We start from the raw sequence: 72,089 nt of genomic DNA, 5'->3' as shown, positions 1-72,089 counted from the left end.
CTTTTTTACTGTGTATTTATTTGTTTCTGATTTTGTTTGAATTTCCGAATTTTCTCGTACTCTTCTGTGTCAGTAAATGCTACCGGTCTTGTGTCATTCAGACCATCATCTACCTTCGCAGATAAATTAGTTAGCTGAACCGAAAGTTCGACTACATTTGCCGATAATGTACTGATTTCCTCGGTGTGTTTATGTGAATCCAGTTCCAGAGTGTCCATTTGTGTCGAAACCGTATCTACTGCGTCCTTAAGCTTTTCCTGATTTTGTATAAGTTGCGTGACCGTATCAGTATACGCAACTGAGTCAATTTTAGTCTGCAAGGTGTCGTGATTTTCGTGAACAATAGCCTGCAGTTCTTTTATGGCTGCTTCGTGATTCTGTAATGCATTTTCATGTCGCGAAAAAATAGGCTGAAAATGCCCACCTTTTTTTTTACATCTTCAGAAATTTTTTGACATTTCGTTTCGATTTGAAGTAACTCAGCAGTTAAACCTTCACGTGTTTGTTCAAGAGTTTCTTTAATTTATTTCTGTTTTTGTTCCATTTGTTGCATTAAATGTAATAACAATATATTAGTGTCTGGAACATGTTCCTTTGTGCTTTTCGGCAGTACATTTTCGCATTTTGAAAAGCAGAGATTGAGTCTTTACTTAATTGAAAAAAGGTTAAGGACGCAAAACCTGAATCTACGGTATTTGCAAGATTTTGTTGTGTCATTTCGCATTCCTGAGGGAAGCTATTGCTGACCGATCGATAGACAATACTTCCCTGTTCACTAATTGTTTCACTGTCTACACTATTATTTACTGCATGGTACATTTCCCTGTCCACAATTACCAATTTATTTTGGACATTTGTCACATCATTACAAGGTAGTGCTGAAACGCTATGCTCGTCGTCACTATCATTTCTCAATTTACTTTGCAGCTAGTGTTGCGCTTTTCGCACGCCATAATTATCACAGAATTTCACACGATAACACAGGAAAACACAATTTGAAGAGCAAAGATAGCACTGAAAATAATAAATATCTAATAAATTGCGAAAGGAACTGCAAAATACCTGGTGCAAACCCACATGCATGCCACAGCTGCTTTTCTCATTACATTATTGTACAACAATGAAAAATTACCACTACAATGGAAATTTTCCAAACAATTACGCGTTAGCAGTAGCAATAACTAATTTCTAATCATGCACTAATTACTTAAACTACTAGAAAACCAGAAGATTCAAGTGAGGTATCCTCGACTAAGGGTCGACAGACGAAACTTCTTCATTTAAATGTGTGTGTCTGTACTTAAATTGCTGAATGACTGAGAAGATGAAACTTCTACGTTATTTGATTCTGAAACAGCTGAGTAAAACTGAAAATACTGAGCCTACTTTCTCTTTACTTTTTCTTATCATGTCAACACTGACCACAATGTTCTAGAGCAGCGGAATCTGGCTGCTCAAAAAAATTACAGCCTGACTTCAAATAACTAATTCAATAGAATGGCCCTGACTAAAAATAAATCTTAAAAATAAACTATACCTTTCATTACGCATTTACCTCACAAAAATCTTCATTATGCGAACTACTGCAATACAGCGAGCGTCAATACTACCAGCTAAATAAAAGACTCTAACTGCTAAAGCCACTAACTACTAATAGGCGTGAGGTTAGCAAAGGAAAGATTTTGTTGCAAACCAAATAATGTATTTTTTTACCTTAATAATGCGACATTCAGTTCAAACACGAATATAAGTCATCATTGACATCCAGTACAAAGATAAATAACCATGAATTATTTTCAATCTCCAATTCGTATGTTTCCAGATCGTTAGCCTACGCTAACACTTAGGACATGTAGCCTCCATCAAATTTAACTTATCACATTTAACATCCACCACTGCTGGCTGTTCACCTCCAACTGCTCAATAGTACTTCCATCACTGCTGGCGACTAACTCTCAACTGCTCAACAGTACTGGCGATTAAGTTCCAGCAAGGAGTCCAACGAGCCACAGAGCCTCTTACAAAGAAAGCGCAGTCAGAGATCCAATGCAGAGCACTGCACAGCGCTGCCAACACAGAAGCAGCCCACATACAAAATATTCAGATTCTCATAATTATTACGTTTTATAACATACTATACACAGTTAATAATTTCTATTAAGGTTAGTCAAATTACAATTTCACCAATTTGAAATTCGGTTCGTTATAGGTTCAAACTATTGGTCTGGAATGATAAACATTTTTTTGTATCTGAAAATAGTCTTTGGCACCCGACATGTAACACCTCCAAATGACATGGAACCAATGAAAGTCTCAATCACTATGAATCAACGTTCGTTTAGTGTACTACTGATATACATCGCTACATTATTTTGGATATTGTTACCAGAGCTATGAAAACACATGGAGTAATTATAGACACATTCTTATTGAAAACAAAAAACATTTGAGCTTGCACGAGATGAGACTAAGTAAACATACAAAACTGTTTAGCATGTAACTCAAGTACCAAGTTTGCTATCTGTGTTCTCGAGCTTGCTGCTTCTTATACAAATTGTAGGAAAAAGATCTCTGAAACACTGTAATGTTTAATACCGATTATGGCGCCAAGGTAGATGAATCGTACATTTATCCATCACTGGTTTTCTAAGGTGTCCGGTGGTCCGCATGCCGTTAGAGTCAAGCGAATCTATTGTGCTATTCGGCAAGCGAAGAAAGAATTACAAAGAATGATAACAGCCACAATAATACAGTGCTGGACTGGTCACTCTTTTGGTCCAGGACTAACAAGGCATACACATCATAAACAATATAATGTTTATTTATTACTAGTCCTGGACACGCAGGATGCCAATGATTTTTTTTTATTCGGAATGAGAGCAGCCAGAAAAATAACAAAATGCTGCTGTTGAAGTTTAACGGTCCAAAGATGTTTACGATCTTATATTTGACATAAGTGTATGATACAATGTGGCTGGATCACGAATCTTGGCATCACACTGCATTTGAGCGTGAAGACCTGGAATACTAACACAGGATGCTACTATTAAGACTGAATTTTTCAATTTAATACTTTGTACCAAGTGCTAGGTGATAATTTTTAAAAACACGTCACCTTAACCGTAAACGATCTTCTTGTCACAGTCGAAATGTGCAGCGAACACTTGGCAGCTCTATGAGAGGCATTTCATTACTCTCTGAAGAATGAAACGATGGAGAGACAATTATCTGACGAGAGTGTGAATATGTACGCCAGTGAATGAATTTTTTAGGCACATAATTCTTCCACATCGAAGAAAACAGAGAAGCTAGAAGCATTACGCAAATTCCTACATCTAGTACTGTTTAGACATTTTTATGTGAGAGATTTATACCGCTCTTCGACAGACAATGAAGTTATGAGCGACGAAGTTTGGCACAGTTTACTGAAGGTAAAGTGAAGATAAACTACGCTTCGTTTTATGCAGACAGTCTGTAGAGGATCCCTTTCTACGCATTAAAAGCGGAAAAAACATTTCACTAATATACTATATTCGTGCTCAGATGGCACCAATTCAGTCTATATAGCATGTTGTGGATCAGATTACGGTTTGGCGAGAAAACGTACATCAACTATTATTTTACCAACGAGAAAAGTGGGGTCAGATTGAGCACTAGTAGACTATACAAATTTATATCAACTCATATCTAATAGATAGATGAAGGAAAGAAACTTGTGGACGATCTTCTTCGGGAGAAAATGTTGACAAGCTATGAACTAAAAATATCGAAAACGAAGAAAGAGCTGTAGCTATAATATTTGGTTTCATAAAATTAAATTGTTAAGTAGCTAGACAGCGTCAAACAGTGGTAACTAAGCACAAACAGCTGTCACCCTATTAACAAACAAACTACAGCACGAGATGTTGCCCAGAAAGGCGTTAGCCGTGCAAGCGTTTGTTTTGGTCAGATAGTTCATATTGGGTGAGCCCAATTCGTAGACAAGCTTACCGACGTAAATAGTTATATTTACGTCGGTTACAGAGGGTTCGCCTACCAACAGTAGAAGTTAGAATCTGTTTAATTATGCTAATTATGGGGGTAGCACATGAAGTAATGTCATATAATTGCTCAGGAACATACGGCAAGTGCAGAACGGCAAGCATTGTTCGTCATTAGAATAGAAGAAATATGGGCACACCGAATAGGAGGTACAGCAGAAGCTCGATATAACGGGAAACTCCGGTACCTGCTTCACCTCTGCGATAAGTCGTAGGCGTGGTATATCGAGAGTGGACTGTGGAAAGACTACGCATGGAAAGTTAGGGAAGGTACGTAACGCAGTTTTATGCTACACTTTATATTATACAGTATTTAAATTTAGGCCATATTAAAAGTTAAATAATTAAAAAAACTCACCAGATAGGTCCTGTAGCAATTTGATCAACTTCTCTCAATGACGTCCAAACACTAAGAGTACAGCAGTTTCTAATAAAATATATTTCTGAACTATTGGGTATAAAATTATTTATGAAACACAGTACATGGTCGTTTACAACACTGTCAGCAAGCCAATTTTGAATGTTGATTTTTCCACTACTTTAAAGCAGTCAATTGCCTTCTTTTGGCGGCTCATTAACGCAATTTCTTTCGTGCATACGGTGCATACTGTTTAATGTTCATGTGCAACATCTGAATATGGTTCTGTTCATTTTGCCTTGGCATTCACATAATTATTTTGTTTATGTCATAAATATTTTAAATAAACTGAGAATATTCTGTACGATTTCTTCTTCTTTTTCGTCTTCTTCTTTTTAATTCTCATTCTCACCTTCGTCTTCTTTGCCGCTCCCACTACATATGGCATCAATAACGTCTTTGGCATCGTATAAATAACGTCTTTGGCATCTATGATTTCTGAAATCGGTTTCTTGCGTCGACTGGTGCTTAGCAGTGCGTGTCGTCAAGATCGGTATTCTACTACAGACATATGCAGACTCGATGTCACTGCTGCTGAAACAAATGTGGCTACATTATTCATCTGTAGTATTTTGTTCAATGAGCATTAATTCAAGCAATTCGTAAAAGTGGTGAGACATGTCTGGTGCCACACCAGGCCTTCTGAATACGTAACAGTTCCCAGTTTCGCAGATTTCAATAGCATTTCCATTTCTAAATCTTTATTATCAACTGAAATGAGCAGTTCACTGCGATACAAATCCTTAAATGCTTGTATGATGCCCCCATGCAGCGGCTGAATTAAAGCCCTTATGTTCTTATGTTTAAAAAGTTTTTGTTTCTCCGTGGTCTGACTGAAACACGTCAGCACTTTCATGAGCTGGACTTTGATCAAGATTCAGTAGAGAGTCTTTCCCCCGCCTAAGTGATCACAGGTACTTTCCTACTGACGAACAAATTCTTCTTGAAACCACTTTCTGAACGTGTATCATGTCATCCAAGCCATCCCTGAATGCGTGTAAATGAAACATAATTATTACATGTTTACGTACTTCAAAAATCCGCAGCTCGTGGTCTTGCGGTAGCGTTCTCGCTTCCCTCACATGGGGTCCGGGGTTCGATTCGCGGCGGGGTCAGGGATTTTCTCTGCCTCGTGATGACTCAGTGTTGTATGTTCTTCATAATTATTTTATCATCAATGACGCCCGCAAGTATTCTACTTTCGTCTACAGAAAGAGATTTCAGCTTATTCATGCCAGAGGTCTTATTTCCTGTCTTTTTTTCTTTCGTTTTTTAGATCGAGAGTTCCGGTTTGAAGCAGTCGACAATAAAGCACTGTTTCATCACAATTACACACGATGATTGCTTAAATATTAATGTACCATTACTTTATGTAGAATTTCAAGAAATTGTGAAGATGATTCGTCATCAGAAGCCCCAGCTTCTCCTTCAGTACTCGTTTGGCTAACTCCATGGGAATATTTACACCTTGAAAACCATCTGTCGTAAGTAGTTGAATCTTTGTTATCGTGTAAATCGAAGATAAATTTCGCATCTTGTCCTTTAATAACTCCTGCACGACCGCTACGACGCAGGTTCGAATCCTGCCTCGGGCATGGATGTGTGTGACGTCCGTAGGTTAATTAGGTTTAAGTAGTTCTACGTTCCAGGGGCCTGATGACCTCAGCAGTTAAGTCCCATAGTGCTCAGAGCCATTTGAAACTTTAATAACTGACCTTCGTCAAGTAACTGTCTTTTCCAAGTTTCGTCCATTTTTGTGTACATTCCCACATTAATTTCAACTATTTTCACAAAACTTATAACATTATTTCTTCTTTCATTCATCCTTTGGTTATTCTTTAAGGTACTCCGCATCTCAGACATTAAACTTGCTTTTGTATCACCATTCTTCATACGATCAACAGTTTTCAATCACTCAAAGATTATACTTAACATTTATGCAACATGACTTCGTACCAAGCGCACGGAAATGGACGCTCTATGTGAACAATGCATGAAAGGCATTATGGTTGTGCTTAGTTTGATTACTGTCAAACATTGTCACTTACACTCTTTCTTGACTACGTCGAAAAGTTGATTTCAGTTTCACATGTCCTGTTCGGTTATTGGTTTCCGGGATTACAGGGGTAAATGATACTGCAGAAGTACAACAAGCAGACAGCAATAAGGTTTTTTCAACGCGTTCTATACGAATCCACGGTATATCGGACCGTGGCATACTGGACTTTTAAGCTAATAAGAATCTACTACCTGATAAACGAGGGGAAGCTACAGTAGAACTGAAACTATATATAAAAGACTATGTCTGACTGACATCATCACCCATCGCCATCGTAGCTAGGCCTACGAAAATTGGTAATTGGTTTCAGGGTCAGAAATAGAGAGAAACGTGTTTCATTATTTTTGGAAATTAATGCTATGTGGGTCAAATAGTGGGTGAAAGATTGTGCTGAAAATACATAATTATTAAATATCTACTAAAGTATTTTTAAAGTTACATCTATGCACATTGGTATTTGGCTTATGATTACAAACAAAAAAGTACTTGTTTCAGTGTTTTTGGACACTGAACTCCTATGGGGGTGAAACAGGGGACGAGATTTTTATGAAAATGTTTTATTATGAAAGCACATTTAACGCTAAATCTATGACAAATTTAATTTGTCTCCTCAGTTAGAAACTGAAAAGCACATGTTTCACTTTCTTTGTAAATTCAGCACTAAGGAAGTGAAATAACGTCAGACTGACTGACTCTTCACCGACCAGCCCAAATCGCTGAGGATAGAAACTAGAAGTTTGGAGAGGGTTTGGGTCTAATACTGTAAACGTCGTTTAAGAAGGAATTTTTCGAAATTCCTCTCCTAACGAGATGAAATAGCGGATGAAAGACTTTTTGTCGCTATTAAGGGAAATTTGAAGCTAGAATTACGAAACTAGTATTTGGTTTCTCATTCAGAAAATAAAAAAAGAAAAGAAAACGTATTTCCGCACTTTTGCATATTCAATCAGTAAGGGGGTAAAATAGTAAGTGAACTTTTTTTTGAAAGTAAATAATTACTAAAGAACTTTTAACGCTCCGTCTACGACATCTGACATTTGACTTCACTGTTAGAAATAAGAAATAGGCCTCTCAGAGTTTCTGAATATTTAACCCCTAAGGAAGTACAATAGGTAATGAAAATTTTTAAGAACATATTTCATTACATTAAAAATTCTAAAGCTAAATTTATGAAAATTGGTATTTCACTTCTCGGTTAGGCATAAAGAAATATTTGAAATATTTGTTAGGGGATGAAAGTTGCTATGGAAATATCTCCACAGCAACGCAAAAGGCATGATTAAAAAAAACTTCATACTCCAGCTACCAAAATCACTTTTGGTCAAAGTAAATTCGGAAAAGACCATGATTATATGGCTGTAATTAGCGTGAAAAGCTCAGACGTTGTTGCAATTTGTGAGCAACATAAGAAAAGGGGTAAATAAAAACAAAAAATTCTATGCAGATCATACAGTCTACGTGAGCGAAGCAGCGGCCACTAATCTAGTGCATAAATAAAAGTGAAAATAGTCTATTCTGAAGTGTAATACTGTATACACATCTAGCTGTAGATGTCTTCAACAAAATAAGTGTTTAAAGAAGCTGAGATGAGATCTCAACTTATCCGTAATGGTAAAGAGGGTTCAGTATTTTCGGAAGACATATGAAATCCTTTATAAAGAAAGCAATCACGAGTAAGCGTGTAAGTTTCGTGAAGCTTGAACTGCCCAAGCACTGAAAGGAAACGCAACAGTCGATCTACAACAAAGAATAATTAGATCTACCGGATGAGCAGCGCAAGTCCTAGTAGCGATAAATTATTTAAAAAGAAAAAAAAGGAAATTACCACCCAAGAAAGCTATGGACATTTAAGTGGCAGTAAAGAAGATTCATATGGTTCAAATGGCTCTAAGCACTATGGGACTTAACATCTGAGGTCATCAATCCCCTAGACCTAGAAATACTTAAACCTAAGGACATCACATACATCGATGCCCGAGGCAGGATTCGAACCTGCGACTGCAGCAGCAGCGCGGTTCAGGAGTGAAACGCCTAGAACCGCTCGGCCACAGCGGCCGGAAGTATAGATGGCTCTGGCTCTGAGCACTATGGGACTTAACATCTGAGGTCATCAGTCCCCTAGAACTTAGAACTACTTAAGCCTAACTAACCTAAAGACATCACACACATCCATTCCCGAGGAAGGATTCGAACCTGCGACCGTAGCGGTCGCGCGGTTCCATACTGTAGCGCCTAGAACCGCTCGGCCACTCCGGCCGGCAGTAAAGAAGGAAATAGACTTTAGCAAATGTAGTTGACAACAGAAGAAATTTTGGCACAAACTTTGATAAATTATAAAGGGTAAATTATAAAGAGAAGTCTTTCGTGCTGGAGATCTACATTGAACATCAGAGAGTGTAGATGTAAATGAAGGATTCCCTCGGATGTAACTAGTTTATTGTCACAGTAGGCATGGTAGATGGGGAAGTTACTAACTGAAGAGATAGTAAATAACATGCTAAGCGTTTCCTCGGGTTGCGCGTCTGTAGAAACTTTGTTTTACCAAACTCCGAACAGTCACATAAGAGAAATCTCCCCGACGACACAAAACGGGAGAGCAAGAGGAAACAAATTCCATGCTGAAAGACATAAACTAAAAAATAAAGTTTTACTAATTGGTGTATTTAATAGAGTAAAATATTGGAGACTTCATGTTGGGCTTGACGCATGTCCCGTGTAATAAATTTGACTATGAGTTAATGAAGGTTCATCTTTTGCAAGGCAAATAAGTCTTCCGAAATTAGCCACTCAAATACACACTCAATAAATTGCGGAAAGTAAGAATAGGGAAGAAAGGATGGGAGAAAACATGTCGCAAACTCCAGAAAACATTATGCCCGAGATGAATCGTAGAAAAAAAGTCAGCCAGCGAGTGAATGAAGGAAAGCATGAAAACTTACGTCTTCGCAGTCACCACGGGACGATACGTAGAGGGTTGTAGTACGTTCCGAAATTCGTCAGTTAGAGTGTTTTTCTCGAAACTTTATGAGTAGTCTTTCACGAGATAGTTCGCATCTACCTGCCAACGTCTGCCAGTTCAGTCCGCTCAGCATCTCCGTGTCGAACTCCGACGGCTCAAACAAATGTGTGACAGTTTCTGCTGCCCTTCTTTATATCCGTTGAATCTTACGTGTTAGCCCTGTTTGGTACAGGTCACACACACTTGAGCAATACTGTGAGATGGATCGCACGGGAGTTTTCTAAGCAGTCTCCTTCGCAGACTGTTTGCGTTTCTGCAGTAAAAGGGGAAATCAAATGAAAACGTGACCTATACAAAAAAAGCCAGTAAGCTGTTCGTTATTTCAAAAGCAATCGCTGTAACTGTTGACACATTTATCCCAATATGAGACAAGACGACCAATACATTCGTGCAACAAAATTTCCTGTTGTCTTCGGAACCATGATTGTACGTCGGTCATGAGTTTCATACTTCAAGGCGGGGGCAAACGCTCCCAAAATTGTTTCGACTACGCAGCAAAAGTTTCGCTGGGAATCCCTCACACATTCTCCATCGATCTCACTCTTCCACATGCGATTTCCACATTTTTGAAGTCCTGACGAAAGAAATTCGTGGCCGTTGATTTGCCTAAGGACAAGAGCCGCACTCCTAGGTGCAATCGTGGTGACCTAGGCAAACGAAAACATTTTTCTATGATGACAATGACCGTCTTGTCTCACACTAGGATAAACATATTAACCGTTATGACGATTTTTTTTTAATACTGAACAGTATACAAAATTTCTTCCACCTGTCTCGTTTTCATTTCACTGTCCTTTATTCCACCGATAAACTGAAGACTACCATCTGCTTTACCTACGACTGTCCCCATGTGATCGTTCCATTTAATAACCCTAAAGATCTGTTACAGGCAGTTGTATGTTTCGGCCGACTCATTCCAGCTGTGAATCATTGGCTCGTTGATACTGAAGTGGTAGCATACTACGGTTTTTTTTTTGTTTCGTTTTTTGACGTGTAAAACTTTGCATTTCTGAAGATTTAAAGCAAATTGCCAATCTTTGGCGCACTTTGTAAAGTTCAATATGCAACTGAATATTTAAGCAATGTTTTTTCACACAGTGATTTCCTTCAGTATAGATAAATGCATCATCCACGAAACGCCTAAGGTTACTGCTAATATTGTCTGCAAGGCAATTAATATTAAGATGAACAGCAAGGATCGCAAGACACTTCCCTGAGTCACACCAGACGTCACTTCTACATCTGTCGTTGACTCTCCATCGAACCATTAACTGTGTCCTCCATACTCAAAGATCGTCAACCCAGTCACAAATTTCTCTGGGTAGTACCACATACGATGGTACTATTGATAGCAAACGTGTATATGGTGTCGAGAAAAATGTTTTCAAAAGAAAAGAAAGACTGCCTCCACCTAACTGATCACAGTTTCAGAATATCGTGCGAGGAAAGCGCTAGTTGGGTTACATATGATCGATGTTTTCGGAATCGAGATCATTCTGTTCGAAATACGTTCGAGATATGTTCTAAGATTCTACAACAAATGGATGTCAAAGACGTTGAACGTAAATTTGTCGTTTAATTCTGCTGCCCTGTGCTTTTTAATGTCCCAATCACTGGGGATGGCTTTAGTTCGAGGGATCTGTGGTATACTTTGGTAAAGAGAGGGGTTAACCCAGCCGCGAATTCGGTATAGAACACGGTAGTGAATCCATAGATCCTTGAAGCTTTTTTCAGCTTTGACGGTTTCTGCTGTTCCTCAGCGTTATTGATGGTAATATTTATTCCACTCATCTTTACAGTGGTACAAGAATTAAATTCGAGCACTACTGCAGGATTTTTCTATGTAAGGAAACATTTAAAGATTAAATTTAGCATTTCTGATTTTCTTTTCTAGCTTTCTATTTCATTTATTGGCTCGATTGTCAGTGTCTCTACACTAACTTTGGAGCCACTAACATCCTTTACTTACTACCAGAGTTTCGTTGGGTTTCGTGAACCATATTACGATATTTTTTTAAACAGTCTTAAGTGTTCAGTGTCGACCGTAGAACAACTGTCGTTCTCGTAAACAGAGGACGAGGTTATTGGTCTGTTTGTTCATATCTACATTGTACATTGTGCCAACTGTGGTAATACGAGGGCTGTCCAGAAAGTAAGTTACGATTGATCCCGAAATGAAAATCACAGTGAAAATCGGAAATGTTTCATTTGTAACAGTTAGCTACACCTTTCAGCTACTTCTCTACGTAGTCGCCGTTCTGACTCAGACATTCGTCGTAGCGTTGTACCAACTTTCCAATACCCTCATCATAGAAGGCAGCCGCCAGTGCTTTCCGCCAATTCTCTACGCTGGCCTAAAGCTCGTTGTCTGTGCCAAAATGTTGTCTTCATAGCCAGCGGTTCGTTTGAGCAGAGATGAAACTCAGTGGGAGACAATTACGGGCTGTATTGTTGGTAACCAAACATTTCCAATTGAAACGATGCAGGAACATCATTGCCCCTGCAGAATGAGGCTGAGAATTGTCTTGAAGAAAAATCCGCACGACAGTTATGTAATGTTGGTTGCATAGCTTCAGGGGAAAATTCTCACCAGACCCTCGTACTTGGCGGGAGACACTATTTTCTATAACATCTTTAAGCGCTCACTAAGAGCTCAAGAACGAAAACAGCGACATAATTCTACCTAGAGTCATACTAGAGACACTGCCCAACACATATTTGCAAAGCTTTATCGGATTTTCATAGTCGTTTCCATTTCGCGACCGATCGTAACTTACTTTCTGGACAGCCCTCGTATTTCACCTAAGTTGCCTAGGTTGGCACTACTTGTTATTGCTTGCCACTGGCTAGTATATGGTATGACTCTCTGTAGGAGGAAGTGTTTACCTGCTTGCTCTGAGGGCTGAGAGAGAGGACGTTGAACCGAGCCACAAATGTCGACGGTGTTGGTCGGCCGCGTGTGGGAATTTGGCAGCAAGATGTGAGCGGACACGATGGTGTGATGCAGCCCGCACGCACGCCACTTGCTGTGGGCCTACTGAGCTGAGCAGACTTGTGGCACTGGAACCTTGGGAGTAGCGATATTGGTTGTAGTGCTTGTCAGACACACCGAGTCCATGATGTGTACATAGCTAGCTGTGCAGCAATACGTACTTAACAGGTACTGCAATCTGGTGTTTGCTAAAACCGCATTTCGTAACAGATGCCCAGAGACAGTGCATCACTACACTGTTTTAATAACTGATAATGTGAGGTGGCTGCTCACAGTACATTAATTTTGTAGTACGGGACACAGATTTTGTATCGATTCTCTGTTATCAGCTGAATACTCGGTTTACTTGTCGATTGATGATGCTGTTATACTGGTCCTGTGCACCATGACTAGCTTGTGTTACTGATACAATATGAAACGATTGTTTTCCGTTTCTAATACTCAATTGTTTCAGGTTAGATTATCTGGTATTTTCTTGTGCCTTGTATGAGCAGATGTGGACTGATGTTCCTGTACCAACGTGCATCTTTATAGCAGTTTTCAAATGACATACACTCACAATCCTTCAAAACGAAAGTCAATGTTCTTAATTATCGTCGAATTTTTGGTAAACATTTGATCTTCTAGAGTCGATATTTTCTCATGTTGCCTTCCAGTAGCTCGTTTTCATATGCTGTTGTTGTTTCCTTTATGATATAAATATATTCAAAGTTTATGTAATCTGACTCTTTTGTTAATAATTTGTTGCAGTCGTTTTATTTTGAAAACATTCCATATATTTATCCGCTGGTTGTAGACAGACGTTCCGACATGGTCTTAATTGTGTTGCTATAGTCATTTAAACTTGATTTAATCTGATTCTTTATTAATAACTTACCTTTTTATTAACATTTGATCTTAGGAATGTTCTGTTTGTGAATGTGGTGGTTGTAGCCGATGTTGTTGTTGTTGTGGTCTTCAGTCCTGAGACTGATTTGATGCAGGTCTCCATGCTACTCTATCCTGCGCAAGCTTCTTCATCTCTGAGTAACTACTGCAACATACATCGTTCCGAATCTGCTTTGTGTATTCATCTCTTGGTCTCCTTTACGATTTTTACCCTCCACGCTGCCCTCCAATACTAAATTGGTGACCCCTTGATGCCTCAGAACATGTCCTACCAACCGATCCCTTCTTCTTGTCAAGTTGTGCTACAAACTCCTCTTCTCCCCAATTCTATTCAATGCCTCCTTATTAGTTATGTGATCTACCCATCTAATCTTCAGCATTCATCTGTAGCACCACATTTCGAAAGCTTCTATTCTCTTCTTGTCCAAACTATTTATCGTCCATGTTTCACTTCCATACATGGCTACACTCCATACCAATACTTTCGGAAACGACTTCCTCACACTTAAATCTATTGTCGATGTCAATAAATTTCACTTCTTCAGAAACGCTTTCCTTGCCACTGCCAGTCTACGTTTTATATCCTCTCTACTTCAACCATCATCAGTTATTTTGCTCCCCAAATAGCAAAACTCCTTTACTACTTTAAGTGTCTCATTTCCTAATCTAATGCCCTCAGTCGAGTTAACTCGACTACATTCCATTATCCTCGTTTGCTTTTGTTTATGTTCATCTTATAGCCTCCTTGCAAGACACTGTCCATTCCGTTCAACTGCTCTTCCAAGTCCTTTGCTGTCTCTGACAGAATTAAAATGTCATCGGTGAACCTCAAAGTTTTTATTTCTTCTCCATGGATTTCAATACCTACTCCGAATTTTTCTTTTGTTTCCTTTACTGCTTGCTCAATTTACAGATTGAATAACATCGCGGAGAGGCTACAACCCTTTCTCACTCCCTTTCGTGCCCCTCGACTCCTATAAATGCCATCTGGTTCCTGTACAAATTGTAAATAGCCTTTCGGTCCTGTATTTTACCCCTGCCAACTTTATAATTTGAAAGAGAGTATTCCAGTCAACATTGTCAAATCTTTCTCTAAGTCTACAAATGCTAGAAACGTAGGTTTGCCTTTACTTAAGTTTCTTCTAAGATAAGTCATAGGGTCAGTATTGCCTCACGTGTTCCAATATAGCTGATAGGTATGATAAAATCAAATCTCTGTCTGTGTGATACTGTTTATTCATATTATCAATGAATGTAAGCTCATTCTATTAATAACCCAAACTCAATAAATCGATACAACCCTTCAATCCTAAGGGACAAGTGCGTGAATCACCACATATTTGGGAATGATTCGAGGGCATACACATAGCGACTGAATGTGTCCAGTATTGGAACTGAGTCTTTTTAACATGGCTACAATGCCTCAACATTTAGGACGCCATGAATTCGCAGGAGTGGAAGAGGTCACGCGGAGGAAACGGGGAACCTGCGTCCTATAGTTAACCGTTGGTGTTTTTACATGCCCCCCACCCTCTCCATCACCATACACAAACACACATCAGTTCCCTCTCTTACTAAACTATTCCATGAGCCTCCCGAATGCGAGTCCCGTATGCTAACCATTGCGCCACCTCCGCGAGAGGTGTTTACATTGACGAATATTAGTAAAACAACGTCCTGCTGAGTGATCGGCCAGCGTCTCTAACGCATATCGACTGTGACAACACCCGTCTGTAACAGTGGAGTGGACTCAGGGTGGTTGATTATTCCACAACGACACTCCACAAACGCCAGCGGATGACGTCAGCTCAGGCTGGGAAAGGAGATGATATGCGGGAATTCAGCGACGACAGTCAACGCAGCGCAGTTTGCTGCCGAGCAGGCTACTTTTTCCCTTCATCCCATCGTCGGCGAGGGACATGACACCGGGCAATGGCCAGTTCTGGAGAGAATCGCTAACATGTGTCAAAAAGTATTGCTTACAGAAAAGGAACTGGTCTCTTTCTTCACTTCATCGATGTCTAGTTGTGGAAACAGGCGCCGGCTAGACGGGGCAATGACCTGAAAAGACCGGACCTTTCTTCTGTCTCAGGGTGACATTGATTTGCGGAACGGAGGAGGGAACGTCGTTCCCAGCCCGTCTCTCACTGCTGGAAGCCATCCGCCCACGGCCGACACACTAGGCTCGGTTGGCTGGTCGCTGTGGGCGGATAGGTGCGGGATAGGGAAGCAAACGCCCTCGATGACCGCCGCTGAACGCACTGACCGCTCGCTGCGCTGTTCTGCTTTTTCTCTACTATGATGATGAAGGCAGCACGCAGGACGTGCACCATAGTAAAACAGACCACTCGGACGTCAGAATGAATTTTAACTCTGCAGCGGACTGTGCACCGATTTGAAACTTTCATTTACCGAGTCGGGCAGGTGCTCCATCGACTGACAAGGGAACACAGCAAGTGACATCACCCACCATCCCAGTAACTTCGCAGTAAGTGAACACGTGCCTCGGCTTATCCTTAAATACTCTACGGTTTCTGAGGAAATAATGGTCTAAGTTTTTGCCGTAATTTATGTGCTTTTTAACACGCGAGAAACAAGCGCTGGGAAAGTGGCTAGTGTCGCAGCCTTACACTTTTCAGCCCCGTGTTCGAAACCCAGTTTTTTAAAATTATTTTATTTTATCTATCTATGTTCGTAGAGGGTTAAGACACAACTGTTCCATATCAAATTAGGAGATACAAGGGAGTTGTATTAACTGTAAAATTACAACTGGGCTTCACAGTATCATACATTTATTATACACTGAAGAACCAACGAAACTTGTATAGGTATGTGTATTCAAATACAGAGATATGGAAAGAAGCAAATACGGCGCTGCCTATATAAGACAACAAGTGTCTGACGCAGTTGTTCGATCGGCCACTGCTGCTACATTGGCAGGTTACCAAGATTTAAGAGTGTGTGAACGTGGAGTTATAGTCGGCACACGAGCGATGGGACACACCATCTTGCAGGTAGCGATGAAATGCATCCCGTACGACTATTTCATGAGTGTACCGTGAATATCAGGAATCCGGTAAAAACATCAAATCTGCGACATCTCAGTGGCCGGAAAAAGATACTGCAAGAACGGGACCAACGACAACTCAAGAGAATCGTTCAAAGTCACAGAAGTGCAGCCATTCCGCAAATTGCTGCAGATTTCAATGGTGGGCCATTGCGAACCATTGAACGAAACATCATCGATATTGGCTTTCGGAGCCGAAGGCCCATTCGTGTACCCTTGGTGGCTGCACGACACAACGCTTTACGCCTCAACACCTACTTTTGACTGTTGATTACTGGAAACACGTTGCCTGGTCGGACGAGTCTTGTTTCAAATTGTATCGAGCAGATGGACGTGAACGGGTGTGGACACAATCTCATGAATCCATGTCAGCAGGGAACTGTTCAAGCTGGTGGAGTCTCTGTAATTGGGTAGCGCGTGTGCAGTTGGAGTGATATGGGACCCCTGATACGTTCTAGATACACGTACTTTAGCATCCTGTCTGATCATCTGCATCCATTTATGTCCATTGTGCATTCCGATGAACTTGAGAAATTCCAACAGGACAATGCGACACCCTACACGCGTAGAATTGCTACAGAGTGGATCCAGGAACACTCTTCTGAGTTTAAGCACTTCCGCTGGCCACCAAACTCCCCAGACGTGAACATTATTGAGCATATTTGGATACCTTGCAACGTGCTGTTCAAAAGCGATTTCCACCCCCTCGTACTCTTACGGATTTTATGGACAGCGCTGTAGGATTCATGATGTCATTTCCCTGCAGCACTACATCAGACATTAGTCCAGTCCATGCCACGTCGTGTTGCGTCATTTCTGCGTGGTCGCGGGGGACCTAAGCAATATTTGGCAGATGTACCAGTTTCTTTGGCTCTTCAGTGTGTAACAAATGTGTGTATGGTATTTACAGCGGATATAATCTTTATAAAATCTCCTTATATTTCATTCTTATGTCAATTCTTATATTAATTCCTACATTTTATTATTATGCTTATTCTTCAGGAACATTTAGTGCATTCCCTTGAATAACACCGATCGTAGAAACTTAGAAATTCTGAATGCCATGAGCAGTATGTGAAAGCAGTACCATAGTGATATTTCTTCGTATGAATCATACTTGAGAAATAAACGTCGTTAACAGTGTTGAAGATTTCAAACATTGGCAATAATTCCGCGGCATACCAAGAATAGCTGATTATTTTTGCGTAACTGGGGCTTGCAATTGGTTACGAACGAAGATACACAAAAAAGTGAGCACGCTCTTGCCAACGGGTAAATCAAACGATAAAATTTTTGCAAACTGTTCCTTTATTAATAGCAAATAAAGCACACGCTGCCATAGTAGGATTCTACTGAAAATGCATGCAACCAATATTGCGAATACAAGATCTCTCATAGAATTACAGAAAAGTATGGCGTGTCGCTGACATCGTTTCTCGCCGTGTAGCTGCCTACCTCAGCCAGGACACATTTCGTCGAAGGTGTGGCCTGTGATTTCGCTAATCGAGCGTTAAGACAGCAATATGCCTCCATGGCGATATGACTATTACACCAATTAGTTCTACCTAATTCTTAGTTTAGGGCAAACTACAATTTACTGCATATTTCAGATTCGTAATGTAAGTGGCAGTAACTCACATGGAAGCGGTTCTATACATGTTCAATCAATATTTATAAGGTATTGACTAAAGTAGGTTGATAAAAGGATGAGAGTGCTATATACACAAAAACATGAAACTTTTCTCGAGTTGCGAAAATATGAAATAATTCGGAAGTAATTGTAATGTGTGTTTGATTAAGATAATTATAATATGGAATTATATTTTAATTAAGCAGTTTGTGTGAAAGTTCGACACTCCACGATGACATTTAGTTAATTTATATTAATAAAACGATCGTTTTGGGTGAGAAACAATGTACTCATAGTATTTTTACTTGTTGCTTCAATTGTGATAGCTTAGTTATTACAAACAACTTCTTCAAAATGAGTAAAAAATTACGTGGTATAGTGCCTTCGTATCAGGTTTGATGGGATTAGGTTGTGGAAAGTGATACCCAAAAAAGCCTATTACTTCTCTACGAATGAAACTTGGTTCTGATTTTCGACAGACGTTAGCACCTTGACTTCTTTTTCTTTCATACACAATTACATTTATGACAGACTGAAGTTATCATATGAAAGCCTACATACAAATCATAAAGAACCACAATTAAGTGAAGAATCTCGAAATATTCTTCAGCCGCCTTCGTATTGATCCAATACGATTCGTGAAGAAGGTGTTAGACTACTTACAGAAAGTCATTAAGGCAGTCTTTCTTCCCGAATTTCATTCGAGATTGGAATGGGAAGAATCCTTAACATGATGGGACATGGTAAGTGCACTGACAACTATTTTCAGCAAATGAATGTACCTGTAGATAGTAGGCAACACCAGTTTCGGCCGTATGCTGCACATCTTCAAACTCCGTAAATTCTACTTGGCATATTGCATCTAAGCGCAGTGCTTTCTTCACCAAATGCCACTTATGACGTACAGAATCTAAACATAGTCCGTATATGGCCAAAACTGGCAGTGATTGTTGCCACATTATAAACATGACACAGCATAAAGCAAAGAGTAGTGTTTAATGTTAGTATTATTAGGCATACTTCCCAAAAGCGAAAGAAAATCATATTATAGTGTTTTATTGAGTAATTATAAGTAGAAATATACTATTCCTTTTAATAACAAACATTTAACTAATCATTTACTGCAGTGGTAACAGTTTATCTTGCACCATAGTCAACCATCAGAATGTGAAACTCTAGATTATAAATGCAAACAGCTGTTAACCAGCAACAAAAGATCAAATATTGATGGAGTAATTATTGGCAATTTTTGAATAAACAATCGACTGAATCGAGAGTATTAGAAATACTAGCCAAGACAGACGATCATGCAGGCTTTGCTTAGATATACAAATCAAGATGGAACAGAAGCTCAAGTGGCACAGGAGGTTTACCACAGATGGGGAAGTATTTTTCTGGAACTTTATGTATTCGACAGCGATTCGGATTCCGCGCTCAGCCTGAGCATCGATTTGAAGGAAAAGTCAGAGAGATATCCATCGGTTGTATCATCATCGTTGTTCGCTCCCACATAGCGTGTCGCCGTCACATGGTTCTTTCCACTGAAGCGAGAGTGCCTGTAAATACCGCAGTCCCGCACTCCTTCCTCAAGTCCTCGAAAGTCTCTGAAGCCTTAGACTATTTTACACAAGTTTTCGATGACTATCGCTGGTCTCGGGACTTTGAGATTCTGACCAGTCACTTACCTCATGAACACGACCATGTCACCAAACACTGGAACCCCCGGTTTACCTCATGAACACCAATTTGTCATCGAACTCTGGAACCGCCTGTTTGTTCCACAGATCGCCGCATCACTGCCAGTACAGTTGACCGCAAACTATATTCCACCTACGCGGATTTTGATAGTAAAGGTACATTACTTCTGGTTGACCCGTTCTCTGAGCAGCATGTTGTCTCTCAGAAGAGTTAACCCTCTGTGAATATTGATATATACTGGGGTACAATGACCATAGAATTACTCTCTAAGGTAAAATAAACGACGTGCCACGAAGGATTTAACGGAATGGTACGGATATCGGTAGGTGTGATTTACATGTAGAGACAAAAAAATTAACACAACTTCAGAAAAATTGGGTGATTTATTCAATGATAAGAGCTTCACACCCCAAACTGAAAAAGTCAATAACTCATTGGTCTATTTCTGGCCCTTATGAAACCAGGTATTCGGCCTGACAGTGATGGAAAGTGTTGTTGGTGTCTTCCTGAGAGGTATCGTACCAATTTCTGTGCAATTTGTGTGTTCGGTCTTCAGAATCACGAGCTGCTTCGAGGGCTACGCCCATAATGCCTCAAACGTTCTAAGTTGGGAATAGGTCTGGAGAAGCTACTGGCCAAGGCAGGATTAGGCAAGAGCGGAAACAAGCAGTAGATTGCCGTGTGTAGGTGGGCATTGTCTTGCTGAAATGTAAGCGCAGGGTGGCTTGCCTTGAACGGTAACAAAACGGGGCATAGAATAGTGTCGACAGGCTGCTGAGCTGTGAAGGTTCCGATGATGACAACCAAAGGGATCCTGCTATGAAAGGAAATGGCACGCGACACAATCACTTCTGGCTGCCAGATCATATGTTGGGTGACAGTAAGACTGGTATCCCAGTATTGTCCAGGATGTCTCCAGACACCTGTTGGTCCTGGAATCTCATTGTCTGGAGTACGTCTTCAGTGATGAGGCCCGCTTCGAAATGAGCACCCATGACCATCAAGGGCGTGTCTGGAGACGCCTCAGACAGCACAGGGATACCAACATTGCTGTCGCCCGCCACACTGCACGCCAACCAGGAGTGGTAGTCTGGGGTGCCATTTCACAGCAGCACAACTTCGTCTGTCATCTGCAGCACCCATCTTGGGTTTACTTTTCACCACGGTAGGGCTCGGCCGCACGCTGCGGGAGTTTCTACTGCTTATCTTCGTGCTTGCCATACCCTACCTTGACCAACAAGGTCGCCGTATCTCTTCCCATTTGAGAAGTTTGGAGCACTGTGGTCTGGGCACTCAAACCAGCTTGGGATTTCGACGATTTAACGCTCCAATTGGACAGAATTTGGCTTGGTATCATCCAGGAGCAAGTCTAACAATTCTCTCAATCATTGTCAAGCCGTACAACTGCTTGCATAAGGGCCAGAGGTGATCCAGTGCGTGACTGACTTGCTCAATTTCTGAAACTCTTTCTGTTGTGTAAACCATCGTATTTTTCTGAAACTGCAATCATTTTTATGTACGTGTAACGCACATCACGTCTAATGATTTACATCTCATTCGGGTAATTCATTTGTGGTGCATCGCAGTTTTTTTATTTTATTTTGAGCTTTTCCTCATTACAGAGGCTTATCTCCGACATAATAATTTACTCCGAAATTACTAAACAAAGCATAAACGTTCTTAAACTATATTTTTAAAATATTCCTCCAGGTGTTTCGATCTTGTGTGGCCTCTTCCTCTGCGCCCATTCTCCTCATTGTGTGCTGTACATTTTGGAGCCAGGTGGTCATAGGTCGTCTTCTTCTTCTCCCCCCCGGTTCCCACTCCAGTATCAATTTTGGTATTCTGGCTTCCTCCATTCGTCGTACATGCCTGTACCACTGCAGTTTCTTCCTATCCATTACGTCATGTATCCTTTTTTTTATTTCCGTTCTCCTTATTATTTCGGTGTTCCTTATCTTCTCTTTCCTGGGGACTCATGCCGATCTTCTCCAGATGTCCACCTCTAGAGCTAGTAATTTTTTAATGTGCTTCAGGTTAACTGTCCAGGTCTCCGTTCCATACAGAACCATACTCTCTAATATAGGTTTGTATATTAATTTTTTAGTTCTGCTCATAACATTCCTGCTCCATAAGACTGAGTTAAGCTTCCCAATGACCTTCCGTCCGCTACTAATTCATTTATTGATTTCTGATTCTGATTTTCCCTCGATTTCTAAAATAGATCCCAAATAACAAAAAGCGTTTATCTTTCTGATTTTCTTTCCTTCAATGTATAGCTCAACTGAATCGTTAGTCAAGTATTCGGTTTTTTGGTAATTAATCTTCAAACCCAAAGTTTTGTATGCTACTGCTAGTTGATTGTACATATAGTTAGGATCCTCCCCATCTGGTGCTACGACTACTTGATCATCAGTAAACAATAAATGATGTAAACTCCATCTCTTGGTTCTAATCCCATACTATTACATTTACGAGATCATGTTTTAAGACTAATACCTATATAGGTTTTAAATAATTGGGGACATGGGACAGCCGTGTAAACGCCCTTTGCTTGTTCCAAATTTCTGTGAAAGTTCATTACCAACTTTCACTTGCAAATGTTATCTTTATACATCTGTTGTAATATTTTAATGAAGGAAGTGATTATGTTTGCCATATGTAGTGCTATCCAAAGTAATTTTCTTGGAACAGTATCATACGCTTTTTCTAGATCTATGAAAATTAATCTGATATTTTTTGAATTTTCCCTATTTGTCGTAATGTGAAAATATGGTCTACACATGATCCCCAGCCGTGAAACTACATTGTTCATCTTGGGTTCTAAAATTTTTTCCCAGTTCGTTTTTAATTACTTTCCCAAAAATTCTCATTAATGGGTTTGTCACACAAATTCCTTAGAGTTAATTTCTAGACAATTAATCTTCACAAACATCTTCAAAAATCGAAATACATTTGAGATTACAGAAACAACATATCAATTAGACAAAATGGATATCTGAATGAAAGTATTTCTGTTGTAATATACTGCTATCTACGCATATCCTTCAGGTGGGTTGAAGATTTTAATCTCATGTGGAGATACTTATATCTGTTCAGAGACACAGTGTATGTTTATTTCCAAAATACGAAGTATAGTAAGTAGATCCAAGCAAAGCAGATGTAACCTGAAACACAATCATGATGAATAAGCATTGCACAAAAACGTAGATAAAGATTTTTATAAAACCAAACCAGATTAACGAGTTACTATTAAACATTTTTGATAACAGGTGCTTGGCAGCAATAAGTCATTTATGAAAGTCTTGAAGGGATATAAAATGACAGTTGCTAAATGAATTTATTTACTGCGCTACCATTGCTACACAAGTACCATAAGGCCACAACACACAGCCTCAGAACATGCATGTGTACTTCATCACGATTTTTATATTAATCGTTGTACCTCAAATTTCAGATAATGACGCAAGTCGAATGTTCCTCTTTGACAGTTTTTATAGCATTTCACGACAGTAAAGAAGTTCTAAGTAGGTATTAGTTATTCAAATTAATCTTTTCAGGGGTATCCATCACACATGCTGAACGTAAGATTTTGTTCATATGTGACATTACAAGGATAGAAACTTAGAAGAGAAATTGACCTTACATATTTTAAATTAGTAGTTCTGTTTTTCCCCAACATGGTTTTTGCTGGTTAATGACATATTTGTTTTTTAATCGTCACGCTATATTTCTAAGAGAGGATCCTATTTTTAGCAATTTTATTTCAGTTACTTCTTTTGCACTCTTTTATTTTCTATTTAAAATCTGAGTTAATGTGACGTTACTTTTTTAGAATGAAAATCTGTTGAAATAATCGATACTCTCAAATACCTTATCTCTGGTATCATGTTCAGGCCTGCATATGTTGTAGAACTACAAATTATACCAAGGTCAAAATATTTGTAGTCTTTATCTCAAGGTCTTTTAAACATGGTACAAGAAACTAGGTTCTTTTAATCATTCGCTTTTCTAACGCTTAGAAAATTTTGTATTGTAAAAATATGTTTTTTATTACTACAGATCTTATACTGACCTTGTGTGGTAGAGATCAATACAAATCAAATAATGTAAAAAATAAAAAATCAAACTAAAGCTTTTCCTTATAAATTAAACAAAAACCAAACGAAACGTTTTATACGCTATTTACGGAATTTCAGTTGCGCAAACTACTTTCAAATTGCAGACCACGCCCTGATACTGGCACCAATTCCGAGTGCGAAAGCACGTTTTCTGAGAGCTTTCACCAGCTCTTAGGGACATTCCTTTACGTTCCTTTTTTGGTGTTGGATTGCATTTCCAACTGACACACTTTCATTTACGACTCTGGTGAAACTAAGGCTGAACATTCTTTTCTCCTTACTTCATAGTCACATGCCAGTAGTCTTGCGACATCAATGAAGCAGACATAATTTGTTTTATTTCTTATTTTCAGCCTATGGGCTTCATACATTTATCAAGACTATAATACACGAATACTGAAAATAATATGTTACGTAAATTAGATTCTGATGGAAAACATACACACACAGAAAGACGCATGCAATATGATGCAGAGGTAGTTAGTTACATCTTCTATTGTTCATATTCACGATTGACTTCATAGTACGGGACGAGTCCCTTAAACAAACACAAAACATATATTTATAGGCATAAAAGAATATTTATACGGTTACATTCTGGTCATTTACAGGTATTTATTTCCATATAAATGAGTAATTCTTTCTATTCAACGTTTCCTTTACGGTATTAAAGGAGTTGTTCAGGATAAACTCTTAAATCTATATTTGAAAACACTCCCTCTATCCCTCAAACATCGGTATATTGCCAAAGAATTTTCTAATCTCTAAAATGGCTGATGACAGCTACTGTGAGTAAGTTTAATTTAGTAAAGCAAACAACAAACCAGTTCTAGAATGTTTATTTATTTAATCTTTAACTAGGTTCAGACAGCACTATTAGCATCTTTTTTAGAAGCACAAGATGTTACTTGATTGCAATTTACTACATGTTGTATTATTTAATGGTAGTGATTCACCAAACATGTTTTAACTGCGGTAGACATGTAACATTTTGTACTTCTGGAGAAAATGTAATAGTGTCGAAACGTAAGTAAAGTTTAAATGAATAAACTTACGGAAACTGATTGACTGTTTACTTTATTAATTGAAAGTGTTTTGTTCATGTAACGTCCCAGGCACGTTGCTTGTTATTTTATCTTTAAAATTTGTGGACTTTGTTGTTCCTTGTGAACGTTAAAGAACTAGTGTGTGTCTGTGTGTGCGTGCGTGTGTCTGTGTGTGTGTGTGGGTGTGGGTGTAATTGGGCAAACATTGCATTTGATCAAGGAACCTCAATCTTCTTTCGCCGAACGGAGAGCAGCATGGATCTAAATAACTTTCAATTTAACGATAGTAGCATCTAAAATACGACTGCGTGCAATACGTAGACTGGGAAGTTATTAAGTGATGATGAGTAAATAAGGTGCTCAATTATAAAAATTCTTGGTTTAAGTTCCTGATTTAACCAAAGGAGACGGGCACTGAGATTATCGTAGAGTGCGATGTAGCGTTTTCTGAAGCCGAACGTGGCTAGAGATCAGTAGTAGTGTTACAAGGAACTACAGTTAGTAATCGTCCAGGTCGAACGAATTTGTCACCGCCCAATCCAAGCCATGACCCGGATGTGATAACAGCCTAAAACCGACGGAATCTGCGAGATTGGCCATACATTACGAGAAGTAGGAAGGATGAACATATCCGCTCAAGGCAGACAACGGGACTGGACTGGACTGGACTGGACTGAATCAACAAGCTGCTGGAAAGTGACAATGCTGTAGCAGAACCGACACTGTCTAGATATGTAAATGCCTGACTACATATTTAGTACTGAACTGAAGTTACCATCCAAAATTGTTTCGGGGCTGTGTGGATAATCATCGACAGTCGTAATCTGTTTCCAATCAGCCGTGCTCAGTGGTGAGAACCTAACTATCCAATTTCAATGCTAAGGGTGAGATCTGCTACTTCCAGTGCAGTGGATCCTGCTACTTGCAGTGGATCCTGACGCAGTCTGGAATTCTTGTGTGATGGTGTGGACAGATGTCTGCCTGTTACATATTACGACCCTCTTCACCTGTCGGCGTTCTCTGCCTGTCAACAGACTATGTCGGCCTGTACGCTTTTGTGCTGCACGTGTCCCTTCACGCTTCCACTTCATTATCACAACGGAAACAGGTGGACCTAGGGATGTTTAGGAGCGTGAAAATCTCTTGTACACAGGTATGACACAAGTGACACCCACTCACCTGATCACGTTCGGTCCGTGAGTTCCGCGGAGCACCCTTTTCTCCTCTCTCACGATGTCTAATGACTACTGAGGTCGTTGATATGGAGTACCTGGCAGTAGGTGGCATCACAATGCACCTAATATGGAAAACGTATGTTTTTTGGGGTGTCCGGATACTTTTGATCACATAGTGTATGTGTCTTAAACCATTGTTGTCCACAGCTGTCGTCGCACTTACTGAATCAACTAAGCAAGAAACAGGCTCATCATTAATAGTACAACATACAAAAGGTACATTACTTTGTTCTCTTTTGGCAATTCTCTGCATGGATTTGAATTGAGAGACACGTTTCATAATACTGCTGACGGATCTCTTTTACCACCGTCTATTCCGTTCTGTCCCTCCCTTTATTACGTCCACAAACACATCGCACATGTCCTGTTTTCCCCCAACGACAACGCTTCACTTTCTGCCTAAATTGTTCCGTATGACAGTGTAATTCCTGTTCCGCTGTTCTGTTATAATTTGGTATGGTAAAACCCTTTACCTCAGCGCTAGTAGTAGTAGTAGTATTACCCTCATCCTCATTCTCCTGTCTACTGTCATCTACATTTTATATAGCTTGTATTTGGCGAACTAGCTGCTAAGTTGGTGAAATGTGCGAGGTGTTGTTCAGAATAAGGTTGTCTTTGTTTCCTATCGTTTAATGCCATCCAAAATGTGTGTTACTACACTCCTGGAAATTGAAATAAGAACACCGTGAATTCATTGTCCCAGGAAGGGGAAACTTTATTGACACATTCCTGGGGTCAGATACATCACATGATCACACTGACAGAACCACAGGCACATAGACACAGGCAACAGAGCATGCACAATGTCGGCACTAGTACAGTGTATATCCACCTTTCGCAGCAATGCAGGCTGCTATTCTCCCATGGAGACGATCGTAGAGATGCTGGATGTAGTCCTGTGGAATGGCTTGCCATGCCATTTCCACCTGGCGCCTCAGTTGGACCAGCGTTCGTGCTGGACGTGCAGACCGCGTGAGACGACGCTTCATCCAGTCCCAAACATACTCAATGGGGGACAGATCCGGAGATCTTGCTGGCCAGGGTAGTTGACTTACACCTTCTAGAGCACGTTGGGTGGCACGGGATACATGCGGACGTGCATTGTCCTGTTGGAACAGCAAGTTCCCTTGCCGGTCTAGGAATGGTAGAACGATGAGTTCGATGACGGTTTGGATGTACTGTGCACTATTCAGTGTCCCCTCGACGATCACCAGTGGTGTACGGCCAGTGTAGGAGATCGCTCCCCACACCATGATGCCGGGTGTTGGCCCTGTGTGCCTCGGTCGTATGCAGTCCTGCTTGTGGCGCTCACCTGCACGGCGCCAAACACGCATACGACCATCATTGGCACCAAGGCAGAAGCGACTCTCATCGCTGAAGACGACACGTCTCCATTCGTCCCTCCATTCACGCCTGTCGCGACACCACTGGAGGCGCGCTGCACGATGTTGGGGCGTGAGCGGAAGACGGCCTAACGGTGTGCGGGACCGTAGCCTAGCTTCATGGAGACGGTTTCGAATGGTCCTCGCCGATACCCCAGGAGCAACAGTGTCCCTAATTTGCTGGGAAGTGGCGGTGCGGTCCCCTACGGCACTGCGTAGGATCCTACGGTCTTGGCGTGCATCCGTGCGTCGCTGCGGTCCGGTCCCAGGTCGACGGGCACATGCACCTTCCGCCGACCACTGGCGACAACATCGATGTACTGTGGAGACCTCACGCCCCACGTGTTGAGCAATTCGGCGGTACGTCCACCCGGCCTCCCGCATGCCCACTATACGGCCTCGCTCAAAGTCCGTCAACTGCACATACGGTTCACGTCCACGCTGTCGCGGCATGCTACCAGTGTTAAAGACTGCGATGGAGCTCCGTATGCCACGGCAAACTGGCTGACACTGACGGCGGCGGTGCACAAATGCTGCGCAGCTAGCGCCATTCGACGGCCAACACCGCGGTTCCTGGTGTGTCCGCTGTGCCGTGCGTGTGATCATTGTTTGTACAGCCCTCTCGCAGTGTCCGGAGCAAGTATGGTGGGTCTGACACACCGGTGTCAATGTGTTCTTTTTTCCATTTCCAGGAGTGTATTTCTATTTACCTGTACTGTAGGCATAATGCTTCTACTGTATTGTGAGCTATAGTTACGTACGTGGCAGTGGATTCATTCCATCCCCGTTTCTTTCCATATCGCCCATAAACTAATTCTAGAAAGGTCCGCGGCGGGTGTTACATTATTATAAATGTTCTTTCGCAACTCGTTAATTCCATGATTGTATTCTAATGCTTCTAACATCCACTCTCTCACAGTTCGTTCCTAGTTGTCGGCTAATATCAGTAACAATTCTGTCTCCATCAAGACTATTACCTAATAATTCTAAGAACTCTACTACTGCCATAACAGAGTTACCTAAGAAGTCTTCACACCTTAGAATATACTCCTTTAACGGATTAGTCAACTTATTAAAATTATTCATAACCTCCCCCTGATTGTTCGGCAAATTTTTCCACCTCATTTTTCTGTAATGGGGAACTTTCATACACAAGTACCCTAGCTACCCTTTGACCAGCCTCTTTCATTCGTCGTTGTAATGTAGAAGTGTCTTCGTCCACCACGACAACCAAATCCAGTAACTTGTCCTTATAATGTTCAAAGCGTGCTTGTAATCGCCTGAGTTGGCCAACACTAGGTTTGACGTCATGAAATAACTCTTTATGTACTTCAAATTCCTGAAGCACAGCGCTCTATGCATCGACTGCCTAGCTTACCTCGTCTTGACGAAACTTGATAGTGATAACTTTCCCAGTAAGAGCTGTATTAATTAATCCACCGTTCCTTGTGGATCCATATATCTCTAATTTCATGCAAGAGCTCACCGCCGCGCTGGCCCAGCTGAAACAGAACAGTCAGGTGTACCCCACGAGATCTTTTTGTTCTGCTACCATTTATGTACCAAGAGGTAACACGGAGCGAGGGTTGGGTGTTAGGAAGGCGGACTGATCCATCAGTATTTTATTAAAACTAAACATTCACACAAATAATTAAATCATTAATCACAGTCTTCCTTTAACCACAGTCTTCCTTTTTGGGTATGCCTTCTTTTGATTATATGCCGCCGGCCGGAGTGGCCGAGCGGTTCTAGGCACCACAGTCTGGAACCGCGCGACCGCTACGGTCGCAGGTTCGAATCCTGCCTCGGGCATGGATGTGTGTGATGTCTTTAGGTTAGTTAGGTTTAAGTAGTTCTAAGTTCTAGGGGACTGATGATCTCAGCAGTTAAGTCCCATAGTGCTCAGAGCCATTTGATTATATGCCCCAGTGAATATTTAGCAAATAACTTCCAGTGAAATAATCGGCGGACACTCGCAACTAAATAGAATTACTTCCTTTAAAATTTGAATGTACTTGAAATAGCTTAGACAGAAAACTGCAAAAATGTAAGGAGCATTGCTTCAGCAGAAAAACCGTAAAACCAAAACAATTATTTACACAACTCAGTATAACAGCACAGGTTTCTATTAACCATGAAATAGATGTATTTGTTTAAGTTAGTCAATGAGGAGCCCTCTTACAACTCATTTGACCAGAGTCATTAACCCCACACAAAGTGATAGCGAGTCAGCCCTGTCCTCTTCAAAGGAAAAGGAATTTCTGTTCACAGAGCGGGCCAACCGCTTCTCACAGCAAGTCAAGATGGTTACCCATTACTAACTCCCCATGGCACAGCATTCCTGGAAGGTTACTTCACGGTACAAAACAAAGTTCCTATGACATCTGTTTCACACGGACGTCCCTGCATTTGGAGAATGTACAAAGAGTTTACTTCACTTCACGAAACACACAACCAGAAAAATTGCAGGTGAACAACCTCAGAGCACGACATCAAAAGCTTTGACCAACTATGCCAAACGCATCTATTCGCGAAAACATTACTATATGTCGACGACCCTACCTATTACAAATGCAACACACTGAGAAAAATCTTTTAACGACGGAAACAAGGAATTCCAGTAGAAGACCATCCAGGAATCACGAAAACTGGTGCACTTGACGGGCTATAAACCGCACATCCGAACAATGCCGAATGTTTCTGTCTCCGAATATTGCTCCACGAAATATGTGGACCAAAAAGTTTCACAGATCTCAAGACTGTTGATGGTTACCTATTTCACACGTACAGAGAAGCATGCTAACATCTAGGACGATGGAGAATGACAACCACTGGGAATATACGCTACAAGAATCATCATCACAGCCTCCGCTGAACAAATGATGTATTCGCCATAATTATAACGACACGTGACCCATCGACTCAAAACCAGCTATAGGACTCTTCCAAAGAGAGTATAAGTGATGAAATTCTGTACTAAACTCATCTTGAACTAACCATCGAATTCCGCTATAACATCGTCAATCATTCGCCTAGAAGATAAATGTTTAGCAATAAACAACCAGACCTAGCACAACTTGGTGTGCAAGCACCACGAAAAGATGCTATCTTTGTGCACAACAAACCACTCCACAATGACAATCAAAAGGAAATTTATAACGTTATCATGGACCGAATCGACAACAACACTGGCGGAATTATTTACTCGGACGCACAAGGCGGCACCGGGAAAACGTTTCTAATAAATCTATTGCTGGCAGAAATAGTGCTAAATAACACATCGCATTTCTACTGGCATCATGCGGCATTGCAGCTACACTTAAGGCAGAAGGAAGAACTGCCCTTTCTGCCCTACAACTACCGCTGAATACAGCCGACATACAGTTGCCGGTACGCAATATCTCAAGAAGAAATGGATGAGATGAATTACTAAAGGAAGCTAAAATTTTCTTCTGGGACGAATGCACAAGGCATACACAGGATCAGTCGAAGCGAGAAAACTCTGAAGTGATAGCAGGAGCTCTACTCATGCTCTCAGGACATTTTCGACAAACACTTTCAATTATTCCCAAGTTAACACCAGCAGACGACATCTTTTTTTTTGTGGTGGTAAGTTCCTATGGGACCAAACTACTGAGGTCATCGGTCCCTAGGCTTACACACTACTTAATCCAACTTAAACTAACTTACGCTAAGCACAACACACACACCCAGGGCCGAGGGAGGACTCGAACACCCCGCCCGAACCATGTCAAGACGCCAAGACCGCGCGGCTACCCGGCGCGGCCAGCAGAAGAGATCAGCGCATGCTTTAAACAATCACACCTCTGGCCTCACATACAGATACTGCGAGTAACAAAAAATATGAAAGTTGAACTATCGAAAGACGAAACAACAGCACATTTTGGTCAACAAAATAGGCGAAGGCTCATATTCTACTGACCAGATAACCGGCCTCATTAAACTCAACAATGATTTCTGCAAGACTGCCACTGATGAAAACGAATTCATCGATCAAATATATCCAAACATCGTTCACAACTATACAACACCGGACTCGCTATTTGAAAGGACAATTTTGGCAACCATAGATAGTACTGTTGACGATATCAACTTTAACATTCAAAAGAAAATTCCCGTTGAGGAGAAAATATACAAATCGATGGACACGATGGTAAACGTTGAAGAATTTCTAAGCTCTTCGCAAATGCTAGGAATGCCATTACACTGTCTTCGACTTAAAATTGGATATCTGATAATACTACTCAGAAATCTCACCTCATGAAAACTATGTAATGGAACGAGGATGATCGAACTTCTGACTGGAAAGAACAAAGGATACACACTATTTGTCCCTGGAATATCACTGATCTCTGCTGAACTGCCATTCCAATTTCAAAGACTGCAGTTTCCAATCAACTTAGTCTACAGTTTTAGAGTTAACATAACGCAAGAGCGAACTTTAAAATGTGGCGGCATCAACCTCAAAGAATCCTGCTTCTCCCACAGTCACCTATACGTGGTTTGTTCTCAAGTAGGAAATTCAAAAAAAATTGTGCATATATACCCTGTATAACAAAATGAAAAACGTTGTTAATAAACAAATATCGTAAATAGAATATGTTTACAAAAAATATCTTTACTTCTTATACTTTAAGAAATATTGTAAGTACTTGGAATGTTTTCAATAAAATTTTTTTACCTCTTATACTTCAAAATTTATCCTTTTATTTCAACTACCACACAATATCGTATCAACTCCCTGAGTGAAGCCGCGTACCGCTGCTGGTTTACGTATACAGAGAGTAAGGGCGGTGCTATCACGCTTCTCTAGGGTTCTCCTGACAATACCCTGCTTGCCACAGTGAACACTCGCCGTCGAGAACAACGTACTGGCTTCCATAAATTAAGATGTCTTCGAGCTGCTCACATATCTGGGAACCTAATCCGTATCCGTAATTTTGATCAGACTGTGCATTGCACACAGTGTCTTCTGCCATTCTCATCTACCAACGACGACCTCGCACAGCTCTGTTCTCAACGTCGCGAATCACCGGGGGTGCTCCTCTTTCTGACCTAGCCTGACATTTTAGTCTTCCTCTTTAATATGTGTTTGTCATCTGAACTATTCGAGGTTTCAGCAGATACACTGCAGGTTGTAGAACGCACCGCGCTCCTTACTCGCAGTAGCAACATGAGGAAGAACATTAATTTTCGTCCGTGGACATCAGTTGTCGTAGAACTCAGAGGGCAGGGGGGGGGGGGTGGAGGAGGAGGGAGGAGATTAGTCCTTGACGTCCCGTCGACATCGAGCCATTAGTGACGGAGCACCAGGTCGGATTAGGGAAGGATGGAAAAGGAAGTCGGCCGTGCCCAGCCAAAGGAACCATCCCGGCATTTGTCTTAAGCAATTTAGGGGAATAATGGAAAATATAAATCTGGATGGCCCCGAATGCGAGTCCAGTGCACTAATTACTGCGCTCCCTCGCTCGGTTACAACTCGGTTCAAACAGGGCATTGAAAAGCAGGGTCGCTGTAATCGTTCAATTTACTTTTCCACTATCTTTGCTGCTTTTTAACTAGCGATCCAAGTGCAGTGCCACTATTCATTACAGCTTTACGTACTTGCTAATGCCGTACTACTTAACGTTAAGAATTTCAGAGTGATTTGCCTAGAAAACCACCCTTTTGGGTACTTTACGACTTCAACTATTCTGCGCCCTAAAGTCCCGACAACTAAACAAAGAGACAAATATCAGTAGCTGCGAGATTCCAAGTTCCGTTTTACCACGCTTATTTCAGCTTACTATTGTTCCTAATTTTTTTTTCATAATATAGGTCTGCAGCCTATGTGAACTTCTTAAAAATTGCTTATAAATAACTTTAGCCGAACGCTGTCGAGGATCATTGTGAAACGTAACTGAAGATTCTACCCCTTCGCCCTGTCTATAGCGGCCTAATATTCTCGATATAATGAACATAGCGGACGTTAAAACCAATCTGTTGACTTCTGCAGCAGCGATTCGGTTACTGGTTTTTTTTTCCATAGAAAAATGCAACTTAAGTTCCTCTTTGTTCCTGAAGTAATTCGGGTGCCATCACTACCAGCTACAAGATGATGGAGAATAAACAAAGTACGGCCGAAAAATCCGAAGACTTACACATAACAGCTTGATTTCTGCAAATATCACGGAACACTATGCTTTTCATATGGCAGCGAACTGTAGTGCCTCGACAGGTCAATTGTCGCAGCCTTAGTCGTTAGCTGTTGTAGTGTTTTCCTCGTTTTCTCATTAGCAGCAGTTGTTGGCCGTTTCTAAAGTACGAGGGTTAGTCAATTATTAACCGCAATTTATTTATATTTTTGTTTATTTTGGTAGTACTGTTGTTTTACGTTGATGACATATGCATTTGTTTATTTGTTGTTATATATTTGCAATTTTCAAGCTGCTGGGTTAGTTTCGTTATCGCTGCCGTGCTGTTAATCATGAGTGCTCCGCTGTCTATTTGCACCAAAAAAGAGCAACGTTTAGTGATCCGTTTTTTGTCGTCGGAAGGCCTATCAGGGACCGAAATTCATCGAAGACTTTTGGTACAGTACGGGAACAGTGTTTTGCCACAACGGAGTGTCTACGAATCGATTGAAGACTTCCGAAATGGTCGCAACACAATGAAGGAGCCGGACGACCGTTTACCGCCACAAATGAAGAAACCATTGAGCGCTGACGTGAAATGATTCTCTTAGACAGACGATTAACTATTGACGAAGTGGCACATCGTCTGCAAATTAGTCACGGTTCTGTCTACGAAATCATCCACTCGTAAAGAAACGCGCTTGGACATCTGCAAAAAACATTATGATCGCCATTGTAACGAAGGGGACAACTTCTTAGACAGGATCATTACTGGTGACGAAACATGGATCCATCATTACGACTCGGAGAGTAAACGGCAGAGTATGGAATGGAAACATCCAAATTCGTCGCGCAAGAAAAAGTTCAACACCCAATCGTCCGCAGGAAAACTGATGCGTAAGTTTTTTGGGACGCACAAGGTCCAGTACTGGAACATTATGGGGAAAGGGGCACAACAATAAACAGTGTGCGTTACAGTCAGATGCTTACTGCCAGGCTAAAGCCGGCAATTCAAAGCAAACGCCGAGAATGGCTGTCAAAAGGTGTTGTGTTGTTCTCGGGTTCGTGTATGGGAAATCCGAAAATCCGCTACGCTGCTTCGTTGCTGTTGCTGTATCTTGGTACATGAGGATTTTGTCGTTTCTGCTTAGTTCTTCGGTTGAAATAGTGCCATTCACTGCCGTTGTTCACATAGCTACAGACATATTTGATGGGTTTCACTGAATTGCAGTATTTTATGTTTATGTGGCCTTGGAACCTTTTGGAAAGAAGAGTGTAATATGGTACTACCCACTGATTATCTATTTCAGTTCGTCGCTGCCTCGTATTCGTATTTTGCTGTGAAGCCACCGCTTTTGGGTGATCGTCTTCTGTATTTGGGATAGCCCTCAACTGAGGATTTTCTGTTGTCCAAGTATGATTTTAGGACTCACTTTTTACATTTTCCGTCACTCATATATGGCGAATTGAAGTTTAATGGCCCGCATGGTCCGTGAATAATGTTTTTCCCAACTATGTCATACAGTTCCGGATCTTCTTGTGGATTGGGAAATTCAGGTTGGATGATTCTGTCGGTATACGTGGGATGAATTCTGTTGTGTAGCCGTATGAGATTGTATGAGTGAGGCAGTCCTCGTTTTTGCCATTCGATTGTGTAGATACAGCATGTAACGGTCCACAGAAGCGGTGTTTTGTGATGACATCAGTAAATTCTGTTTGTTGCTGTCGGAAACAAGGGCTGTTATGTAGTGTCGATCGATGCATGAGGTCTTTAACGTATTTTAGTTCTTTGATTTCTGGCCACAACGAGCTGAATGTGAATGTTATGAAGAGGTCAGGTCGTCCATATTTTCTTACGTAAATCATGGCATTTTGTGTGTATTCGTGTATGTGTCTCATTCTTGCTATGGATGATGAGGGTAAGATTACGTTGTTCTAATGTTGTCATTGTTTCCGTCATTTATGATTGCGTCTCGAAGGTGGATGTATTCTTAGGTGTGTAGTGTCTTCCGATTCAGTTTTACCTAAAGCATCCATCGCGCTTCTATTTTTGCATACATATCTACTTGTAATTATTGGAATAAACAACGACTGTTGAGAATTTGATTGTATATTTCATTGTCTCTGATCATTAAGCGTTAAGCATAGAACTTCTTGGAAGCGACTTTTTTGTTTGCTTCTACGTCTGTTTCAGGTTGGTTTTGGTTCACATTAAAATGATATCCGTCCTCTTCGTGCAGAAATATTAATGGACATTGCAAGGTGACATTTACGTCACGGCTTGTGTTTTCATCGTTTACAATTACGATGGCAACTTCGTCTATCTGACGTCCATTAAATTGAAGTTCCTCTTCTCCATGTGGTCTTTTGTCGGCTTCAGTTATAACTTTACAGTCATTAGAAATTATTCGGTCTAGTGCTGTTTTGAATGTGTGAATCAGTGGACTGTATTTGTGTAAGATCCTATATACATCTTGGGCTACTTCTTGTCTCAATTAACTGATATTTCTGTATCGTTGACCAATTTCTGCTTTCCCATTTCCGATGGAATATGCTTGCAGAAATTTATGGTCTTCGTTGGGTAATGGTAGTAATGATCAAATATTGCGATAGATTTATTCTTGAATGGAAAAACATACTCGATTTCATCTCTGCTAGTGTTGATCGAAGTGACATCGAAAGAAGTCATTTGGGAGCAGGCGTTGAACGCTTTCATTTTTTGTAGAAAGTGTTTTGATTCTGGAGTTTCCCCGGTCATGTGATGTAAAAATTCGTGCGGAGGTGCTTCCATTGGTGGTAATAGAATTTTTTCATTCATGCAATAGGGTCCTGGAGTTTCTCTACTGAATTTTCTCGCATTGAAAAATTTGCAAATGTTATCTATTTTTGTGATTATGACGTATTTGTGTTTGTTATATTCTTTCGTCGAGTCACAGCGGAATACTTCATTTGTTACGCTGTGCTGTTTACTCGGCCTCGTCCGCGCGTCTCTTAGGGCGGTATTTTCATGGCTGGATTGAGCTCGCAGTCTTTTATTATAAGATAATGTCACCATTCTTGATTCTTCACTCTGTTCATTTCGATGTTCTTCGGTTTCTCTGCTTCTCGTTCCTTGAGAACTTAGTTGTGCATCTCGCTTTTCGTCTGTCTCGTTTTCTCACTGTTCTTTTTGTTTCCAGTGTTTTGCTTCAGAGCCGGCAAGATCTCCTCCTGTTTTACATTTGGGCATTCTCTAAAATATAAATCAAATCAACTTTTTACTAACTAATACACTAAGTACACTTTACAAACTTTTCACACTTTATTTTCGATTTATATTCAGTCACTGTATCACTTTGAATACTGACACTTCACTACACGTTTTTATTCATTCACTGCACTACATTTTCTGTTCCTCTCTTCGTCACTGATAAGAAACTGACATTTTAACCCACAACGGATCTTGCTTTATATACCGCAGCCCATAGGTAGACCCACTAGTGGCGAATTCCAGAACATACCAAAAAGGCTTCGAATGGTCCACAATGTTTCAGAACATTCCACAACATTATAGAGTGTTCTTGAATGTTCCACAATGATCTGGGATATTCCGGGATGTTCCGGAACATTTAGAAATCTTCCCGAATGATCCAGGCTATTCCTGAACATTCCAGAGCATCCCGAATCATTGTGGAACATTCCGGAACATTTGGAATATTGTGTAATGCCTTCAAATACTCTCGAATCTTCTGGAATGTTCTCCAATGCTTCTGGAATGTTCTAGAAATTTCTATATCTTCAAAAGTACACCCTTCAGATAAAATCAAGAACCGTCATGGATGAGGGATAGAGGGCTTCCATACCATATAACTCCCTTGATCGAATCGGGACTCGTTTCAGAGTTTTAGCGGCATGCACAGTGTACGTCTAATTTTATAATATATGTTGATGATCGGTCGAACAGAGCGAGCAGCAATTATGGCTGTTAGCTGAGGCTGTGGTATATAGGGAAGTGTGGCCGTTGAATGAGTGTATGAGGATACAATATGACTTAAACAGAAGTTCTAATTGATGTGATGAATGTCAGTTAGCTCTAAATGTATAAAGATGTAAGTTAATGCTGATTAGTAGGTGGGAAAATCCTTCATTATTCCAATACAGCATTAACAGTGCGCTGCTTCAAGCAGTGAAATCGATTAAGTATCTAGGCGAAACATTGCAGTGGGATATGAAATGGAATGAGCACGTCAGGTTGGTAGTGAGAAAGGTGAACGTTTGACCTTGTTTTATTTGGAGACTTATGGAAATATCTAACTCTCCTATAAAAAACATAGCGTATGGAACGCAAGTGCGACACATTCTTGAGTACTGCTCGGCAGTTTGGGATCCCCACCAAGTCGGATTAAAGGAATACATCGAAGCAATCAGAGACATGCTGGTAGATTTGTTAGCGGTAAGTTCGGTTAGCTAACAAGTATTATGAAGGCTCCGTAAATTCAAATGGTAATCCATGGAAGGAAGGACGACGCTCTTTTCGCGAGGCACACTGTTGCAGAAATTTAGAGAACCGGAATTTGAGGCCGACTGTAGAGCAATTCTGCTGCCGCCAACGTACATTTCGGGTTACGACCACAGACATAAGGTAAGAGAAATTAGAGCTCTCACGGAGGCAAGACAGTCGTATTTCCCTCGCAGGAAAGGCAATGACTAGTAGTGGTACGTGGTACCCTCCGCCACGCACCATACGGTGGCCTGTGGCATATGTATGTAGATGTAGATGTAGGAATTGTGTCCTCCCGACGATACAGACGAGAGTAAGTCGCTCAAGGCGTCGGGAGCTGTTTACTCTTCCTTTGTTTCTTCCCACGGAGACACGACCAGTTTTCGTGCCATAGTGATAAAATGTTCCTACGATAGCAAAGCTGAGGTCGCCCGAAGATTGCTATGAGTCCTGGATAGCAGGGCTACAGCCTTGAAAGCTGCGTCAGCAGCCTCATGCCCTGAAACCCCGAGATATCCAAGAATCCATCTGAAGGAGACACTGATGCCAGAATTAGCGAGCGCGTGAAGGCATTCCCGGAATATACATATCGAATTTAGGAGAAACGGGAAGGAAAGCGCACAGAGCGGAAATTTCTCGAGTGTTAACTCTTTTTGTCGTCACAGAAATAATCTTGTTGACGTCACATCCACGACGACCAGGGAAACGACAGCTTCTGTCTTCCCTTATCGTCCTAGAGATAAGGTGAGTGAGATTTATTCTGACAATCTCTCGAGTTAGTAGCAAGTCGATTCCACGTGATTCACGTTCCTGGTGCAGGTTTCTTCCTCTGCGTCATTACGGCACTTAAATATCTGAATACCGGTGTAAAATGCGGACGTAGGTCCAAATTTTGAGTTTTTAAATTCTGAGAAAACTGTCATTTCTGAAATACCTTCAGATGAAGACGGCTGACTGATTGATGGGCCAGCATGTTATTTCTGTTTCCGTTTGTTTATTGCCAACTTCTGTAAGTGGACGAGTTAGGGCTAGCAAGGGAGTACCAAAGGCAATTTTGTGTTACGTTTTCAGCTACGTCATGTTTACGTGTATGCTACACGGTAATATGTTCCTGAAGAAGTCGTGAGGAGAGGAGGTGGATTATCCAGTAAAAAATATGGGTTACTGATCATACAACGTAAGCTTTAACGGTTGGTATAGTCATCATTTAAAACTTCCTGACTATTAGGCCGTAGTCAACGTATAATACTTTCTCCTAAGGTTTCCTCTCCGACTGCGGGCGATATCTTCAGAGGTAAAATGACGAACTGCAGCCAGAACTCGAGGGAGTACCGAATACGTGAAATGGCTCTGAGCACTATGGGACTCAACTGCTGAGGTCATTAGTCCCCTAGAACTTAGAACTAGTTAAACCTAACTAACCTAAGGACATCACAAACATCCATGCCCGAGGCAGGATTCGAACCTGCGACCGTAGCGGTCTTGCGGTTCCAGACTGCAGCGCCTTTAACCGCACGGCTACTTCGGCCGGCACCGAATACGTGGGCAGTGTAGAGGGCACCACAGTCGTTCACGTGACGTCGGTTACGATATTATTGCTGATAATGCCAACATTGTCGATAGAAAATAAGCGATCGTCATTCTTACGTTGCATAGTTGATTTCCCAATTATAATGCTTTTCATAAATAATAATTGTCAACCAGTGCTGTACAATCGCAATATTACAACATGTTACGCGTTTTGGGATTACACCCATCTTCAGACATCTGTTACAAAAAAGGACAAAACATAAGTGTACAGCACACTCAACACGTCTCAACGAGTCATAAATCTCAATATCTCCTCTAAACATACGCGCATGACGATGTGATGTTTTCGATATGACACTCGTCTCAACGAATGATCAGCCTCTTGGTAAAGATGTTCCGCTACGGTCGATTAATCCGTATGCCTCAGTCGGCCATTCCTCTTGTGTTGAACGAGACGGGTGTTTGTGCTACCAATACAAACCAGTCCACAACTACAAGGAATTTTATATATAGCCGGTGTAACCAAACGATGTCGTATATTTCTGCCGATCGACAAAGTTATATATTAGTCGAATGGCAATCACGCTGATTAATGGCCTATTGGTAGCTAAACAGCATTTGCTTCATATATATATATATATTTTTTATTCTGGACGATAAGTTATTTGACTTCAGCAGGAAAATAGGACACCCCGCTTAGCGTAACATGTTCTAAGATTGAAGCTCAGCGGACATGTTACCTCTTAAATCATTCTAGTTATGCGGAAAACGCGCAGTCTCTTTTGCAGTCGGCATAACATTATCAAGACGGTAAGGACTGTCTTCCTATAAGATTGTCAAATGCTTTCCTACACACTTACAATTTTTTTACGAAATATTTGCTTGCTGGCCTCATGTCCGACCCACGAGCAATGTTCAATATCCAGGGATATGAAGTAACGATCATTCAAGGGAAAATAATCTAGTAAACATTTGCTCTAAAATGTATACCTTAAGAGCTATGAACACTTCTTTATTTCATTGCAAGGACTTTGTTTTCGCTATTTTGAGAGGTCGTGGTATGGAGCAAAGCAAGATAAAAAGTCCAGTAAACATAGGCTTTAAAGTGCTTAGCTCAAGACTAATCTGCGCTTGCACATCTTCGCTACTGTTAAATACATGTCTTCTATCAACAAGTGCTCATAGCTTTTAAAGTATGCACTTTATATCACACGTTTACTACACTTTTTTTTGCTTCGAATGGTCCTTTCTGTCAAATCCCTGAATATTCACCATTACTCTTCGGACACTCAGCATCATTCTGTATTGTAATCCATTGGAATTGCTTGGTTCCGTTGATGGAGAGCCTCATTTGAGAAGGAATTCTAAGTATTCTTTCTTTTGTTCACATACTGACATAGCCTAGCACATGAAAGTTTCGGATTTTGGTGTAGGAGCAAAATTGAGAGGTTAGGTATTTGAAGTAGTACATGAATAGAGCGGGGAAGTAACGGTTGAAGAACAAAGCACGCTCAAAGAGTGGTTTTCACGCATCTTATCCAGTCACATTCAGTTTAAATATTTTCAGAGATTAACAGAGGAAACCGAGTAGCTCCCGAAGAGCATTGCTTACGCAATCCATTAAAACCTGAAATCTCTGAAAAAGTAGTTACCAACCTATTATGCACTTGCTTCGTCCGTGTCGCTACTACAGCGGGGAGGGGAGAGGGCGAAGGGGTGCATAGCAGCCAGTTGTGGAGTCCAGGAGGCGCTGAGGATCCTGCTCAATGTAATTCCGATGCAAGGTATAAACAGATTCTGTGTTGGATCTAGCCATCTCTTCTGTATAGTGAGGTGTGAGTTGAGGTTGAGGAGGAGACAGAATCTCCTACACACACACACACACACACACACATTCCTATCTCTGTCTTCCTCTACAGTTTTTACACTCTACAGTTCGCTCTAATACCATGGAAGTCATTTCTTGATGTCTTAATAGACATCGTACCGTCCTGTCCCTTCTCTTTGTCAGCGTTTTCCATATATTCTTTTTACCTCCGATTCTGCGCAGAGCCTCCTCATTTCTTACCTCATCAGCCTACCTAATTTTCATCTTCCCTTGGCCAAGAATGTCCTTTTTTCCAATGCATTTGATGTCCTCCTTGCTCCGTCCGTGATTTATTATTTTGCTGCCCATGTAGCAAAAATCCTTAACTTCATCTACTACATGACCATTAATCCTGTATTAAGTTTCTCGCTGTTCTCATTTCTGCTACTTCTCATTACTTTCGTCTCTCTTCGATTTACTGTCAATCCATATTCTGTACTCATTAGACAGTTGATTCCGTTGCGCAGATCAAGTAATTCTTCTTCACTTTCACTCAGGATACCATGCCATCAGCGAATCGTATCATCAGTATCCTTTCACTTTGAATTGTAATTCCACTTCTGAACCTTTGCTTCATTTCCCGGTAGCTGAGTGGTCAGAGCGACTGAATGTCAATCCTAAGGGCTCGGGTTCGATTCCCGGCTGGGTTGTAGATTTTCTCTGCTCAGGGACTGGGTGTTGTGTTGTCCTAATCATCATCATTTCATCCCCATCGACGCGCAAGTCGGCGAAGTGGCGTCCAATCGAAAGACTTGCACCCGACGAACGGTCTACCCCACGGGAGGCCCTACTCATACGACATTTACATTTTTTTTTTCATCATTGCTTTTTCGGTGTGCAGATTGAACAGTGGTTACATCCTTATTTTGTACCCTTTTTAATCCTAGTACTTCATTCTTGGTTGTCCCCTCTTATTATTCCCTCGAATATCTTCCACCGCTTTACTCTGTCGAATACTTTTTCCAGGTCGAAAAATCCTGTGAACGTGGCTTGATTTTTCTTTAACCTTTCTTCCGTTATCAGCCGCAAGGCGAAACTGGTCGTCATCTAAATTAGGCTTCGTATGAGCCTACAACAAACCAAGAAATGTATATATCAAAACACACTCTCATTATTATTCGATGGAATAGCTATAATTACATTTGACGAACATTTCTCTTACCCGTCTCCATAGCCGATTTCGCCAACACGTGCCTGTGTGGTGTTTTTTGCCTCGAAGTTAAACTTGTTCGAGGCCTTTTGATGGAAAACTTTCACTGCCACTACTTAGCCGGCAGGAGGAGGAGAAGTGACGGTGTAAAGTTCCTGATTATCAGTCTTTGTGGCCATGTCCCGCATCACAATCCAAATCCCTCCACAGTGTCTCATGAAGCACGGGTATGCGACACTATTGATGGTGACCCGTCCGATGAAAAGGGTTGTCAAGCTCGGTGGGCCCTTTTAGTGAGGAGTAGTCTATGTGCGTCAGAGGGTTTCAGCCCCTCCCTTCCCTTCACTTGCAACAACACAAGCCGAGGACTACACTGTACAGCCACGACAGTGTTGGACTCAGACAAGTAACGGCCTTACTTTCCTTCGAACTGTACTCGTCAGCTTCATTAGCCGCAGCATACACTTACTCTTACTCTCAGTTTTGAAAGAGTAGATGCAAAATGATCTAGCAACACTACTCGTTAAAATATGCGCAAAATTTGCACAAGAATATCAATCCATTATATGTTGAAAAACAGGCACAAGTTCACATTTTTACTTATTCATAACATTTTTGAGCATGCGAGGGGTAATATCATAACTTCAATAGCAGAGACGCGTTTCAAACGCAAAGCTCTGGTCGTAGTGTCTTGTTCTTTTATCATACGACCCCCAAAATAATTCAGGGATGAAGCTGGAACTCACGTTAGACGAGCAATAGAGCAAATTCTCTCATTAGATGACGGCAGACGAAAGATCAGCAAGTGGACTAACAAATAAAAGGTGTGCATGGGATCACATTTTGCAGATGCCTGACAAGCTAATACGGGTAGACCAGTGACCTGTTTCAAATGAAATAATTTCACCACAGAGAAGATACTCATTATCACTTCTTCATAGTTATATTTTGTTCATTTTCTATTTCCTTAAAATTTTTTTGTGAAGTTATATGCTCTGTATACACAGCTGGGCATTAAAACTCCAACACCAGGAACGATAACAAGTAAAGAAATTTTATTTGTTGTGCGTGTACAGCAGGAAGAACAAATTAATAAATCTGTAGATGATTTTGCTGTACACACGGTGTGAAATTTAGTACACGCAATGGCAGCAATGATTTAACTCAGATGGGCCTCGAGTTGAACTGAGAATTGATCTTTGTTGGTAGAACTTGGTATGTCATTCCACGCTGTGCCAACTTAATGAAAGAGTTTTTCAACCACAGTGAGTAATGTAAAATGGAAACGTAGGTTTCCGCGGGCGTTGTCACAGTCCATAAAATTCATCTTGATTTGTGACCGCAGTGCCAACTATAAAATTCCGACGTTTCGGCGACTATTTCAAGACACCTTACTCAGGATGTATTGCTAGCAGTTAGCAGACGTCCACGCTGAAGAGAGGTGGTGCTCCGTCAAGTTGTATCCACATCCTCTCACGAGCACTCAAAGGTACGGTCTCCAACAACTCAGGTAGCACTTTCTGCACAAACCTAAAGTATAATTGGCCATTCAGGCGGCCAGATAGAGGACTGGCTCGTCCCCCTTGTTTCCTTGCAGGAAATAAAAAATGTACATGTAAATAAAGAGTACAGTATGTGTAAACTTGTACGCTTGTTAGTTGTAAATACGCTGGAAAACAGTAATGCCAGACAAAGCGTTTAATGAACAAAGTAAGAGCATATGGACTATCAGACCAATTGTGTGATTAGATTGAAGCGTTCCTAGATAACAGAACGCAGCATGTCATTCTCAATGGAGAGAAGTCTTCCGAAGTAAGCGTGATTTCAGGTGTGACGCAGGGGAATGTCGTAGGACCGTTGCTGTTCACAATATACATAAATGACATTGTGGATAACATCGGAAGTTCACTGAGGCTTTTTGCGGATGATCCTGTACTATATTGAGAGGTTTTAACAATGGAAAATTGTACCGAAATGCAAGAGGATCTGCAACGAATTGACGCATGGTGCAGGGAATGGCAATTGAATCTCAATGTAGACAAGTGTAATGTGCTGCAAATACAAAGAAAGAAAGATCCTTTATCATTTAGCTACAATATAGCAGGTCAGCAACTGGAAGCAGTTAATTCCATAAAATATCTGGAGTAGGCATTAGGAGTGATTTAAAATGGAATGATCATGTAAAGTTTATCGTCGGTAAAGCAGATGCCAGACTGAGATTCATTGGAAGAATCCTAAGGAAATGCAATCCGAAAACAAAGGAAGTAGGTTACAGTACACTTGTTCGCCCACTGCTTGAATACTGCTCACCAGTGGTGGATCCATACCAGATAGGGTTGATAGAAGAGATAGAGAAGATCCAACGGAGAGCAGCGCGCTCCGTTACAGGATCATTTTGTAATCGCGAAAGCGTTGCGGAGATGATAGATAAACTCCAGTGGAAGACTCTGCAGGAGAGACGCTCAGTAGCTCGGTACGGGCTTTTGTTGAAGTTTCGAGGACATACCTTCACCGAGGAGTCAAGCCGTATATTGCTCCCCCCTATGTATATCTCGCGAAGAGGCCATGAGGATAAAATCAGAGAGATTAGAGCCCACGCAGAGGCATACCGAGAATCTTTCTTTACACGAACAGTACGAGACTGGGATAGAAGGGAGAAACGTTAGAGGTACTCAAAGTACCCTCCGCCACACACCGTCAGGTGGCTTGCGGAGTATGGATGTAGATGTAGATAGATGTAGAAGAGGTATACAAGTTTATTCTCATAACTACTTAAGCTGACTTCTCCGATGGCAGGTTCGCTACCTCAAATTGTTCGGTGGACCATCCTCTATGTACTGTTAAATTTTTGTACGCTCTTACGGAAACACCCTGTATCTGTTTTCATATTTCATACATAGCTAGTATATAATTACAACTTGTACTGAACCCATTAATACCAAGCAGCTATAGAAATGTAATTTCAACATTGTGCAGGGGTCTCTCAATAAATCATTTTTATTTTTTTGGAAATATTTTACATTTTACGTCACGGAGTTGCTAGATACACTCTGAGGTCGCAAAAGGCCCAAGACATGTAATATGTTTTTCGAGAGCTTTTTCCATGCGAGGTTTAATAACAAACCAAAATATATGTTTTACCGCCGCGCCACACCGGGTGCTGAAAGCCTAAGAACAACAGGCGATACGCCGCCGCAAACGAGACGCAGGCTAGTGCAGCTGAAGCAGTAATAGCTCAGCGTCCATTATGTGCTCACTGTGAGTGATGCGAGACTGCCTAGAGCTGGCTGTTGCATTTTTCATCAGCTTATCTCCTCGCATCGATCTTGTACTGCTGAAACACGCCCGTACTGGGAAAGATGCATTAAACCCTGCGTGGTCTGATTAATGAGGCGGGAAACAGGGATACGACAATGACTCGCCTGTGGCAGCTCACATTTCTCACACACCCGATAAAATCGTTCACATGGTTCCTGTATCAGTAATGACATCTAATAAGTACTAATGAATACAACGTTTGAAACGCTGCAGTCTCACGCGTAATAGGTAACAGACTCATATGGGCTTTGGTAAGAATAGAGATTATTATCTTTAAAATATAGTGTTTCGAAATACTATGTAGAGCAAATTCTCCATTCATCTAAGTTGCCCCCTGACCCAAGCTCTACACGCTTACTTAAAATAGACAAACTCTATGCAACATTCTGTAAAAAGAGGTTTACAAGTTTCTGGAACTACTACTTATTATCAAAAAGTATTATTTGGTAACATAGTCACCCTTGTAGAGGTTGGAACATTATATATAGCAAAATTACTGCTCTTCTCACACATAAATATAAAAAAATCCGAACATACTTCTAAACAATATGTGCAGAGACGATTTTTGAAATTATTTATTACAAGTTGTTTGGGTGGAAGCTCTACAGTTGCTTCGTGTGTAGAGTATGTTCTGTGGTTAACGGAAAGAGACGCAGTTCTGTTACTCTGTGGTACTACAATCAGTCACTCATGTTCTGTAAGAGCGTCAATGCCACATAGTTTCTTGTAAGTTTCGAATAAATTGCTATCTTACACATTAATTCCAAGTTCATATTATTTATTTCGGTTAACTTACCCACAAATTGATGGCTCCGGTAAGAGAAATGGACAATAAAAGAGAAGAAATTGAAACTGAATTGTCTGTGGTGAAAACAACTGAAACGGGCAATGCCACTCCGAAACAGCAGTTGAGACAGCACCAAGATGCTAAACACGAGGCAAATAGTGACTTTAAATTCCAAACCACTTCAGATAGTTAAAGGCAAATTTTTCCAAAGCGTCCAAGAGTTTCCACACTGGTGACAAACATTCTGCCCTGGGTTTGCAGTGTCCCGAAACTTCCTCGAAGTAAAATTATAATCTCTCTGTATGTATCACAGCAGCCAAAATTATACATTCGTCTGCTGTAGTTTACTTTTACTGCATACTGGGTTCAAAGTGAAGAAATGCAGTTGATACTCACAATTAGTGCCAGAGACTCTCATACATTGGTTTTAGATCAAACGTTAATAAAAACACGCCAATTCAAAAAATTACAAGAATCTCGAAACCACATTATTAAAAAGGATCTGAATATCGCAGACTTAACGCATTCAGCAGGTGTTAAACAAAGAGCAAATTGACTCTAAAGAACTTTCCAACTTTTGGTATCAAATACGTGCTGTTGTTGACGAGTCGTAAATGGCAGACACAGCTACAAAACTGACACAAAGAAAGACTGGTAGATGAACGAAACAAAGAAGTAAAGACACAAATAATGAAAAAAATAACCAACCACATCAACACATACAACCTACATAAACACAAAAGAATATCGTACAATGATCAACCATAGCAAATTCACACACAAAATACGTAATATATTTTTTAAAAATCATGGCATAATCATTGCTCACAAAATCAACAACTCAATACAAAAACAAATCCCAAAACTGAAATAAAAACCAGACAGATACTACGAATATGATATCTATTACCCCGTTGCAGACACTCTGATAAATATACAATGGGTTGACTGGCAGGACATATGACACGAGATAAACACATCAGTGCCCTGAAATACGGTACAAACCATTCAACAATTTCAGACCGTCTAAAAGAGAAATATTAAGATCAAGTACTGTTTAAAAAGGTACAAACAACATGAGAATCAGTAAAGACAGACCCCTCCTTCCTTTATAGGAAAACTTTCATATACACAAACCATTGACACAAAATAAATAGTTGCTCAATGTACAAACAAATATTGGAAACCAGATATTAAACAAAATAATGGAAGAAATAATATGAAAAAGGAAAGGATCTCTTCCATCCTTCACCCTCTCTCGCTCAACACCCGCCCCTATCTCCACCACCCCCAGTTTCCTTTCACTTACTGCCCTCACTTTTCTCGTCCAACTCACTCTCCGTCACACTACATATGTCCACTCATCTTGACTTTTCCGTCTCCCACCTACTCACCAATAATAAAAAGTAGAACTCAATTACTATTCCTTAATTAGTCTTATACAATATATAAACACACAGTAACATAAGCAAACGGAATAGTATTATTCCGTTTGTTTAATGAACTATAGAGAAAGAAAAAAAATAGATAAAAGAAAAACCAGTAGCAATATTGGAAACACTACAAAATACAATATAAACTTTGAAGTATATAAATAAACAGTGAACATTAGGTAAGAAACTGTGCCATGTAAAGTGTAAAAAATCTGTAGTTACGAAAAGCAGCCTAAAATTAGATCACATTATCAGTGCCTAAAGAAGTAAGAAGCCAAAGACGTGCTAGCAGATGTCATTTCCTGATGTAGACGAAAAGCCAAGCAGGTACTGTATTATCATAGGCAGGAAACGACAATTTGTTAACAAACTGTTTTTTTATCTGTAAAAGAAATCAAATTCTGAATATCTTTAACTATAGATAATTGATGATGCTTTACTTCAACAAAGCGAAACACGTCTGGTGAGAAAAACGTACATATTCTTGTAGTCGTAAAGACGGAACAAAACTACCCTCAAGAATTGTGAAGCAACTAAGTACTTTATGGCGGCACAAATGAAGAATTTGATGCTAAATTTCTTGCAAGTGATAAAAACAATGTGATAAAATTTAAATTGAGTACACGTTTGCTAAGAGCGGTAAATAAAATTTTGATTCACATTAATAAATGATTGTTGTCTACTTCTTTATGATTAAACTTTGAAAAGATACTTTATATGCTGTTCAGTTTCCTTTCAGTATACGTGTTAAGGTTGAAGACAAGATGATAAAAGAGGCAGACAAAGTTGAATCTTGGGATTACAACTTGGTATATTTGAAGTACCATAGCACAGAAATGCTGAAGTACCTGCTATTGCATGTATTGTCAACATACTCAACTCAGCTATAGCCCTCGGAAGGCCCAACGGTACCGAGCGACAGGCGTATCATCCTGAGCCAATAGGCGTCATCGGATGAGGATAAGGAGGGGCAAGAGGTCAGCATATCGCTCTCCGGGCCGTTGTCAGTTTTCGCGGCTGGAGCCGCTGCCTTTCATCCAAGTAACTCCTTAATTGGTCTCACAATGGCACACTGCACCTCGCTTGACAACAGCGCTCGGTAGACCCTGACGGTCACCCATGCGAGTGCTAGCCTACTTCAGTGATCTGACGGAAAATGGTGTTACCACTGCCGCAAGACCATTGGCTGTTGCCTATGTAGATGATACAAAAATTAAAATGTACATATCTCGGCAACGTTCACTCCATAATCTCCAATAATGTCATAAGGGATCATCTTTGGAGGTAACTAATCAAGCCATGCTTAAATTTTCCGGGCCCAATGGCATGTACTCCATTGATGAATTTCTTTGTAGAATCAGTTGATGTCTGTTGTTGTTGTTGTTGTTGTGGTTTACAGTCCAAAACTGGTTTGATACAGCTGTCCATGCTACTCTATCCTGTGCAAGCCTCTTCATCTCTGAGTAGCTACTGCAACCTACAGCCTTTTGAATCTCCTTACTCTATTCATCTCTTGGTCTCCCTCTACGATTTTTATCCCCCACGCTTCCCTCCAGTACGAAATTGGTGATCCCTTGATACCTCAGAATGTGTCTTATCAACTGATTCCTTCTTTTAATCAGGTTTGAAACGTAACAGTCCAATCAGAACTAACAAAAAGGCATAAATTTTAACCATAAACAGTAGTTTCTGACATAGTGGTGTATGGAAATATGGTACTTGTGAAAAAGTTACGAAGGAAATAATTACGGAATCTTAATTACACGAATGTGTAGAAGTCTGTTAATTGGTAGGAACATTTTATATGATATGAATCTTCTGTAATTAGTAAATATAACAAGTGTATTGTTAAAATTTGAAACCTAAGCGTTTATACTCGTACTTGCTTCAACTTATATAGAGATTAGAATTCACTCATGTATTTAATATATAAGAATCTAGGTAATCAATGAAATGTGTAATTTGTTTTAGGATAAGACTTTTAATTGTTAATTAATGAAATAATAATTTTAAACCATGCCAAGGATCGTTAGGGATTGTTAAGAAAATATAAATAGTGACTGCGATGTTGGCAGAGAGAGAGAGTTAGTTTGGTTTTAGTTTTCGGGCAGTGAGCATGTAGCTGTTCCTTTTGTATTGTAAGTATTGTTTGCCTTTGTAATAATACTTTAATTTTGTTTTGAAAGTATAATAAATGTATTTAAAAAGCATAATGCAAGATAATTTTTAATTCTAATTTTTCTGAAGTTAAAATTCTTTACAGCTACTGAGAACTTAGGACTTCAGCTGCGACAGATCTGCAGAAAGGATGAGTACACAAAAACCTCAATATATAAATGCTTAACCCAAGAATAGTTACGTTTTATAGTTACGTTATAGGCTGCACCACAAATTCCTCTTTTCCACATTCTATTCAATACCTCGTCTTCTGTTACATGCTCTACTATTCTGATCTTCAGCATTCTTCTGTTGCAGCACATCTCAGAAGCTTCTATTCTACTTTTGTACAAATTGTTTATCAGCCACGTTTCACTTTCAAGTATGCCCACACTCCATACAAATACTTTCACAAAGGACTTCCTGACACTTAAATCTGTACTCGATGTTAACAAACTTCTCTTCTTCAGAAATGCTTTTCTTGCCATTGCCAGTCTACATTTTATGTCCTCCCTACTTCAACCACCACCAGTTATTTTACTTCCCAAATAGCAAAACTCGTGCACTATTTTGAATGTCTCATTTCCTAGTCTAATTCCCTCAGCATCACCAGATTTAATTCAAGTACATTTCATTATTCTCGTTTTGCTTTTGTTGATGTTCATCTTCTATCCTCCTTCCAAGACACTGTCCATTCCATGCAAGTCCTTCGCTGTCTCTGAAAACTTACAATATCATCGGCAAACCTCAAAGTTTTATTTCTTCTCCTTTAACGGTAATTCCTACTCACATAATTTTCTTTTGTTTGTTTAACTGCTTGCTCAATATACAGATTGAATAACATCGGGGAGAGGCTACAACCCTGTCTCACTCCCTTCCCAACCACTGCTTCCCTTTCATGTCCTTCGACTCTTATAACTGCCATCTGGTTTCTGTACAAATTGTAAATAGCCTTTGCCGCCCTGTATTTTACCCGTATCACTTTCAGAATTTGAAAGAGGGTATTCCAGTCAACATTGTTAAAAGCTTTCACTAAGTCTACAAATGCTATAAACGCAGGCTTGCATTTCCTTAATTTATTTTCTAAGATAAGTCGTACGGACAGGATTTTCTCTTGTGTTCCTGCATTTCTCCGGAATCCAAACTGACCTTCCCCGAGGTCGGCTTCTGTCAGTTTCTCCATCCTTCTGTAAAGGATTCGTGCTAGCATTTTGCAACCGTGAGTTATTAAGCTGACAGTTCGGTAATCTTCACACCTGTCAGCACCTGCTTTCTTCGGAATTGCATGATTATATTCTTCTAGAAGACTGAGGGTATTTCGCGTGTCTCATACATCTTGCTCACCAGATGGAAGAATTTTGTCATGGCTGGCTCTTCCAAGGTTATCAGTAGCTCTAACGGTATGTTGTCCACTACCGGGATCTTGTTTCGACTTACGAATTTCAGTGCTTTGTCAAATTCTTCACGCAGTATTCAAATCTCCCTTCTCATCTTCATATACGTCCTCTTCCACTTCCATAATGTTGCCCTGAAGAACATCTCCCTTTTTTTATACCCTCTGTACACTCCTTCCACCTTTTTGTTTTCCCTTCTTTGCTTAGAATTGGTTTTCCATCTAATCTCTTGATATTCATACGGGTGGTTCTCTTTTATCCAAAGGTCTTCTCAGTTTTCCTACATGCAGCATCTATCTTACCCCTAGTGATCTATGATTCTACATCATTACATTTGTCCTCTAGCCATTCCTGCTCAGCCATTTTACACTTCCTGTCGATCTCCCCTACACTTACCGCATTTGCTGCATTTGTATATTTTCTTCTTTCATCTGTTAAATTCAAGGTCTCTTGTGTTACCCAAGGACTTCACTAACCCTCGTCTTTTTTTTCTATTTGGTCCTCTGCTGCCTTCACTGTTTCACCTCTCAAACTTTCTTCTACTTTATTCCTTTCCCCTGTTCTTGTTAGTCGTTCCGTAATGCTCCCCTGAAACTCTTTACATCCTCCGGTTCTTTCAGTTTATCTAGATCCCATCTCCTTAAAATCCTGCCTTTTTGCAGTCGTCAATTTTAAAATGCAGTTCATAACCAATAAATTGTGGACAGAGTTCACATCTACCCCTGAAACTGTCTTAAAATTTAAAATCTGTTTCCGTAATCTCTGTTTCCCATTACATAAACAATCTGAAACTTTCCGGTGTTTCCAGGTCTCTTCCACGTATACAGCCTTCTTTCATGATTCTTAAACCAAGTGTTAGCTATGATTAAATTATGCTCTGTGCGAAATTCTACCAGGTGGCTTCCTCTTTCCTTCCTTTCCCCCAGTCCATATTCACCTACTACTTTTCCCTCTCTTCCGTTTCCTACAATCGAATTCCAATTCCCCAAGACTATCCGAGATCCGAATGGGGGACTATTTTACCTCAGGAATATTTTACCCAAGAGGACGCCATCATCATTTAATCATACAGCAAAGCTGGATGTCATCGGAAAAATTACTGGTGTAGTTTGATCTTGCTTTCAGCCGTTCGCAGTACCAGAACAGCAAGGCCGTTTTGGTTGATGTTACAGAGCCACATCAGTCAATCATCCATATTGTTGCCCGTGCAACTACTGAAAGAGCTGCTGCCCCTCTTCAGGAAGCACGAGTTTGTCTGGCCTCTCAACAGATACCCCTCCGTTGTGGTTGCAACAACCCTCCCCACCGACGGCAAGGCCTCTGGTACGTGTCGGGGATTGATGAGTATGTTAATGAAAATATCAAATAAAGTGACTGTTACATAAAAATCTGGCTGGCGCACAACCTCAGCACGTTGATGTGATTTTATTTTACTAGCTTCACACGCCTGTGGAAAATTTCACTCAAGACCTATGGAAGAAATAATAGCGTATCTCTTTCTTGTAAGCATGTGTTATGTATTAACGTCGTGTCACATGTCGTACATTCTTGAGGGTCTATTCACTATTGATCTGCGGAATACAAAATGTATCTAATCTAATTCTCAAGTACTTTGGATTAACCTGTGGCCCCCTCACCAGTGGTCACAGGCAAAACTCTACATCCTATTTTCGATAATACAAAAGAAGTCTCCATTCTTTGAACATTTTCATCGTCCTCCGTCATTAGTACCTGGTATACCGCATACCAACATTCCAGAAGAGAACTGACACGCCAAGTGTACGTAATCCCTGTAGCAGATCTGTTGCATCTTCTAAGTGTTCTACCAATAAAACGAAGTCTTTTCTTCACCTTGTCCACAACATTTTCTTTGTGACGGCTCTAATTTGAATGGTACGTAATTGTGAGTCTTAGGTATTTAGTTAAATCGACACCAGTTAATTTTGTAATTTTGTGTGATTTATCGTGTATCCGAAATTTAAACGACGTCATACTTTCTATTTATTTATTTATTGTTCCGTGGGACCAGATTAAGGAGAGGTCTCCATGGTCATGGAACGAGTCAATATATGAAATTATAACACGATAGTAGAAACCGATAAAATGAAATATAAGAAACATATTCAGGCGACAAGTCGTATGTTTAAATAAAGAAAATCAACAATGCAACACTGGAATTTGCTTAATTTTTCAGCTCTTCCGGGAGCTCCTCCAAAGAATAGAAGGAGTGAGCCAAGAGGAAACTCTTTAGTTTAGACTTAAAAGTGTTTGGGCTACTGCTAAGATTTTTGAGTTCTTGTGGTAGCTGATTGAAAATGGATGCAGCAGAATAGTGCACTCCTTTCTGCACAAGAGTCAAGGAAGTGCATTTCACATGCAGATTTGATTTCTGCCTAGTATTAACTAAGTGAAAGCTGCTAACTCTTGGAAATAAGCTAATATTGCTAACAACAAACGAAATTAAAGAAAATATGTACTGTGAGGGCAATGTCAGGATTCCTAGACTGTTGAATAGGGTTCGACAAGAGGTTCGCGAACTTACACCACATATAGCTCGCACAGCCCGATTTTGAGCCAAAAATACCCTTTTTGAATCAGAAGAATTACCCCAAAAAATAATACCATTCGACATAAGCGTATCAAAATATGCAAAGTAGACTACTTTTCGTGTTGGACTGTCACTTATTTCAGATACTGTTCTAATGGTAAATAAAGCACCATTTAGTTTCTGAACAAGATCCTGGACATGGGATTTCCACAACAGCTTACTATCTATCCGAATGCCAAGGAACTTGAACAGTTCCGTCTCGCTTATAATATGCCCATTCTGTCTGATAAAAATATCGGTTCTTGTTTAAATGTGAGTTATAAACTGTAAAAACTTAGTCTTACTGTGATTTAGCATCAAACTATTTTCCACAAACCATGAACTTATTTCATGAACTACATTATTTGATACTGTTTCAATATTACACACAAGATTCTTCACTACCATGCTAGTGTCATCAGCAAACAGAAATATTTTTGAATCACCTGTAATACTAGAAGGTATATCATTTATATAAATAAGAAACAGCTGTGGCCCCAGCACCAACCCTTGGGGAACGCCCCACTTAACAGTGCCCCATTTGGACTGAACATTACTACCACTCTCAATATTGCGGAGAATTACCTTCTGCTTTCTGTTCTTAAAGTAAGAGGCGAACCAATTGTAAGCTACTCCCCTTACTCCATAATGATCCAACTTCTGCAGTAATATTTTGTGGCCAACACAGTCAAAAGCCTTCATCAAATCAAAGAAAACTCCTAGAGTTCAAACCATTTATTTAATCCGTTCAAAACCTCACAGAGAAAAGAGAATATAGCATTTTCAGTTGTTAAACCATTTCTAAAATCAAACTGTACATTTGACAGCAAATTATGTGAATTTAAATGCTCCAGTAACCTTGCATATACAACCTTCTCGCTAACTTTAGCAAACACCGATGGCGTAGAAATAGGTCTATAATTGTCAACATTATCCCTGTCTCCCTTTATATAAAGTGGCTTCACTATCGAGTACTTTAATCGGTCAGGAAACCGATCACTCCTAAAGGAAAAGTTACACATATGGCTAAGTACTGTGCTAACATACATAGAACAATACTTCAGGATTCTGCTAGATAGCCCGTCATATCCATGTGAGTTCTTGGTCTTTAGTGATTTAATTATTAACTCACTCTCACTCTTGTCAGTATCATGGAGGAGCATTTCAGATAACAGTCTCGGAATACTTTTTTCTAAGAGCGCTATATGATTCCCTGTTGGGACTAGGTTTCTATTTAGATCACCTGCTATATTCAGAAAGTGATTATTAAATACTGTACATATATACGACTTACCAGTAACACGGACATTCCCACTACGCACTGATTCTATATCCTCGACCTGTCTCGGCAGACCAGCCACTTCCTTTACGACTGACCATACGGTTTTAATTTTATCCTGAGACTTAGCTATTCTATCTGCATACCACATACTTTTTGCCTTCCTAATAACATTTTTAAGCACCTTACAATACTGTTTGTAATGAGCTGCTGCATTTAGATTTTGACTGTTTCTTACGTTTTGATATAATTGCCACTTTGTTCTACAAGATATTCTTATCCCTCTAGTCAGCCACCCAGGCTGCCTGTTTGTGCTAGTACCCTGTTTTGAACGTTCTAACGGAAAGCAATTTTCAAAGAGCACGAGAAAAGTCTTGAGGAAAGCATTATATTTATCGTCTACTGTATCAGCACTATAAACATCTTGCCACTCTTGTTCCTTGATAAGGTTTACAAGGTCTCTACAGCAACTGGATCAGCTTTCCTAAACTGTGTTGCAGCACAAAAACCTTTTAGAGTTAAAATTTGTGCATCATAATCTGAAAGGCCATTCACCTTTTTGATAGCAGAATGCCCTTCTAGTAATGAGGAATGAACAAAAATGTTGTCTGTGGTTGTTCTACTGTTCCCTTGCACTCTCGTTGGAAAGAAAACGGTTTGCATAAGATTATATGAATTAAGGAGGTCTACCAGCATCCTTTTCCTTGCACAATCACTTATACAATTAATATTGAAGTCACCACATATAACTAACTTTTTATATTTCCTATAAAGTGAACCAAGAACCTCCTCTAGCTTTAGCAAAAATGTTGTGAATTTGGAGTCTAGGGATCTATAAATAACAACAGTTAAAAGTTTAGCTCCACTAAATTTAACCACACCTGCACAACATTCAAACACCATTTCAGTGCAGTACTTTGAAACATCAATTGACTCAAATGGGATGCCGTTTTTCACATACATGGCTACTCCCCCACACCGAAAAGAGCTCCTGGAAAAGCTGCCAGCCAACCTGTATCCTGGTAAAGGAAGCCTCTGAATTATCTCCTTGTTTAAGAAGTGTTCAGATATACCAATAATTTCAGAGTCAACATCTATAAGCAGTTCACTAACTTTATCTCTAATACCTTGTATATTTTGATGCAATATACTAATTCCCTTATTACCCGGATACCTAAGCTCTGTCGAAAGTGGTTCCTTTCTTAGAGAGACTTCCCTTACGCAGTAAAACCTATCAGCTGACTTTAATCTAAAAAAGGTGCAGCTCTAACACCCACTACTACAGGAATTTTCCCGTGAGTGATACCACCACCCCCACCTATGCTGTCACTTATAAGCTTTGCTAACCTCCCCTTCCCATACCTGTTGTGGTGCAGGCCATGTCTAGCGAAACCTGTCCTGCTGATAGACTCCACCGACACAACTGAAATGTGACCCATGCCTTCTGTCATCAGCGCACCCCCAAGTTTCATGTTATTACGCCTGAGATGAGGCCGATCGTGACGCTGAAACTGTTCCACGAAATGCACATTCGTGTTGCCAGTCTGAGTGGCTATCTTCTCCAGGTCACCATCTCTGTCATACTCACCATCCCTATCAATACTATTATCATCCCCACCCACAATCACTACCAGATCCTCTTTAGTACAATCCCTACATAACCCCCTTATGTTAATAGTCACCTGAGCCAATCCTGCATTAGGCTTCACAATGCTGGTAACCTGGTACTCACTCCCCAACACTTCCTGCAACTGCTGTCCTACACCTCTGCCATGAGAACTACCTAACAGCAGAACCTTCTTCTTTCTCTTCGACTTTGCAACTGTCCTAGCCACCGTAACTGCTGAGGTCTGCTGCATACTTCCTACATCTACAGCTACTAGAGATTCCTCTCCACTAGACTCTGACAGTTGGTCAAATCTATTGCAAACACCAATAGTAAAACTATCTGGAAATCTTCTCCTAGCAGATCTGTTGCCAGCAGCCAGCTCCCATTCCCCAACCCCCTTCTCCCTCCTAGTCCTATCTACTTCCTCCTGCGCGTTTTTCAACTGCACCTGAAAGGCACAGATCTTACGCTCCTGCTCCTCTATCAACTTACTCTTGCTACATAACCTGCAGTTCCAGGAGAGGATCGCAGCAGAACGCCCACTGGCTTCCCCACTGCATTCTCCCCAGTGAAAATACTTCGAACAAGTCTCACACCGCAATCCACTACTCACGAACCTACGGCAAAGCCCACACTTCTCACTCATGGTAAAATTTTACAGTTATTGAAACAAGAAAACTACTTTATCTAAGTTCCGCTACTACAATAAGAAGATGTAAAAAAAACTGACTACAATAATCACAGACTTACTCTACAAGGGAATTAACTACTATTATTATAGTATTAATCAACAACAAATGAGACTATAACAAAAGACTAACACATAAAGAAAATCAAACGTCTAATGACACAGTAACGAAACTGAAAACAGTTCCCAAAAAGTGCTTCTGAAATTATTTCACCAGAAAACGCCAAGAACACCGGTTGAAGACTACTAAAGTTCCTAAATAAACCACTATACACAAACAATTTATTAGTACTTAGCTTTCGATGCGCCGCTACAGCTGCTACTGGTCAGCGCGGAATGTAAACACAGGTAAGAATTTAAGTTGCTCGATACGAAACACCCACAAATATTAGGTCACAACACAAGAAAGGCAGAGGTGAATGAAGAAATCACTAACAAGTCAATTACATAGTAAATATTACCACAACAACCATTAAAATATGTTTCTGAAACCTAAAAATATATAAAAACTTAGAGAGCGATCTCACACGCTGTCACTTCTTATTGCTTAACGTCAGCCGGCTGAAGTGGCCGAGCAGTTCTAGCCGCTTCAGTCTGGAACCGCGCGACCGCTACGGTTGCAGGTTCGAATCCTGCCTCGGGCATGGATGTGTGTGATGTCCTTAGGTTAGTTAGGTTTAAGTAGTTCTAAGTTCTAGGTGACTGATGTCCTCAGAAGTTAAGTCCCATAGTGCTCAGAGCCATTTTGAACTTAACCTCAGCTGCCATTTATCCCATGATATAGGCGCCTAAATTTTTTTGCAATTGGTTTTGATCTTCCGATGACTTTCCTTTGCGATAAACAGTAGCATCATCTGCAAAATGTCTAAGAGGACTGTTCTCATTATCTACTAAATAGTTTATGTAAAGAACAGCAGACGATTTATAGACTTCTTCGGGCTACTATGGATATCAATTCTCTTTCACAAGATGGCTTTCCGTTAATTACTGTAGACTTTGACCTTCCTCACAAGAAAACACGAATCCAGCCGCACAACTAAGACAGTGATCCACAGACATACAATTTTATTAGAAGCAACTTCTGAAGAATGATGTCAAAAGCCGTATAGTAAACTAGACATATGAAATTAGCTTAAGATCCACTGTTGATATCATTCATTATTTCGTTTGAATAAAGAGCCATTTTCTGAATCCGTCAGCTTATGTGTCAATAAATAGTTTTCTCCTGGTGGTATTTCATGGTGTTAAAAAACAATGTGTGTTTCAAAATGTTACTGATTATTATAAATTGCTGATGAGAATGTGAGGAATAAACTGAAATATTCGTGCAGCTGAGGGTAAACGATAAGAAGGAGAGGATGAAAACAGTACTGCTACGTAGCCGATTCGTGGCATCAAAGATGGTGCCATGGTAAGGCGTCCCTCCGATTGGCGCGGCCATCCACATGGCGTTCATCATCGGGAATATCATTCAACCTCTTCCCATCAAGTAGTGCGAAGAGGTTTAGAATTTAATGGAAAACGCTGATGCATAGTTCGAGATGAGGAACTTCACGCTTTTATCTGTTTTTCCCCTTGCGCAATAAATAGTGGCAGTTAAAACTAATTTCACATCGATGAATCGACATGAACGCTATCACACTAACTATAGAGATCAATCTGACAAAAGCTTTATTTTTTATTTTATTTTCTGAAGAGAGTTGACGGTATACTGATGTTGTGATGAATATCTGGCTGATTGGAGAGGAAAGAGTTACCTGTCCTCAAGGATGTTCATTGCTCCATAAAAGATTCGGTCATCTGGCAAAAAGCTGGTCTTACAGCAAAAGCCGACAGAACACATAATTACCTATAGTCAGTCCGCAGCTCGTGGTCATGCGGTAGCGTTCTCGCTTCCCACGTCCGGGTTCCCGGGTTCGATTCCCGGCGGGGTCAGGGATTTTCTCTGCCTCGTGATGACTGGGTGTTGTGTGATGTCCTTAGGTTAGTTAGGTTTAAGTAGTTCTAAGTTCTAGGGGACTGATGACCATCGATGTTAAGTCCCATAGTGCACAGAGCCATTTGAACCTATAGTCAAGTAGGGCAACGTGAGTGGCATCTTCCACATTGACGCGGAGAGCAATAAGAACAGAGAAATAAGGACGAAAGCTAAAGGAACCTTTACAGATCCGATTTAGTCCGTTTTCTTACCGAAAGAGTAAAATTAGGTAATGCACTGACGAGCAGTGCGTGTAAAAGTGCATCAGTGACTCTTCCACTGTCCCAAGAGGAAAATAACAAGGTAACCGCTAAAGACTGTAAGTACCTTCTCCCATATAAGATAACCTGCTCTTCAGAGTGCAAATTTGATGTTAATAGAGTCAACAGATGTAGCTGTAACACAGACTGGCGCAGAGCGCAGCAGTATTTAAACGTCATGCTTTATGTGTAGCTTGCTTGTTACAAGTCCTGTGCCGTATATCTCTGTGGAGGTTACGCCATCAGACAAAAGGCACTTCCTAAATAGAAAACTGTCTACTAAACATCGGCAGTTTGTCTAATCTCGTGACTAAGCAGTTGTGCTGACTCCAATACTTTACATTTAAAGTTGTTGCCTACATAAAAATAAATATTAGTCTGCCCGCCTTCTGTGCATTCTTATACCATTCATCCGACTACGATGAAAATTTGGTGAGTTGTTGTGCGCCTGCCCAAGAATATTTCTATCAATACACGTATAAAAATAACCGTACTTATGTATTTATGAATGTTTTGATGTACATTTCAAATTTCCTTCTAAACCACTGGATCGATACCTAACAAACTTGAAACACATATCAGTTACATTCCGCAAAGAACCACTCTGGGGTAAGAATCACCTACTGCCCGTAGAGGTAGGGGTGTACGTGAAAAGTGTATAACACAGAAGTGTAAACTAGGAATGTCCGCAGTAATTACAACCACGTTTTGTGTATACGTTCCTCATTATTGGTATAACAATACCGTATCCAGAGGTGGGATACGAAGGCGTGGTACTTAAAATTATTCGATAACGAGCGATATTATTAGTGAATCAGTGGCTTTCCGCGATTGCTAGGCTCTTTGATGAAAGCCCCGATGAGGTTTCACCCCTAGGGTTCCACAAAGAGTGGAGATGGAAACATAGTGTCGTATCAGCGTATCTCTGTAACACCTAACGCCCTAACCATTCTTGGCCCACATTATATCACTCGCTACCTGACAGAATTTACTGTGGCAGTGAGGCGTTCCAAGCAACGCGGTGCCCATGGATGCGCTACGTTGCATCTGCCCTACAGCAACGCACTCAAACGGAACCTTTCTGATTGCCCCTTATTTAAAAGCACTGTTGGAGTAGGAACCCTGCACTATACCTAGGGTTGCGGGTGGTGTAAGGACTGACATGCAATAATTTTCTAAAACGACCTGGTGACATTTCCTTCTTGTTTTTAGTTGGCTTCGAATACTTTAAACTTTAAGAATATGCAGTTTAATTTGGTCTCGTTGTTCCGTGTGTCAGCCGGGTCGCGGAAATGAGCACTGCATTAAGCCAATAATTTTGTCAATGTGTTTCGGGACGAAAGATCACCGCACATGCGTGATTTTTCAATGGCATCCACAGAAAAATTTAACATCCTCACTGGAGTTACATGGCATAAAACAGCAGAGAATCAGACATATACGTGTAAATACATGTGACATGGGACATACATTTTGGCGAAACCGCAAGGACACAGGTGGTTGTTTGTATTACTAAACGGCTAAAACGCTGCACGGTCTCAGTTGCCTCTCAAACGGCTTCCGGGAACAACAAAAGTTTGATTTAAAATACACCGTACTTCATATAATAATCGATGAATTAAAAAATTTAAATGTTCTCATAATCTACTCATTAGTAGGTAAAATTCTTCGCTACACGTTTCACACAATAACTCAAGACGAAAATTAGAAAGTGTTTATATGTTCTGAGACAGTGCCACTCAGGGCATGCAAATTACCCAGACTGTCTTCACCAATATTAGAAACTGAGAACATTTAGCGACTTCATAGAAAATTTACACACAATTGCAAACCATTTCTAAATATTTTCTCTGTTACATGCTTAAAGTATTAAATTCCCCACACAAATAATTAAAGGAAAAACGTTTATCAGTTACTACATTTATGCAGTACAGCTTCAGCATCAGGCAGGACGTTTCACTCTATTGCTTCTTCAACACTAACTTTTCTCGCAACACATTTTTCAGACAGCATCAACATATCTGAAAAAATTCTATCATCGTAAGATATACTATTAGCCATTAAAATTGCTACACCAAGAAGAAATGCAGATGATAAACGAGTATTCATTGGACAAATATATTTTACTATAAATCACATGTGATTACATTTTCACGCAATTTGGGTGCATAGGTCCTGAGAAACCTGTACCTAGAACAACCACCTCTGGCCGTAGTAACGACCTTAATACGCCTGGGCATTGAGTCAAACAGAGCTTGGATGGTGTGTACATGTACAGCTGCACATGCAGCTTCAACACGATACTACCGTTCATCAACAGTACTGACTGGCGTGTTGTGACGAGCCAGTTGCTCGGCCACCATTGACCAGACGTTTTCAGTTAGTGAGAGATCTGGAGAATGTGCTGGCCAGGGCAGCAGTCGAACATTTCCTGTATTCAGAAAGGCCCGTACAGGACCTGCAACATGCAGCCGTGCATTATTCTGCTGAAATGTAGGGTTTCACAGGGATCGAATGAAGGGTAGAGCCACGGGTCGTAACGCATTTGAAATGTAACGTCCATTGTTCAAAGTCCCGTCAATGCGAACAAGAGGTGACCGAGACGTGTAACCAATGGCACCCCATACCATCACGCCGTGTGATACGCCATTATGGCGACGACGAATACACGCTTCCAATGTGTGTTCACCGCGATGTCGCCAAACACTGATGCGACCATCATGATGCTGTAAACAGAACCTGGATTCGTCCGAAAAAATGTTTTGCCATTCGTGCACCCAGGTTCGTCGTTGAGTACACCATCGGAGGCGCTCCTGTCTGTGATGCAGCGTCAAGGGTAACCGCAGGCATGGTATCCGAGCTGACAGTCCATGCTGCTGCAAACGTCGTCGAACTGTTCGTGCAGATGGTTATTGTCTTGCAAACGTCCCCATCTGTTGACTCAGGGGTCGAGACGTGGCTGTACGATCCGTTACAGCCATTCGGATAAGATGCCTATCATCTCGACTGCTAGTGATACGAGGCCGTTGGGTTCCAGCACGGTGTTTGTATTACCCTCCTGAACCCACCGAGTCCATATTCTGCAAAAGTCTTTGGATCTCGACCAACGTGAGCAGCAATGTCGCCATACGATAAACCGCAATCGTGATAGGCTACAATCCGACCTTTATCAACGCCGGAAACGTGAAGGTACGCATTTCTCCTCCTTACACGAGGCATCACAACAACGTTTCACCAGGGAACGCCGGTCAACTGCTGTTTGTGTATGAGAAATCGGTTGGTAACTTTCCTCATGACAGCACGTCGTAGGTGTCGCCACCGGCGCTAACCTTGTGTGAATGCTCTGAAAAGCTAATCATTGGCATGTCACAGCATCTTCTTCCTGACGGTTAAATTTCGCGTTTGTAGCACGTCATCTTCGTGGTGTAGCAATTTTAATGGCCAGTAGTGCACATAGATCGGGAGATATGGCGTTACAAATGTGGCTGCTCGATTCTTCAACGCGTCATGAAGGTTTTGGGGCGGGGGGGGGGGGGGGAGGGGGGGATGGGAGGAAGGAGATATAGGGTTACTGGTTAACTCTCACCCCGTTTACATGTGGTTCCCTAATTCGCATCACGTAATCCAATTTCCCAATACCGCTTCTGGGAGGTCATGTAAACACTTCAAAATTGATTTTGGAAATCCGCTTCTAGCTGCCGGTTTTCCAGTTCCGCCGTCGGTTTTCGCTCCCATGTAAACGCAACCGGTTTTGAAAGATGCTGGAGTGTGAAGTTAAGTCTTGTTTTCAGAGCATTCGGTTAATTTGAACTTACTGTGCAGTGAAGTAGAAGCAGAAATATTAGACTGAGCGTGAAACTGTCTACCTGTAATATTTAAGTGAAGGAAAATAACATTTCTGTTCTGAAACTGCACCATCTGTTTTCCAGACGCCGTATTTAAATGGGCTAGCAAATCCGCTCCAAACCCTAGAATGAAACGCAACAGCGAAAAACGGTTTCTGAAATTCGATTTTCATCTCTCGGAAAAAATTTCACACGTAAACATCGTCTTAGCCGGGGTGGTGTACCCTTTCAATCCGACAATAGTTCTTTCTCTTTGGCCTAACACACCGCTCCAAGTAAATCTGGATATTGTTGCGGCGCGGGATTGTTGGTACGAAGCCCACAGGAATGACAGCACGTGGCGATTACGTCACAGCGCGTGACAGTGCAGGTCTTAGGAGAGCCAGCAGCGGTCTCCGGCTGGGAGCGAGTAACTATTTGAGGCGAGGTTAATAGTTCTAGATTGCGCTTTTAAACACGTGCAAGCTCTCAACAGCACACGACAGAATTAAGATCTCTAGTGAGTACGTTTTCAGTTACATACTGGTTTCCCGTGGGCGCTGCTCGGAGCCGAATGTTCGCGAAATATGGTGGACCAGGCGACTATTGTGACGTCACAAGTTCGTTGCAGGGCCAGTAAACCTCGTTGGCCCCGGTTTGATGAGGCGCTAGATCGCATTGGTGGAGAGTAGTCTGTGAAGTGAGTTTGTACTATAATGTTGGCATACAGGGTGATTAATAAAACTGAGAGCAGCCTGTAAAAATTTACAGGTTTATGTTTCCAACGAGATAAAGTATACTGAATAGTCCCAAGTATTGCCAATGGTTATGGCCAAATCGAATATGTTGGACTTTTAACAGAAATTTTTGCAGACGTGCGCGTCTGTAACGACACTAAACGTAATTTTCGAACATGTTTAGAACTTTTACATCAATAGTTTGCAATCGCGAGTGCTTTAAGCAGGATACCGAATTTGAAAGAAGTACTGAAGTCATATTTCTTGTAACGAATTTATACGCCTACAGGCACGACTGCGACTACTAATGTTTGTGACTTTTCCCTGATAGGAATAATCAGCTGGAGTTTCCAAAACAAACTTAAAAACACTGAAACATTTTGATGACTATTTCGAATTTTCCCCTCTAAGAGTATATAATTCTGTCTAAAAATTTAATCATAATCCTATCTTCTCAGGGCACAGGATCATTGTTAGGGACGAATGCGATCTAAGGATGTGATCCCCTCTACTGGTCAGTTAACCCGAAGTCTAAATAGTCCAGTCACGTTAATGTCGTGTTAAGTTGACATCAACATGTGATAACCACTCAGAGATGGTGGGTGACTGCAGTGGAGTGCACATAAAGTGTTTCGGCGGGACGCGGAGAACAATGCAGTCATGCAGAAACGGAGCTATTTATTTGACGTCCAAAACGGGATGATCAATATTTCTAATATCGGTTCACTGCAGAATCCTTGAACATATTCTCAGTTCGAATATAACGATTTTTGTTGAGACTGAGAAGCTTACGTCCATGAATCAGCGTAGTTTTAGAAATCATTGTTCGCGCAAAACTCAGCTTGCCCTTTCCTCACATGATATACTGAGAACTATGGATGAAAGGCAACCGGTAAATTCCATACGTCTACATTTCCAGAAAACATTTGACGCCGTACCCCAGTGCAGGCTGTTGAAAAGGTAGAGCATATGGAATAGGTTCACAGATATGTCAGTGACTCGAAGCCTTCTGAAGTTATAGAACCCAGTATCTTGTTGTCGATGGCGAATATTTGTAAGAGACTAGGGTATTGAGCCGTGCTCTGGCTTCCCTTGGTGCTATTGTAAGTTTCCGTCCTCTGTGGGAAGCCAGACTGTATCGCTTAGTTGACATGGTTGCGGTTGTTTGTCTTCTTCTTGAGTTGACTGGCGGCACTTGGTATCGCAAGCATTGCCTTTCCACTAGTGGCAGCAGCGGCGTTATCGATATGTAGTAACTGTTGCCGTATCTTTGAGGTGACGTCGTTGTTCTTCCGGGTCGTGTGAGTGGGCCAGTTCGGTTGGGGACGCAGGAGGAGCCAGGTCCGCGCAGAGCGAGAACAGGCTGGGACTACTGGCGGCGTGCGCGGACTGCCGGATAGAAGGGCTGTGGTCACGAGGGTGCACGACCTCCTCGAAACTGGATCCTGCAAGATTTGAGTGCATTTCAATTCGAGTAGAGAAAGCTCCACCAATGTGACATCTCGCGATTCTCCAGTGATTTGTGTTCGCGTTGCTGCCTGTAGTGTCGCCAAGGCTAAGAGCAGCTGAGTGGAGTGCTTGGGGAAAGCAGATCTGATTAGCTTTCCCGGCTTTTAATTACTATTTACTAAATTCAGCTTGTTACAATTGTTAAGTTCAACCAGCGGTATTTTCCTCCCTGGTGGCCGCTAACGCCCCAGTTACCTGCCCTGGGGGTTAGTGTATGTAACGGCAGTGTACGTTTCCTCGGCTTGCCACCACTGTCTGATAAGGCGTGTGAGTTTGACAGCTTTCTTGATTGTAGGTTGGTTGGCGATTCTTCTACTCTGGTGGTTGTGATTCCTTTCATGTTCCAGGCGCTCTAAGCACAGCATTCTGCGGAGACAGTCCAGACCACTGGTTCCGGCTTTGGCGTATTTTTACATCTTTGCATTTGGTTTATTGGACGTTAGGTAGCCTCACGAAGATTATTATTAGTCACTCGTTAGACTGCCACTAGTCTGAGTTAGCATGTTGTGGTGTGAATGCAACTCTAGGCTGCCTTTCTCATTGCTAGTGATAGTGTTTTTGGCCTGAACTACTTAGAGGCCGATTACTGGAGCGCCGTCTGTGACTGGCCCCTGTGTTTTATCATTGTGTTAGTATTTTGTTATTGTATTACCAAGTTACCATCATTTGTCTCACCTTTTTGATGATCAGTTGCTTGTCCTTTTGAATTAACCTTGTTATTATATTTTCTGTTTTATTGCATGTTGTTAATTTTTTTTAATAATTGCCATTTTTGCAGTTAAAGGCCTGTATTTTATGTATGTTGAAAGGTGGCTACACTGAGTCACAGCGCCAGAGATTGCGCCGAAGATTATTATTCTGCCGCCTCCACTGGTGCAGTAGTAGTTCAGAGGATGCCGAGGGCAGTTGTTGGGCGAGAGAGTAGATGCTGTTCGGTTGGTGTAATGTATACATGGAAGAAGTTGCAATTGTCAGAGTGTTTTTGAGGAGATGGGCTTTTGATTTATGATCCTGGTGTAATAGAAAATTTTCGTCAACATGTAATGAGGTAAAAAAGTATTACAGTTTTCTTTAATGACAATGCCTCTTGCTCACAGGTACAATCAACAAGGCATCTGGCTCGTGTTCATTTATTAGACTTGTAATTCTGGTTTCTATGTGCAGTTATAGTATTTCTGGTTTTCAATTACTTCATTGTAAATGGTGTTTGAAATATTTTGTCGTATTGAGAAAGAACTGAGCCAGACACATGTACGTTCAGTCACACTACCACACACAGAACATTTACACCTGTGCTTTGTTGTTTCGTAGCTTTTATAGTTGCAGGGGACTTAATTAATGAATTGTGTTAATGGGAATTCCTTGTCATTCTTTACTTTATGCAGTCAGATTGCGTGCTAATAATAGTCAGGGCCAACCGGTTACGAGACTTCGTAACCGGTCACACAGCTAGTAAAATTATTGCATTTATTCATTAATATTAGTCTTTTATTTTTAATTAAGCCCCTCATGCAATGTTTGTTAATTTTTTTTTAATAATTGCCATTCTTGGCGTTTAAGGCCTTCAGCCGTGAAACAATTCTTAATTTATTTCCATTAAGGCCTTCAGCCATGAGCATGGTAACTTATTTTAAAATCCTAATTTGGTAATTCTATTTTAGCAGTGAGCTTTAAGACCTTTGGTGATTTGTCTTTCATATTTTAATAACTGTAATTGTGAGTTACAGCAAGTTTAAACAATTCTTAATTTATTCCCATTAAGAGCTTCAGCCATGAAACAACTCTTAAATTATTGCCATTATTTTAATTTGTTGTTGATTTTAAATAAATTGTGTGTGATTAAAAGAAAGGCCAACCAATAGTAATTCATTACGGCTCCGTCGACAATCGTAACCGGATCCTGCCTTCCTTGACTGCCAGGTTTCAGGTATCATCAGGAGTGCCCTAGAAGTGTCTGATAGGACCGCTATTATTCTTTATATAAATAAATGATTTAGTGGACAGGGTGGGCAGCAATCTGATGCTGTTTGCTGATGATGCTGTGGTGTACGGTAAGGTGTCGTCGTTGAGTGACTGCATGAGGATCCAAGATAACTTGCACAAAATTTCTAGTTACTGTGATGATTGGCAGTTAGCTCTAAATATAGAAAAATGTAAGTTAATGTGGATGAGTAGGAAATAGAAATCTGTAATTTTCGGATAGAGCAATAGTAGTGCCCTGCTTGACACAGCCACTTCGTTTAAATGTCTGGGCGTAGCGTCCAGCGATATAAAAAGGAACGAGCACGTAAGGACTGTGTTACGAAAGGCGAATGCTCGACTTCAGTTTATTGACAGAACTCTAAAAGAAGTGTTATTCATCTGTAAAGTAGACCGCACAGAGGATGCCAGTACGACCTATTCTTGAATGCTGTTCTAGTGTTTGGTAACCGTACCAGGTTAGATTAAAGGAAGACTGCCAAACAGTTCAGAGGCGGGCTGCTAGATTTGTTACTGGTAGGTCCGAACAACATGCAAGTGTTACGAGAGAACTGGCATTTGAAGCTGACTGTAGAACGATTCTGTTGCCTTCAACATATGTTGCGTGAAATGATCATGAAAATAAGATGCGAGCGAAAGTGGTTAAAGTATACCATGCATGGCAGTGCAAATTCCAGCATTCCTTCCCGATGAACAGCAGTCGGAATGGGTGAGTGAACCAGGCGCAACGTTTCGATGAACCTTGAGGAGACACTGTTGGTAGCCCCTTGGTTCATCGCGCTGTCTGTTACCTAACTGTTGCACGTCTATTAGCACATGCACACCTCCGCAGCCTTACTTCACCCTTGCCAACTATGGGGTGCCCCACAGTTGCCTCTGCCTAATAGACGTGCAACTGTTAAGCAACAGACAGCGCGAGCCGGCCCTGTGGCCGAGCGGTTCTAGGCGCTTCAGTCCGGAACCGCGCTGCTGCTGCGGTTGCAGGTTCGAATCCTGCCTCGGGCATGGGTGTGTGTGATGTCCTTAGATTGGTTAGGTTTAAGTAGTTCTAAGTTCTAAGGGACTGATGACCTCAGATGTTAAGTCGCACAGTGCTCAGAGCCATTTAGACAGCGCGATGAACCAAGGGGCTACCAACAGTGTCTCCTCAAGGTTCAGCGAACGTTGCGCCTGGTTCAAGCACCCATTCCGAGTGCTGTTCATCGGGAACGAGTCATCGGGAAGGAATTCTGGAATCTGCACTGCAGAACCGCAGCTGAGTGGCTACAAGGGGTCTCTTCAGAAGTATCACATTTTATTCTCCATCAGACAGATGGCCGTTAGCATGTACGGCGTGAAACATCTGAAATGAAAAGGGGTCAGGTCACAGAAGGGACTGTTACGGCCTGTAGAACGTTTTCGTGGTATTCCGTGGTTGATCTGGAAGGCACAATGGATAAACGCAAGTGTTGTGTCAGCTACTGTGGGAGTCAGCACCGACAGAACCAAGGAAGGCGAGAAGATGCGATGGCTGGTGGCAGGAATCCAACATGATCTGTAGATAACACATGAAGATTAACTGAAATTAGTTTACTCATACTGAGTATGAAGGGGCGATCTGTATTTACTTTCTTAGGAGAAGAAAATCTTCTTAGTCAATATGGCCATAAAACACTGTATTGTGCGTAACAGGTTTTGTTTGGTAAACTACACTTTGTGATCATAAGTATCCGGACGTCCCCAAAACATACGTTTTTCATATTAGGTGCATTGTGCTGCCGCTTACTGCCAGGTACTCCATATCAGCGACCTCAGTAGTCCCTAGACATCGTGCGAGAGCAGAATCTGTCGTTCCGATAAACTCACGGATTTCGAACGTGGTCAGATGACTGGGTGTCACTTGTGTCATACTTCTCTACGCGAGATTTCCACACTCCTAATCATCCCTATGTCCACTGCTTCCGACGTGATAGTGAAGTAGAAACGTGAAGGGACACGTACAGCACAAAAGCGTACAGGCCGACCTCGTCTGTTGACTGGCAGAGACCGCCGACAGTTGAAGAGGGTCGTAAAGTGTAATAGGTAGACATCTATCCAGACCATCACGCAGGAATTCCAAACTCCATCAGGATCCACTTAAGTACTGGCTCTGAGCACTATAGGACTCAACTGCTGAGGTCATTAGTCCCCTAGAACTTAGAACTACTTAAACCTAACTAACCTAAGGACATCACACACATCCATGCCCGAGGCAGGATTCGAACCTGCGACCGCAGCAGCAGCGCGGTTCCGGACTGAAGCGCCTAGAACCGCTCGGCCACTCCGGCCGGTCCACTGTAAGTACTATGACAGTTAGGCGGGAAGTGAGAAAACTGGCATTTCATGGGCAAGGGGCTGCTCATAAGCCACACATCACGTCGGTAAATGCCAAACGACTCCTCGTTTTGAGTAAGGAGCGTAAACATTGAAGAATTAAACAGTGGAAAAACGTTGCGTAGAGTGGCAAATTACGGTACACAATGTGGCGATCAGATGGCAGGGTGTGGGTATTTCGAATGCCTGGTGAACGTTATCTGCCAGCGTGTGTAGCGGCAACAGTAAAATGCGGATGCGTTGATGTTATGGTGTGATCGTGTTATTCGTGGAAGGGGTTTGCACCCCTTGTTGTTTTGCTTGGCACTACCACAGCACAGGCCTTTATTGACGTTTTAAGCACCTGCTTGCTTTCCACTGTTGAAGAGCAATTCGGGGATGGCGATTGCATCTTTCAAAACGATCGAGCACCTGTTCATAATGGAGGGCCTGTGGCGGAGTGGTTACACGACAATAACATCCCTGTAACGGACTGGCTTGCGCAGAGTCCTGATTTGAATCCTATAGAACACCTTTTGGAACGCGGACTTCGAGTCAGACCACACCGACTGACATAGATATCTCTCCCCAGTGCAGCACTCCGTGAAGAATGGGCTGCCATTCCCCAAGAGACCTTCCAGTACCTGATTGAACGTATGCCTGCGAGAGTGGAAGCTGTCATCAAGGCTAAGGGTGGGCCAACACCATACTGAATTCCAGCATTGGCCGACTGAGGGCTCCAGGAACTTGTACGTCATTTTCAGCCAGGTGTTCGGATACTTTTGATCACGCAAGGCGTGTTACCATCATCAGATCTTCGTACAAAATTTTTGTGATAACCTGTACGAAGATCAGATGATGGTAATATAGATTACCGAAACCGGTTATCCACAATACAGTGTTTTATTGCGATCTTGGCTAAGACGTTTTTCTTCTCCTAAGAATATCAAACGAACACTATATTTCTAAAAAGAAAATCAATATAACTTAACTTCCTTCCTGTGCCTCTGATGTGCAAGTACTTTTCACTATCGCAGAATGCAGGCTGCATATCGTCTTCCTGTTACTCGGTACTGACGCTCTGGAAGAATGCGACCGAACTGGGGCCGACCAGCAATGGGCGGCTCGTTAAATCAGCATTGATAGGGGGCGCTAAAGTCGGTCATCCTGGAGGTGTGGCGCCACACGCTCTTTGCATTGGCGCGTGGGTCAGCGGCTTCTTGTGATGTTTCGCGGACCTATGCTGGTTGGTGTGAAGTCCACGCCTTAGCATTGCGCAGTAAGTATGCATCTACCCACGAGGACCATGTCTTCCCCTAGAAGTAGTTTGTTTTCCCTCATCAGGGTGGCATCTACCAGCAGGACAATTCAACGTGTCACACAGTGTGCAGTGTACGTGCATGGTTCGGAAGAGCACCAGGATGATTTTATCGTCAACTCTTGGCCACCAAAGGCCCCAGCT

This window comes from Schistocerca americana, chromosome 6 (assembly GCF_021461395.2).
Source record: "Schistocerca americana isolate TAMUIC-IGC-003095 chromosome 6, iqSchAmer2.1, whole genome shotgun sequence".
NCBI classification, from domain to species: domain Eukaryota; kingdom Metazoa; phylum Arthropoda; class Insecta; order Orthoptera; family Acrididae; genus Schistocerca; species Schistocerca americana.
The sequence above is the reverse complement of the archived record's forward strand: the minus strand, read 5'-3'. Positions refer to the sequence as shown.